At 43.6% G+C, this 72,089-nt stretch overlaps 1 protein-coding gene across 1 annotated transcript; it reads left to right on the forward strand.

Moving 5' to 3' along the window:
• The first annotated feature begins 26,644 nt into the window (after nucleotides 1–26,644).
• Nucleotides 26,645–27,801, forward strand: LOC133114139 (neurexophilin-1-like). Its single transcript, XM_061223329.1, has 2 exons — nucleotides 26,645–26,695; nucleotides 27,027–27,801. Exons 1-2 carry the CDS (start codon nucleotides 26,645–26,647, stop codon nucleotides 27,792–27,794), a joined length of 819 nt encoding a protein of 272 aa, XP_061079313.1. The 3' UTR covers nucleotides 27,795–27,801.
• The last annotated feature ends 44,288 nt before the right edge of the window (nucleotides 27,802–72,089 follow it).

Consider the following 72,089-nt stretch of genomic DNA (forward strand, 5'->3'; position numbering starts at 1 on the left):
GCTCTCATTACACAGACCAATGCTGCCCCCTCTTGTGGCTGCGTCACATTTCAGGAATATATGGCATGAAAAGCCTCTTCACACGCCGCAATACACTTCATACACTTAAAAACGTTTACCTTCACATGAAAAACCAATTACATGTAGATGACAAGTTCTACAGTCACTGTGAGGTTTGTCACTCACAGTTTCTTTATCTCCCTGTATTACGAAGGAATAGCATACTGGTCAAACATCATAACGATAACAATAATAATCATGATAAAAATACAATAAAATAATAAAATAAAATGATCATAATAAAATATTATTGTTATTAATATTGTTTGTATTATTGTTATTATTATTTAGAAAGCACTTGACAGTAAAAGGGTGAAACTCACTTTAGCTACCACTAATGGAGCCCACCTGGTTGATTTACAGCATCCATTTTGCGCCAGAGTGCTCATCATCACACACAACGTTCACCAAACACCACTAACTGTGGGATGATTCACTGTCAGCATGCCGCGGTACACTCTACGAAGCATATTTAATGTAGCCGGTGAGTCAGAACCTCATTCTTGGCCCTTATCGAAAACGCCACACCTCCTTACCAGAACCCGCTTCGCTTTGACCGTTGCCCAGGAGTAGGGGTCACAGTGGTTGGTTTGGCCATAGTCTCAGCCGCCTCTAACGGGCCGATGCAAACCTCTTTTGCCCTGTCAATAGACGTCTAAATCTGGCTCTAATGCCCTGTGTCGTTTGCATGATCTCCTAGGCTAATGTCTGATGCTCGTCTAAAAGCTTTTTTAATTATGGAGCCCATTAGTGCTGATGGTCTACGTCTGCTCCCTGAAGGGTCTCCTTGAATCAGCGCTGCCCTGAGACGTGTGCCGCAAAACCCAGACCACTCCACCACGCCCCAAAGTGGAGTTGAGCAATACATGGCTGCTGCAGCACTATATAAGGGGAATAGCAGCTTACACCAAGCATACTGTGAATGCATTCAGAGTTCTGAAGATCGCTCTTTTACTGGGGGGTTGCTAATTTCTTGTACATTCTAGGTGCTTTGGTTTTGGTTGAGGAGAGGCTATGGTGCACCTGCTACTCTCACCCTGGGCTTTGCTCCTGCACAATGAGCATCAGGATGTACAGTGTACATGTGTACATGTGTAGATGTGTGGACATGGGTGTGTGTGTTTTTGCATGCAGAGCCTCATTGCACCTGTATCCAAGTAACTTCTACACATCAAAACTGCGTTCTGCTTGACCCCGGAACAGAACAAATTGAGAGAAAATGTGTTGTTTTTAACAAGGGGGTGTGCACTGTTCCAATGAATCAAGGACAGCTGTTATGCAGTGGTACAGATAAACATTCAAGGTATTATCTTTGGAGTGGCGTGTATTCCTCAGTGTGGTGTACCTGCATCTGAATGCGTGGTACATGGTAAATGGTTGGCATTTATATAGCGCCTTTATCCAAAGCGCTGTACAATTGATGCTTCTCATTCACCCATTCATACACACACTCACACAACAACGGCAATTGGATGCCATGCAAGGCGCCGACCAGCTCGTCAGGAGCATTTGGGGGTCAGGTGTCTTGCTCAGGGACACTTCGACACAGCCCGGGCGGGGGATCGAACCGGCAACCCTCCGACTGCCAGACGACTGCTCTTACTGCCTGAGCCATGTCGCCCCATACATACTAGGCACATTACAGGTATATTTACTCCCATGTTTCAATGTTTTTTTATTATTCTATTAATTATTAAGAGTCGACGTGGATGTGTGTGTGTGTGTGTGTGTGTGTATACATGTATTGATCCCCTGGCTCAAGGGGTTAGATTGCTTCCAGTATCACCCAATCAGAGAGACTGCTCGAGGACGGGGTGCGCATAGCACCTCTCAAGTTGCAGGACAACCACACCCAGCAACTCCGGGGCCCCAGCAGGGGGTGAGGGTCACAGGGCCACAGAGCCACCAGCAGACTGACATCAGAGGACCCCCTTCCCCTCCCTCCACAAAAGCCTCTGATCCTAAAGCTCCTCTCAGTGGGAGCATGGAAACGGAGATATATCACATTACATTCATTTAACACACACTCTCGTCCAGAGCGACTTCCAACACAGGATCGCACAGCCTGAATGATACGAGCAACAGAGCCAGACCTGGCTAACGGCGCTCCCAGACCAGCGAAAAGTATCCGCAACATCTGATACGGGCATATGGTCGTGCCTCCGTCTCTCTGGCACGGCTCAGCCAATCGCGCGCCCAGTGACTTTGATCCGCCCACAGCCCCGAGATCACAGGGCCGCGGCGGACGGCGATCTGTGCGCTTTGGACGCCGCTCATCAGCGCCAACGCAGATTAGACGCGCCGCGAGCCAACAGCGCGCCAGGGAGACAGCTGCAAATAAAGACAGTCTAGTGGAAGAAGAAGAGATAAGTGTGTGAAATAATAACCAGACTTTGCTTAGGTCTGTATTGAATAATGAGCTGCCGTGTGGATGCGGATTTACTGGCAATGATACAGGATACATTTCCTAGTACGCCAATGTGAAGTGGTCCATCTTACTTGATTTTATGTATGACAACAGCAATTAATAAGAGTAGTAAATAGCCATTTAAAAAAAATGAAAATAGATAGGACTTCTGGGACAACAGAAATTATATTTCTCTGAGCTGCCCATCCTACTGGAATGTTTCCAGCTGTGGGCCCCTAGAATCACACCACTAGCACTGGCCCTGATTATACACAGTATATCTCTTATTTATTTAGTAAATTAGCTTAACATTTTCAAACCGAACTTGTATGCTGAAGCGGTACGCCAGATACCTAATGGAAGACAAACAACAACATAGAGCATAGAGGTTTGCTTACGTTGGCTAAAGTAGCATGGTACACCTGTTCCTCCCGCATGACTGATAGAAAGTGCCTCCCGTATAAGACTGCGGGATGCAAGTCTAATAGCTACATCTCGATTCATAGAGCAGTAAATCAAGATGCGTTTGCATTTTATTCAGTCAAGGCCGGTGACAGATGCTCAGTGATTTGTCATTCTTTTTCAGCTTCATCTGCCACAACACCAGATATAACTGACTGGTTGCCTGTAATAGGCACAGCCTCAGAGAGGACATATGTCCGGCCCAGCGTCATATTATGTCTGAGCTGTAAGGCCCGGGTGATGTAGTGCTATGCCGTTTTAGGGATTGTAGCATTTCTGCGGCCGGTGTGAATCTGTCCCGTTTTGACAGTAACCTCCTCTCAGAAAATGACAGTCAAATATATTACCCGTTTTCTTGGTTTCAAGGATTTCCCTTTGTGAAGTAGACACCTTCAGCTTGAAGGGGAAACATACAGTATTATTCACATAATGCGGTTTCTGTGTCTTATAATTGCATTGTTAATGTTGGTTTGCTTCAATAGGAATTTTAGTTCAGGTGCATTACGAACTACAGGAAGTTGCTGAATCGATGAAAAGCTTCGGGCTGAACGAGTAACCTTTGTCAAATCAGATTCTGACCGCGATATAAGGATTGTAATTCGCAGGAGCAGAGAAAAGCGAAAACTTCAAAACACACGGTACCCGTGCGCTGTAATCTCAGTTTCCTGAAAACATAGCTTTCAGCTAATCAACTTTTGACCCCTGCTCGTTTTCCCACCCCGGGGAAGCCATTTTAGGCTGCGTTCCAGTTCACTGAAATGCTGACTAAGAGGAACTCACACTTATAAGTGCTGATCCGATTCACAGGCACGACGGAATGCTGCCTGCTAAGGTGCTGTAATTTGGCCTAATTTCAAGGCAGCAGAAGTATGCTTTGCCAGATATCCAATAAATCTTTGCAATGACCTTAAAAATGTATTACTGCCGTGCTTTGGCATGTATACCGGGAAGCGGCTTACAAGCGTAGTGAATCAACCGTCTGATATAGTTACGGCTTGAAAATAAATCAATAAAATTTAATTGTAATACACATTTGAGTAATAGGTTGAATGCTTCATGACTCACAGAGCTTTTCATAGGCCGAGCAGTTCATCACTATAACATTACTTGCCAGAGCTTCTCGATCCTGGACCTTGCAGGGCCACAGGGTCTGCTGGCTGTTATGCTCAACACTTCATTCATCAATTACAATGTTTTAAATTGAAGCAATTTATTACATGGTTAACTTGACTCACTAGGTTCTTTGGGTCGAAAACAAAAGCCAGCAGACCTTGAGAATGAGGTTCCTCCAGGAGCAGGGTCAAGAACTTCCACAGAGCTAGCTATTCATCTCAGCCAGGGAGATGAGGCAAACACAAGAAACGCATACGTTGGGTTTGCTTACGTTGGTTAAAGTTGTGGGGCTACACTGAAAAGGTTAGAATTTCTTTTTGAATTAACAAGATAGCTAGCTATTTGTATACCGGTATGTATTTTTCTTCTATAGCTCTGAAACCATAAGCCCTTGGTGGTGTAAACACTGGCTCCTGTAATGGTGCCTGACGTGTGTCATGACATGGATGCTACCTTCACAGGCTGCTCCAGTTGTGAGAGATTACCGTCATGCTAACAAAGGCAGCTGCCTACCCGGGCAAAAAGGCAGTAGCCAAATGCCTCTGAAAAAGAATCGCAGCCATAGAGGATAATTTAGACACTGCGTGTGTACATGCTTTACAGATTTAGTCCACTTCAATCTGTGGGGTTTGAAATTGAAGATTTATTGATTAAAAAATCACGGATGTTTGAAGATGTCACAAAGGGCAGAAAAGAACCGTTATTCAAAGTTTAAAAATAAATAAATAAATAAATAAATAAATAAATAAACGTTACGACCAAACCGCTAAAAATGTAACTGCAGCTTATTGGCTCCATTTACCCCAGTATCTACCACTTTATAATTGTACAATGCTATAATACCACCCTGTTGTACCTCAATATCTCACTATTCAACAGCATTAAAATAGCGATAAAATGGTTTCAATTCAGTCCAAGTTCCCAGTACTGTTTGAGCTGTAAAGAGATCAAGATTAACGTTAACCATGAGCTGACCTCTCGCAGGGCTTTGAAATTACTGCTGATTGTTATTTATTTTAGTATTTGCGGAGACAAAACACAGCAGTGGGAGTGAAAGTGTGGTCGAAGGGGAGTGCGGCCTGTTCGGCCCTCACTAAAACAGTCATTAGCTCCCTAAAGCTTCTGAAGCCGAACACACCGGGGGGCTGTCCTCGGTGGAAACTAGAGACGGCACTAGGCAGCACACCGAGCTGTGGGGCAGAGCGCTGATGAGAAACACATGAGGGCCAAGTAATCAACTCAATGGTGCCCCCTAGGGTTCAGATTAAGGATAGAGCACCAGGAGTTCACCAGCTTCTTCCAGAAAGTTCCTTTAAAAAAAAAAGATGACTACGAAAAGCACCTTAACCAATGAGGGGACCGTCATCGGTCCCGGATAAACTGCCCGAGTTCCCGATCATGGATTTTAGTCGGTTCCGGATTCAACCCTAGCAGAATTTGGGCTGGGGGTTTGCTCTCCCTGTCAGGGGAGCAGACTCGCGTTTTAAAAACATTACGATTTGATAGACCGGGACGCTGCCTGCCTGCCTGCCTACCACCCCCGCCCCCCCCACCCCACGAGAAACGAGGGGGACGCAACCGAATTACACACCCCGGCTGGCAGCACAGAGCAAGGCTCTATCAATCTCTGCAAGCCATGCGCCAAAATCCACTTCCCTCCCTACTGCGACCGCGGAGAAACAATCGCCCATTACACCCACAATTAACTTTCTATTAGGACTGGCGGGGAGGGGGAGGGGGCGGGTACCGCCGACTAAACGGAGCGGGGAGAAACACGCAGCACAGATGACTAACGCACGGTATACGACGGCACGCTAGCCGCAGGCAGCAGCGCCGCGACATAAACACGGGTGGTTATCCGGTGTTAGAAAGCCAGACGGCGGGAGATTTATCCTCGTCTTTGGGAGGAGAGCAGTAAAGAAACATAAAGAGAGATGTATTAGTGATTAATGAGGTGCAGCCTGACCGTCTTGCGTGAGTCGCAAGATTTACATCTCTCCTCTGCTCCTCCGCCCCCCCCCCCCCCCCCGCACAACTCTGCTCGTGCTCCTCTCCACCCTGCTACCCCCCCCCCCCAGCACTCAGTCTAGCCCACAAACTGCATTAATCATCCCACAGCCGTAGAGTGACATTGTGCATTTGCTTAGTATACACCTTGTACTTCATAACGTATTCATCAATATAATGTATCCATTCAACGTATGCATTGGCGACATTGGCTCAGGCGGTAAGATTAGTCGTCTAGCAGTCGGAGGGCTGCTAGTTCGATCCCGCCCTGTCGAAGTGTCCCTGAGTAAGGCACCCAACCCCCAAATGGACCTGACGAGCTGGTCGGTGCCTTGCATGGCAGCCAGTCGCTGTTGGTGTGCAAGTGTCTGTATGAATGAGAAGCATCAATAGCACGGCGCTTTGGATAAAGGCGCTTTATAAATGCCAGCATTTATCAGTGCTCTGGGCAGGCCCATACCTTTAAACGCTACTCCTCAATGGTCCCCCCTGTTCCTCCCTATGCCCCACGGTGGCCCACTTCTCCTTAGGACTCCTCACTGCCACCCTGTTACTCTTGACTAATCCTCCCTCCTCCTCAGTAGTCGGTGAACACGCAGTGGAGGCTTAGAGACCACAGCCAGCTGCGTGAAGCAAACATCCTTTGGCAATTCCTTGCCAATACTAATTAACATCGACGTTTGAAAAAGCGCCGGCAGACACAGAGTTGTCTTACCCTTTCGGGAGCAGCGTACGTCAGCACAAAGGGGTCGATCTAAAGCAGGCCGTTTCTGACTGAATCGCCGTGCTCTCGCGTCTTATCAAACAAACCGTCCACTTTGATGCCGTAATGTATCCCGCCGTCCTGCTGCACGGGAGGCAGAGATCAGAGCCGACACGAGCCGAAAGACAAGGCATCGAGCTAATAGTATAACCAGACCGTTACTGGTTCAAATCCCAGGTGAGGGCATTCCCGTAACAGCCTCGTTCGGGGAATGTTAAACTCAGCTGGCCTATTAAATGGTAAATGGTTGGCATTTATATAGCGCCTTTATCCAAAGCGCGGTACAATTGATGCTTCTCATTCACCCATTCATACACACACTCACACACCAACGGCGATTGGCTGCCATGCAAGGAACTGACCAGCTCGTCAGGAGCATTTAGGGGTTAGGTGTCTTGCTCAGGGACACTTCGACACAGCCCGGGCGGGGGATCGAACCGGCAACCCTCCGACTGCCAGACGACAGCGCTTACTGCCTGAGCCATGTCGGCCCATATATATATATATTACCCAGAACAGAATTGCTGCAACTCATATCACCATATGAAACCTACTGCCCAGCAAAGAAGTCCAGTGTGCAAATCCACAACTAGGTATCAATGGCTTAATGAAAAGTCACTATAGCAGAGTATGACTCACTAAGAGACACAGCAATGGAATCTGATTGGATAGACTCAGCGAGAAAAATACAGTGCTGTCGGGAATAAAGATGACTATAGTATCCTAACTAGTGTTGCAATGGGCTTTTTAAGAAGTATGCCAAAGCACTTTTAAAGCCATCTGGAACGAACTGCTTCATCACACGTTTAAGGTCGCTGCGGGATTCTCCGTAGCTTATCTCGCAATTATCTTTTAAGATATTCATCTCATTGGACCTTGAAAGCGGTTTTGGTTTAAGGAAAGGCAACATGCGTTCAAAAAGGAACCCCGGAGAGCAAGTTTGGATTGAAATACAAAACATTGATATTCAGCCACACATCTTTCCCCCTGAATTACGTATTTTTATTTTAAATTAAGCAGGGTGGTCTTTAGAGCTGTGGGTCTGGAACAGCCACCAGCTCTGCTGGTTATTATTTTCACTTTAAAATCAGTGCCCAAATTCAGACCCAAGTGACCAGGTGAAGTGAGGTTACGGTCTAATCAACTGCTTTATTTCAATGAAGTTGAGAGCAACAATGAAAACCAGCAGACCATGTGAACAGACCCCCGTGTTAGAGACTATGCCATTGTGTCATCAGGCATTTCTTGCCTTCTGTAAAAGGGATAATGGAATAGCTGACATTGAAACAAAATGTGCGTAAAGTGTTTTAGGGGTAAGAAAATGTTTTTTCCATTTACCAACGTAGCATGAGTGTTCAATCACAAGGGGTTTTGAGCCAAATGTAAAAGTTTTTATAATAAATGTACACTTCACATAGCTAGATGAAAACACTCGTGTGTGTAAAAAGCCGAAACAACAAGCGATGGACAAACAAGGCTTTTTGCACACCGGCAATGAAATACAACACAAAGATACCGGGCTATAAGAAAGAAAGAAAAAATAAAGTGACCTTTTATTTTCCAATCCCTTCAAACCCAGCCACGTTTATATCCTGTTCTGGTAATGCCAGATCTTCCATCACATCTCTACCACGCAGCTCAAATCTGTGGCAAGCCTTCACAATAAATTAGATAAACAGACAGAACAAAATAAACAGCCCACTTAAAAGCCAGGAGGCTGTCTCGCAGATAGCTTGAGGTGGAAAAAGTCCAATATATGTGTCTATTAGATGAAACAATAACAAGCAAATATATGACTTATTCTCTAATTGCAGCTCTGTATGGCTATTTGATGATTACTTTGAATTATTTATTGGTTCAGTCTTGTCCAAGACAGCTTATATGACATACATTTTATGGGTGATACATTTACGTGGCTGAATATTGAATGGAGAAATTCAGGCTCATTCAAGAGTACCTTTCCAGGTCAAGGTTTGAACCCGCGAATTAGATATACATCATGCATATCCTGGGCCAATGCTGCAACCAATGCTAGTACCAGAACATCAATACAGGGTCACCTGATTTTAAATCTGCACCCATGTACTGATTATTTTTATTATTATTATTATTTAGCTGATGCTTTTAACCAATGTGACTTATACTAAACAGGAGACCATCCCCACTGGTGAAATGTGGGGTTAAAGGCCTTAGACAAGGGTCATACAGCTGTGAGAATCTTATCATGGCTACACCCAGGCTTGTCCCAGTCATGTGCCTTAGCCACTAGATGAATCTAGAAATTGTTACTTGGTAAAATAAGATAATTGTGAATGTTCAAAACCTTGGGGTCCCTAAATCTTGCCCTGGAGAGCCATAAGGTGGACTGATTCATGGGGTCACTCACCCCGTAACTAATCAATAAATGCAGCAACTGACAGGTGTCACCAATTGGATTTCCATTGTTAAGATTACACTTGGCTACAGCATGTTTGTCAATGACAGCTTCAGTGCAAGTAAATCATTTTCTTCTTTTAGAGAGTGACTCAGTCACTGATGTGAGTGTGGTGAAGTGGCAAATGCTAAAGCAAATGCCACAAATGCCACTGGTTACTGCTGGAAAACTGACTGAACGTTGCGACTAGCAGGTTTGTTTGATAAGCATTCAGTATGCTGATACAAAATTTATATTTTTACAAAACAATATATTTTTTTACTCAGTATTAGTCATGTATTGCTAATTTAGTAACATCACATTGGCATACTAACATTTTGGCCATTGCACAAATTCTTCTCCATGCCATCTCAGGTCGTTCACCACTAGAGGGTGTTCCACTCAAACTCATCCATACTATAACACGGGCAATAAGAAGTAAGTTCCATGGTGTTGGCTGATTCAATTGAATTAAGTGTGGAAATTAGATTACAACCTGGCAGCCTGGCGAGAAAGAAATCCAAACATAGAATACATGCTCACACGTACATGCAATATCTCTTATTCTCACACCCACAAACATGCAGGCACGCACACATGCACGCACGCACGCACACACACACACACACACACACGCTTCGTAGGGGAAAATGGTGCTGCAATTTTGCATTATTTACATGAGAAAATTGTGCACTCTGTTTCCTGAAATAAAATAATTGTGTCTGCCTCAGCGAAGTTGAGATTACTGCATGCGTGTGTGTGTGCGTGTGTGTGTGGTACAGTAACCCTCGACAGCCCATCATTTTTGGCAGGGAGAGGTCAAAGGAGGGCAGTCGCTGTGCTGGCTGCCCCTTGACCCCTGACCTGACAAGACTCTAGGAATTACACAACGGCAATCAACCTCTGAACTAATCCTGCGTTAACACCTGCCCTTTCGATCGGTTTTAAATTGGGGTTTTTAGCTGCAGAAAAAAATTATAAACCTGGCTCAAGTGCTGTACAGCCTATAACAGCTTCCAATTGGAGATAGACAGATTGATAGAGAAATATGTGTTGTGTGCATTGAGAGAAAGAAGCCCTACAGATGGAGGAGAATGAACATATTGACACTGACTGAATGGCACAGAGACTGCGAGAATAGATTAAAACAGCAAAACAGACATCCACAGTCTCCTCAACTCCTGAGAGAAAACCGTCTGAGCTTTAAAGTAAACAACTGTCTGAATTAGATATCCTCCAATCAACATGCTCATAGAAAACATGATTACTTTTCAAACAGCCTGACAACCCATCTGTGCTTCTGGACAAGAAGATGTCAACAATTTAAAAGTAAGTGAGTTGGTTATTCACCCAGAATGGCTGACACGGGAACGCAGTCATAGGTGTCATTTGCTGCTACCTGTGAATATTATTCTACCACACAAAGAGAACGGCCATAGTAATAACTATGGTGTTGTGCATAGCCGTATAAAAGGTTAATGTGTAGCTCGCCTTAGCCGTGGATAACAGAAAAGAGTAGCCAATTATTTAATTTAACTACGTCTTTTCAGAAATATTGATCGATCTCATTATTTAGAGCAGCATTACCGAGAAATGACGTTCAAAATAAATTACACATTTCTGAGATCCATAATGGAATCGAAACAAGGCCTTAATTTAGGTGATCGGAAACTGAAGCCTTCATACACCTTATCTCCTACAAACTGAGGACATGTAATAATAATTTTAAACTAAAAGTATAATTGTCTGTTGCACCGCACATTGACATAATCGCGGAACTAATTAAAATTAAAGTCAATGACCTACGACATATTGCAGAGACATTGTACACTGGACTTCACTGTTAAATGGGCCCGACATTTTCCGTGATGAAGCTAATTGAAGCTGAAACCTCACTATATCTCGTTTACTGTGGTAATATATGCTACGTCTAAGATAGATTATCCTGCTTCACGCGTAAAATATTGGATATGCGCGTATTATATGCCTGTTGGCAGAGATACTGTACAAGTTATTTTACGGCACAAGGTTAAAAACAGTCACAGCCTCACTAGCGAAATATGACCATTTTTTCTTAAACAACATTCTGTTTGATTAAAATCTGAGACATACGCAAATGAGTAATGCAGCTGAGTTTAAGTATCTTCATTAATTTTCTTAACGCGGGAAGTCTCGACAAGAAGGTACCTGATGCAGTAGTCACTGGCGTTGCAGAGGAGGGATACATGGAAGGAGAGAGAGAGGGGAAGAGAGGTAGAGAGAGTGTGTATGTGCGAGAGAGAGAGAGAGAGAGAGAGAGAGAGAGAGAGAGAGAGAGAGAGAGAGAGAGAGAGAGAGACGTTTTTAAACGGGTGTGAGTCCGTGCGTTCCTGTCAGTGTACAGGGCTGACACGCACAACAATTGGAAGCGTGCGCTTCAGCCAGTCTTGTGCAAAGTGGAACTACCTTAACACCGTTTGAAAAAGGATTTATTTTTATCATTATTGTTATTTTCAGGCATATTTGCTCTAAATCAGTCCATTGCCAACTGTAAGGATATTTTTCAGTGGCGGATGGTTTACATTATTTCTTTAAGGACCGGCCAATGGATCTCCAGTATTCATACGCTTTTATTAAAAGCTGGGAGTAAAACTAGCAGGTGATTTCCGTAGGTATTTTGACGCGCTGGACATGGGACCCCGTTGTGGGATTGAGGGATACTGTTCGGGAGGAACTGTGTCTCCCTGAAGGAAAGCTGGTTTTGTTGGTGACTGGAGCTGAGAAGATGCGCGCTGAGAAGATGTGTACCAAACACGGCTTCATCTTGCTTCTTCTCAATGGGACAGCATGTTTGGTAGGTGGGAATGGGGACACCGGTCCTCCCAATTTAAGTGATCGTATTTTACACACAATACAACGATATAAAGACCGAATACTTTCTCCGATTACTTTCATGGTTACATATACATCACCTCTTACGCACTGATCCGTTATGACTTGCGCCGAACGCACTTACGGCGCGCATCTGATATTAACACGCTACCGTACCGTATTTTGCTCAGATCTTATGATCGACCAGAAATATCTGATAACTGAATAATTTATTTTCTATTGAGACTTTGATTTCAAGTGTCTTGTGTCGAGCAACACTTCAAAAAATATATACTCTCCACTTTAAGGACGTTGCAGGTTCCTTAACAGGACTTTCACACCGTTTGGCATCTCGCGGAGAAAATAAGTAGCCACGTAAATTTAATATCTAATGTTCAGCACTTCTAAACAAGCGTGCGCCGTTTGCTTTACTCTTTCAATTGTGAAATCCACAATACTAGATATCCAAACGACATAAAGCATAGGCATAGGCCAATGTCGAAATGTAGGCTATACAGTTTAACTCGGAGTCTATGTTTTAAACTAGCCTACTCCATTTTGATGTTAATACTACCAAAAATATTAGGATCGTTCAATAATATTAATTTAGTCCTGGTGAGAGAAACCGAAAATATAGTTCAGCTCAATAATACCCTCCCCACCATATTGGGAAAATAACCTTTTAACGGCAATCTTCAGTAAACAGCTACTTAACTGTTACTAATTTAGCCGAATACTGCTTAAATGCTTCGTCGGTACTGTCCCCATACGCCGTCTTTCCGATTTAGACCGTGATTTAAGAAAAAAAAGGTGGGTCGTTACATTCAGACGTTTGTCCAAGTCACTTTAGAAAGCGATTGACTTCGTAAAATTGAGCTGATATCAAGGGGCTCAGTTATGTCCAGAGATACTGTATCCTAACGTACACTGTGTTGATACTAACGCAATCTTCCATTTAATTAGAGAGAACCTACTGAACGGCAATTAAAACGGAGTGCAGTTACAAAGAAAAAATAAACATAATTAGATTAATATGACGCTAAATATGCAAGTATGAATCAAGTGACTAAATATTTTTCGAATTCACTTTCAGCAAGCTATTCTATGCACTTGCCCGATATTATGTCGTTTGAAAAATTCATTGCACATTTACGCGTTTATTTTTAACAGGTCGACAGAAAAGGGCACGAAATGTAACCTTTGACCAAATTGACCACTGACAAATAGGCAGGTTTTTTGTTTGAAAGCTGCGTCGGACACAACTTTTATTGAAACTTTATATATGTATGTATTTACTATAGCCTACTTAGCCAATTATTCTTTACTCCGGACATAGCCTACAGTGACATACAGCACATACTGTGTTCAGCCTACATTTTGCAAGTACGACCAATGAGTAACTTATTTTAAGTGTTTGCTATGAAGCACGTCTTATTAGCACTCGCTTGGATGCCTTAGGCACAACAGTGAAGAAACGGGTCTAATGATGTAATTATTTTTCATGCAGCATGGTCATTAGTGTCTGTGTGTATTTGTGGTGCATCACAGGCGTCACGCTTCTCACCAGCCCAAAATGCAGCTGAATTAGAGAATCATTGATAATTCATTAGCCTAGTGACAGTGATAAATTCCACAGCAATTTATAAGTTATCCAACTTTTTATTCCCCGTTTAAAGCCGTGATTAACAACCTAGAAGAGAACCAGTTCTTAATTTTCAATTTGTTTTCGGCATTTAAAAAAGGTAAATTAAGTTTGCATGCCAATATGTAAAAGTAGACCGATGATTGGAGAGGTAATTTGGGTGAAATGGCTGACAGAATTATAGTGGAAAAACGTGTTGAGCTAATAACTTGAGTTAATAAAGAAACAATTTCATTCTGGCATGAGATTAATTAATGCGTTATAGTTGGTGTAATTCCTTTTTCATCATTTCCCGGGAGATAGTAAAACGTTAATCCATTATAAAATACATACTGTATCGCTTCAAATGGATCTTGAAAAAAAAATGGTGATGGCGAAATGCAGTATATGGCACGCGCTCGCTGTTTTTTCTTACACCTTGGGTGTTGTGGGGGACTGAAGTGTGCCAGGAATGCTGGCTGTCTAAATATTTCCCGAGTCAAGGGCACGCTGTTAATCATTAGCAGAGAAACACGAAAGCCCCTGAAAGCCTTAATACAGACGAATCCAAAACAGTCTCCAGCATTGTTCATCTCGGTATCAACCAGGGCCCTCAAGATCAGAGCGATATCCCTTTTGCCCTGCTAAGACTGTACTGAGCCCTCGAGAGGCGATGGAACTATGAAGAGGGAATACATTCCACAGAAAGTAGGACGATCTAGTGTTGTTTTCTACCAAATATCAGTACCTTGTTTCAGAGTGCAAAGACTGATTAATCGAGTTTGCTTTTAGGTCACAGGAATATGCATTTGTATTTGGCATGACCCCTGAATCCCTGAAAATTTCATTTTCACACTGGCTCGGTTTCCATGTTAGCATTACGTGTTAGCTTTGCCGAAAGACTTATAACTGGTAATGGTTAATGGAAAATGGTTGGAATTTATATAGCGCCTTTATCCAACGCAATGTAAAATTGATGCATCTCATTCACCCATTCACACAAACACACTCGCACACAAACGGTGATTGGCTGCTATGCAAGGCACCAACCACCCCGTCAGGAGCATTTTGGGGGTTAAGCGTCTTGCTCAGGGACACTTCGACACACCCAGGGAGGGATCGTACCAGCAAGCCTCTGACTGCCAGACGACTGCTCTTACCTCCTGAGCCAACATGAAATACACGTTCTGAAACTTTTTAAAAAATTAGAGACGTTAGACGGTTGGAACTATAACCGCGGAACACACATGTAGCCTTCCGCTGGTTGAGCGCAGTGCAGAAGGTTGTAGCTCTACCTTCAGAAGGCACGCAGATCATGTTCAGCTCCTTTAAGGCATGTTGAGCAGTTCTAGCAGCATAGTGAGAAAGTTAACCGACATGTAGATTATTTCTACCTAGGGATGCCACAAAAGATGTTGGAGCCCATGAAAAGAGCTCATATTGGGCCCCGTCACCCCAGAAAACCCTTTTCCTATTCTAATACCTCCCTCTCTCCCCTGGTTCAGCCAGCATGGAGAGGAAGTCAAACTCATCATTTCATGTCAGCTGACACACCTCTCTGTGTGTCTCTTTACTTCCAGACACACAGGCCCAGGCTTCATGAATCTGCCTGGGGAAGGTCTGTTGACGTGATGAGCAGCAATGCAACATCCAAATAAGCACATTCCCTTTGGGTTCCTTTTCGAATACTTATTGATTTCTTTTTTTATTTTATTTTTTTAGATTTCGCGAAACTAATTTCACGCTCCGATTAGACATGCAGATGAAATGCAGATGAAATGATAATTGTAAACCAGGCATCCAAATAATATCTGAGAGAGCAACTCCAGAGCCCCTTTGAGCCTGTCGATGGGACACATTAGGTGACCAAGCAGTTATCTTGCGTGGCTCACCAACCTGCCGATCCAGTGTAGTGTCCAACCACATTAGTCATGGACGGAGATCAACTCCAGCACCATTTCCCAGTACCAGACTAGTTTATTTAGCATCTAAGAGACACATGGGTCCATTAAAAAGCAGGGTGCTAATTTTAGATGTTTATCCCACCGTCAATGCTGACTCATCTCTCCCATTACCGCAACTTTGTGCAGCTAGATGTACTTACCTACTCACAGCTGCTAAAGCATAATACCCCCCCCCCTCCCCCAAAATTACACATGTACCTGTCATGTGGATATGAATCCACTTTGCATTAATGTGAAGTTGGTGAGGAAATGTAGCTAATGGAGAGGGTCCGCAGGAGGCTAGGAAATGTTGGCAGATATAGCTGGTGGCCAACTCTACGCTCGAGCCCTGCGTCCAACCCTGTGCGTGACTGACTGCAGTGGGACTACACAAGCACAGCGCAGCACCAAGAATGACATCAATGCCAACAACCGCCTAAGGCACTGGTAGGATCTGTCTGACATGCAAACAGCATGCAGGCTGCCTCAAAATACCGTGGGATAGTCACCTGATAAATTTGATAGTTTTAATGATTTCACGATCAGAGTGTGTGTGTTCCTGTTGCACTGCACACGCTCAGATTGACCAACGGTTACACGCCCCGCTCACTCAACGCTCTGTGTCAACAATGTTATTTTAGTTTGGAAAGGATATACATCAATTCTTTGTAATATCTTTCACACATTTTTTTTTTAAAGATATTTTTTAGGCCTTTTTCAGCTTTATTGGACAGTATATAGTATAGAGAGACAGGAAGAATGGAAGCGAGAGAGAGGGGAAGACATGCGACAAATGTCGGATGGTCGGATTCGAACCGCCGACGTCGCGGCTCGCAATGAGCATGCGGTCAGTGATCTACAGGCTGCGCCACCGAGACACCCCATATCTTTCACACATTTTACCGAGCCAATTCCAGCAGCTCTATCAAGGTTGAATCAGTAGAACATTGCGGATTCAAAACTATCGTCATTTAGGCCAGTTTCCTTAACCACTCCACCACACTGCTGTTTCTATGTTCAAAAGCCTGATCCATGACAATCATGGTGGTCTGGTCTGGACTAGCAGGCACTCCATTTGGAACCAGACAGACAGGAAAAGACATTGCACAGAAGAACAGGAGAGAAGGCTGAATGTGACCAATACCATCAGTCCTGCTTAGGAAACGGTACATACAAGCACTTTTCCGCAGGTTGCAAGAATCCCCCCAGTGTGCCTGTGCAATTCAATTCTGCCTGACAAATACAGCCTACAAATGTACAATTAAGAGCAGAATATAGTTACAAACTAAATCAAATCAATATTTGGTATGACTACCTTTCGCTTTTAAAACAGCATCATTTCTCAGAGGTACACTGTCCCGTAGTTTTATTTGTATAAAATAAAAAATACATTGTTGCAACACATTACATCTAGCTGAGCACTTGTGGTCAGGGGTGCAGTATTTAAGTTTGGAAATAATACCCAACATTAGGATTAGTGCAAATAACACAGTTGATTCTGCTCACGATACCTAAAATGCCTCAAAAACAATTGTTAATCTGAACTTCATTTTGCACTTTTAATTGTTGTTTTTTTCTTATGTTTTTGAGAGCTGATGGTCATAGAAAGCACTTTAGAATCCAAACCCCAGTGTCCTCAAAGGAACTACAGTGCAGCCTCTAAGTATTTGGACAGTGGTACAATTTATCTTCTTTTGGCTCTGTACTCCAGCACATTTGAAACGAAACTATGAATAGGGAGTTAAAGTGTAGATTGTGACCTATAATTTAAGGATATATACATCCATATCAGGTGATCTGTGTCAGCATTACATTCCTTTCATAGCCCCCCATTTTAGGGGACCAAAAGTAAATGGACAGTTGGCTTTTTCAGCTGTTTCTGACTAGTCAGATGTATTTAATTGCTTTCAATGTGCAGGTATAAGAAAGGATAATTTTCAGGATCTAGTGTTTATTCTAGGCTTTTCATTGCCTTTGGAGTCTGTTACTAGCTTTTGGCAACAGGACAACTAGAGTGGTGCCAAGGACTGTGAAGCCATTATGAGGCTGAGAAATGAGAAATAAACAGTTACACAGAGACATAGGCGAAACAATAGGTTTAGGCAAATAAATGTTTGGAACATCCTTAAGAAGAAAGAGAACACTGGTGAGCTCTGTAATTGCAAAGTGGCCGGTAGGCTAAGGAAGGCCGGATGGCCAATTTGCCAAGAAGTACCTAAAAGAGCCAGTAGAGTACTGGAAAAAGATCCTGTGGACAGATGAGACAAAGATTGACTTGCATCAGAGTGATGGCAAGAGTAAAGTGTGGAGGCTCCAAGGAACTGCCCAAGATTCATAGCACCCCCCCCCCCCAAGGCAATGACCTAATGACCTGTGCTCTCTTTCTTCTTATTGATGTCCCAAACTATTTGTTTTGATAAGCCTATTTTTGGCATATGTTTTTCAGCGTCATAATGGCTTCCTTGAGTTTCATTCAACTCTGATCCTCATATCGATAAACACCAATAACAGATTCCAAAGACAATCAAAAGCCCAGAATCCATTAAGGAAGCAATTGAATCCACCATTTTTTTGGTCCCCTAAAATGGGGGGCTACTATAAAAATGTATGCAATTCTTACAAGGATCATGCAATATGAATGTAAGTATGTGACAGTCAGCCCTTTAATCTCTTATTCATTGTTTAATTACACATCCACTGTGCTGGAGTACAGAGCTAAAAGACCAGAAATTGTACCACTGTCAAAATACTTACGGACTGCACTGTATATTTACCTTAGTGGAGGGTATGTACATATGGTTTTAGCTTGATTTTTAAAATACCATTTCATTTCCCATGCATTTTAGTTGTAGCCGTGGAATACAATATATGAATCACGCCTGTGCATTCAGGCTTCCATCGGGGGCCGAATACCACTCTGTGATGTTACACATTCTTGTATATACACGGCACCTTGTGGTTTAAGTCTCACATAAAGTATGGTTGTCAACCAATCAGAATTGAGTATTTATCAAAGCCATGGTATAATTGAGCAATAACTCACAGCAGGCAGTGGTATATTGTAATTTTATCACAGCTAAGGGGCGTTGTTTGGCCTGATGCGCAGCGTTTTATTATCAATATCAACAAGAATAATTTACAAGAAAATAGTTCCCTGCTGTTGGTAAGCAGTGCCAAGAGGTTGCTATGCAACTTTAGTAAATTAATGTTGTTCAGCCAAACTCACTAACTAGTTAGCAAGCTACCATGTGTAGGGCAGGACAAATCGTTCTGTTAATAGCAGCGATAAAATGATATCCCACTGCTATGACTTCTAATGTAGTTTCACCCTTCTTCCCTCCATTTGAATTACACGGTACTGCAAGTGGTGAAACTTGTGTAGGAATAGATCATAGGTTTAAGCAGGTGGTTTTAATGTTGTGGCTGATCGGTGTAGATGGTGAGCTCCATAATGTTTGGGAGAAACACACGTTTTCTTATTTGGCTCCACAGTTTTAGATTTTTGATAAAACAATTGACATGGGGTTAGTGCACATTCTCAGATTTCATATTTTCATTGTGTATTTTCATACACTTCGTTTAGAAATAGCCACTACCATTTCAGGTCAGCATAATGTTTGGGACATATTGATATTATGTACATGAAAGTAGTGTTTAGTACTCAGGTGATGCTCTGTCAGGCCTGTACTGCTGCCATCTCCAGCTCCTGCTTGTTTCTGGGGCGAGTTGACAAACATCAGAAAATTATGCCTCCGTAAAAAGGTGGCCGTTTTGAGCAATTCTTAATAAATTTCTCAATAACTATTAGGTATTTGGAGCTCTAGCTTCAGTTTTAGTCTTTGCAGATAGGAAGGGATTCTGTGGAACAGGCCCAACAACCTGGCACATTACTTGAATGACTCAACCTGGTAGAACATGGAAGATGACTGTTTGCTATTGTTGAACATCTGTGCATTGTCACATAATTCTTAACATACCACACAGTTGATCTTGACACCAAAAGTTTTGACTATGCCTACGATCAATTTAGTCTGGTTTTTACATCCCATGATGCCCTGTTTTACTAGCATTGATATTGATATCTTCATCCTTATGTTGAGAGACAACAGCAACAGACTCCAAATGCAAATTTGTGTGCAAGAACTAATGATGCAAAGATGGCCAAGAAACAGCAGAGCAGTCAATAATTGTCCAATTACTTTTGGTCCCTTAAAATAGAGTGACTATTTATAAAAAGGGGTGCAATTCTGACAAGGTTTCAAATGTGATGTGAATCAGATTTGAAAAAATGAAGCGGACCGTCTGCACTTCAACTTCATTAATGGTTTCATTTCAATGGTGCCAAACAAATATTGTGTCACTGTCCAAATACTTACTGGCTGCAGTATTATATGGAAATGTCTTTCTGTAGCTAGCTAATTTGAGGCTGATTGGTGAAGCCCCTATCATGTCTCAGTTCACACGCTCTGAGAATGGCCTTTGGGTATTTCTTATTTGCTAGAGAAACTTGAGAAATGAGAAATGGCAAAATGGTTGGCATTTACATAGCACCTTTATCCAAAGCGCTGTACAATTGATGCTTCTCATTTACGCATTCATACACACACTCACACACCGACGGTGATTGGCTGCCATGCAAGGCGCCAACCAGCTCGTCAGGAGCATTTGAGGGTTAGGTGTCTTGCTCAGGGACGCTTCGACACAGCCCGGGCGGGGGATCGAACCAGCAACCCTCCAACTGCCTGACGACTGTTCTTACTGCCTGAGCCATGTCGCCCCTGGCAATGATTGCAGTTTTTTCTAAAAATCTATTTTTTTCTATAAAATGTAGGTCTTGCCAAACAGGGTCTCATAATATGGTATTTTTTAAGCTACAATTACAGGAAATTTATGGAAAGCCATATTAGTAATTGATGTTGAAACCAGTTAATTATCAAATAATATTTTTGGCCTATGTTTTTGGATGATTTTTTCAGCATTTAAATTTCCCTATGTTAACGCAATCTTTTTTTTTTTGTGTGTGTGTGTGTGTGTGTGTGTGTGTGTGTGTGTGTGTGTGTGTGTGTGTGTGTGTGTGTGTGTAAATAGTCAATTATAGTAATGGTAATTAAGTAATGAATACACCATTTTCCCGGTTTTCAGTTTTATTGTACTTACAGGAATATATCAATTTTATGGCAATCTTCTGAAAACTGCTGCAATATATTTAGACGTTTAGTTATTCATGTATTTAGTGTACAGTTTTAACAAGGTCAGTTTCATGCTCCTCACAAACATTCACTGGCACAAATTCAAATATATTTCATAAAGTAATACTTTTTCCATTTGGATGTTTGACTGTTAGCTAATGACATGTCAAGAAAGTAGTGTGGCAGTTTCCCAGCTCTTATGGGGCATGTTGACTTCATGAGGATATATTCACACCTGCCAAGAGCACAACTCTGTCATAAGAGAGCAAAAAGAGAAGGGGAAGATTGATAGAGAGGGAGAGAGCCTTTTTTTTTTTACATTAACTTCCCTTTATTAATGAAAAGGAAAAAGATACCCACAAATTGCCAATGTTGACACCAAAACATAAAAATCCAAAGCACCCATAAAGCAAGTAGAACACACAACCAAAAGAGGTCAAATACATAATAAGTTAAAATAAAGAGTGATAATATGAAGAAAGAGTGAGCAAGGGGGGTGTGTGAGAGCAATCGGGGGGGGGGGGGGGGGGAGTGAGAAGGAGAGAAGGAGAGACAGGCTGTTAGAGGGAAAACTTCCAGAAAACAGCATTATCTGCACAGCCTTGGCCTGTAATACAGTAGTCACATCAGTCCACATCACACCTTCACACCACTACCTTCCCAGCCTGCTGCTGTCCTGTACCATTCATGTATCATTCAATAACACATAAAACACACCTTTATCCCGCTGCACTGCTGGGCCGGAGGGTTTATTTCACTTTAGTCCCCCCCCACCCCCCACCACCACCTCTGTAGGAGTCTGACTGCACACCCAACCCCCTCTTCACACTGCAGCCTATTGGCGTGCTGGGAAGGTGGTAATGTGCAGGTATGGGGTGGATGACATGTTCCGGAAAGGCATGTGCAAAGTAGTATATCACACTGCGCCCTTCATTTACATCCCAGCAAGGCTTTCAGCAGAAAATGGCCTCCGGGATCTACTGACGTAGCACTGACATTCCGTGCTGTTCCGGAAGACTCTTCACAGTGCATTGGGGGTAAGGCGGGGGTCGGAGGGAGATTTGGATGTGAAGAAGAGGTGGTTTAGTCACTTTTCCCCTGCTTTTTATCGGCACATTACGGAAGAACGGTCCCGTTTTTGTTCGGTTTTGAGCTTGCCCCGTAACGCAGAACCCCCGGCTTCCTCAAAGCCTTTTTCCTCCCCCACGTTCTCAACGCCCCTCCAGGAGCGCTCCATCTCGTTATCCGCAAACGCGGGCTCCTTGCTGATAAGACAGAAAACCCGACAGCCTTATTAGGGCGAGGCATCTGGTCAGGAAACCCAAAGCGAGGCGGAACGGGAAAGCGGGGTCTCGGGGCGCGCACCGGCCCAAAACGAGCGGAGAAAAGGCCCGCGCACATGGCGCCGAGCCCGCTCCAATCCGCCTCCTCAGGCCGCCGTAAATTATTCATTAAGAGTCAGAGCGCTTGTTTGGTGTGAAATTACCTTCCCCTCTGCCAGTTAGCCAGTGGAATGATCAGGTAAAGGGCAGTTTTAATCATGCAATAAAAGACAAAGTCAGCCACCGACAACACACCCGAGTCTAGTACTTGGGTGAAGAAGAAAAAAAAAAAAGAAAAGAAAAAAAGAAGTGAACACATTGCAAATTGTGAGAAGATTTTGGTCTCTTAATTAAAAATTGATGCTACATCAGGAATTAAAATTTCTATTTAAAGAGTACGAGAAACAGAGCGGTGATTCTACTTGTCAGCCCACGAAAGCAGCTCGTTTTGTATGAAATTCATGCACCGCCACGGCAATATAGAATGTTTTGTGTAGGATGCCAGATTGTAATTAAAGTGGATGTTTTCGACATGCGCGGGCAAGCCCTGGATTTATTGGTGGGAAATAACTGTACAGTTAAAACATGACTAATCGGCGTGACAAAAATCCTGTTTTCAATGTTACGCGAGCTAGTTAACGTCTGCGGCAATACACTGACACGCACGGGCGGTCAATATATGTACCTGTCACTTTATTTACAGTTCACTATTCGGTCGAACGCCAGGCAGGGGTCGCCCCCGTGTGCTCCCGCTGTGAAGGACCGCGGTCATGGTCATCGGGCAGAAAGGGATGAGTCTGCAGGATCTCCCAGACACACAGCTTAACTTCCTCCCCCCTGATGCAGCCACTTGACTCCAATACAGAATTCCCCTTCAGCCGTATCCTGCTACAGTGAACCTCATCCATCAGGCTCCCCAGCTCATGAGCCCCAGTCATGATGAGCCGGGACAGATTCACCACACTGTGGGCCTGAACTGATTGCTCATAACCTCATGACACAGTGAGCTTGACCAGGTTGCTCGTAGCCTTGTCGGTACTATGAGACTGACCAGGTTGATCATTATCTTTCAATAGTATGAATCTGATAAGATTGTAATAATAATACAAATAATAATAATAATTTGGTATTTATCTGACACGTTGATCCAAAGGGACTTACAGTTCATTAGACTGAGCTGGGGACAACAATATGGGGTTGAGAGCCTTGCTCAAGGGCCCAATAGCACTGCAGATCTTATCGTGGCTACACCAGGGCTTGAAGCACCAACCTTCCGGGTCCAGTCATGTACTTTAGCCACTACGCTACACTAGGTGCTGTGCTCATAAACTAGTGGCTAGTTATTTATCTTAAATCATAGTCTTGTATAGGAGGGGTCCCAACTGGAGATGGTGATCTTTAACACTGCCAAAATCTTGCCGGAACCAAGTCAGATAGCAGGGAAACCAATTCGCAAAGTAAACTCCCTTTTTTCACATGCTCATCAAATCTTTCCTAAAGCATAAATCCATGAGTGGGATTACTCTACATGTCAGTCACACAGTCCAATTTTCCCACTGGACGCTTTTCTCCAAAAGGGCAGTCCCGATTGGTGAAGAATCTCCCAGGGGTTTACCTCACTCTTCATTCAGCCCTGCCCTCTGCTCCGTTTCACCCAGTTACCTTTAAACACTGTCAGAATATCAGAGGATTTCCATGCTAATTAATCCAGTCCTTCTTCGGGCCTGCAAGGAATTTCTCTGAGGCGACGTCAATTTCTCGAAGATTAAATATAGAAGCTCTGAGCCGGACGAGCAGCACCAGTGACCCAAAATAGAATTAGAGAGAGAAAGTGCCTCAGATAGTTTAAACTGTGCTGAAGAGTTTTATCCTAATTAAAACCGTTTTGGGCATGAGAACTTTATTTCTGACCCTTGCGGAGCTTCCTGAACCTGGAGCTTCTACCTGTACTGTGACCAGGTCACATGCTTTTCGCTAGCGGTGTATTTTATCCCCCTACGTCAGTGGTTCTCAAGTTCGGTCCTGGGGACACCTGTGAATGCTGGTTTTCCAACTGCAGTTGCAATCCGAGAATTGTAACAAGCTGAGAATTATTCTTAATTAGACTCCTTGTGTCTTGGGGGATCATTTACTCTCGTGAGCCACATCAAAAATAGCTATGCATGCAATGAAGAATAAAAGTCTGATATTCACATTGCACTTATTGTGCTATACTGCAAACAATTACACAGAAAAAGTTTTTTTAACTGATAAAATTAAAGACTTGAAGTGAATCATTATGCTGCTAATTGGTGAAAGTGTGGACACATGGTGACTAAAACTACCAATTTGGTAGATAATTAAAAATTCAAAGACAAGAGCAAATGATAATGAAACAAACCAGCATTGTGTAAAGTTAACAAAATGCAGGTTTGGCTCATAATAATGAAGTATTCAAAGATGAAGGCGAGCAATAATAAAGAGAGTGAAAAATAAAAGAAAAACAAACAGCTTGTTAAAAATCTGGGATTGCAATTGTGCCGGGAACAGAAATCGCCCACCCCCAGGACATATAAAAACCACTACCATCAGCTTTTGCTCTGATGTCAATAACCTCAGAGGTGCATCCTGAGAAATGTTATTTTCTGTTCACATTACATTAGTTATTTAGCTGACACTCCTATCTAAAGTGACTTAGACTAGACTAACTAGGGTCCGATCCCTCCCAGGAGCATGTGGGGTTAAGGGCCCTAACCCAATGGTTGCACTGATCTTATCATGGCTACATGGGGGCTGAAACAGCCAACCTTCCAGGTCCCAGTCAAGCACCATAGCCACTAGGCTATCAGCTGCTCCAGGTGTCAATTCAGGTGTAGGCATTAGATATGCTGGTTCCCCAGTGGAGGTGACTGACACCTAGTCTATATTCCTCAAGTGCCATTTTTGGGGGTGGAAGTCAATACCGAAAAGAGTTCCTGAAACTGGTTTGAAAAAAAAATAAATAAATAAATAAATAAATAAATAAATAAATAAATGAAATAAAAACTAAAACTAGTGCACCTTAGTGCACTGCCAGAATGTTTGGTATGGCCAACCATTTGCATAGTACGGCCCTCTGGTTGTCCAGACCATTTGCATAGTAAAGATATCAACTTTCTTAAAGGTCAGTAAGGTTCCTTGGAATCCCTTCCAAATGTTAACTTTTAACATGGAAATTAAATGATTTATTTAAGTTGAGGGGCGATGAGACAGACTGGCCTTCATAATGTCAGGGCCGAGAGGGATATGGTGTCCAGGCTGAGGGCACCGTGTTTGGGGGCACGACTGGCAGAGGCCACTGTCTGGTGCACAAGGTACTGGGGCAGGCGGAAGGGCCCAATGCTGGGTCGTGTGGAGATGAAATGGGACAGCTTGCTTGTCAGAGTGGTTTTGATGCGGGGCACGGAATCTGTGAAATATGAATGCCTGAATAGATTAAAATCAATATGTCTGCAGCTTCTTATTTTTTATTCATTAAGAAAGAGAAAGGCTTCGCTGGGAAGATATTAAAATATCAAATTTTTCCATAAGGTTCCCTCACAGATGCCAACATGCAGCGCAGAAGAAGGAATTACCAACTAAATCTATTACAAGGAGCCTGGTGGAACATTATGAACGAACGCGATCGTTGTCAACCTGTGTGTCGTGCACAGGTTCAGCTGCAGGGATTTATCAGACCCTTGAACGGTCCCCTGGATCAATCCACATAATTAGTCAACTTTGACAGGGTCATTTACATGGCTCATGTTGTACATGTCATTTAAGCCATTTATTTTACAATAATATAAAAATGTAATTCAGACTGGAACCATTGATGTCAGAGACTTCAGTCAAGGGTGTGACACCAGTCCCTGGAGATTACGAAATGGAGGGTTTTTTGGTGCTACTCGAGTTCCCTCACTGCTTCACCACACAGACCGCACTTCTCTGACATTAAGAGACAGCTGTGGTGTCTACAAGACACACTCCGTTACATGGCAGCCACATACATGCTAAAGAGGGAGTAAGGCGACACCCCAAGAACAGTGATGTCAAGCGAAGGTTCAGGTTAAAGAACAATAGGTTTTCATACAAGTACCAATTTGCAGGGTTCTGGGGGCGAAGGCCAAAGCTCTCCCTAATCTCCCCCCTCACGGAGAGCCCATGCTCCTCATACGCATGCAGGCGGACCTCCTCTCTCCCACTCCACCATCCGAATGGCACCACTTCAGACTCGGAATGCCAAGAGCATCTACCTGCTAATAGACCATTACAATCCAGCGAGTCCCCATTACACCCTCTCCAGCACTTCACAGGGCCAGCGTGGAGCTGAGGACGGCCGTTTCATCTCCGTCCCGTGCTCTCCTCGAGATCTGATGGCTTTGTGCACAAGTTGATTAGTTGATTTTCTTTTTTTGGTTTTTTTAAATTAAAGCATCAAAAGGCTTATTTGCGCACAGCATTGCGCTGGCCTTCCCCCTTTTTCAGCAAGAGGTAATGGTTTTCCCGGCAGAAGTGCGGATGGTTGAGCTGAAGTCACTGCAGATGGTTTGGTTTCTCTGTGTCCCAAGTGGGGGGTGGCGGGAGGGGGGGTTCCACCAGGAGAGAAAAAAATTATGAAATGGCAAAAGCTGTCAAAAGGACACCGAGTCACAACGGTGCAACCTGAGGGAACATAATCGCAGGGAAGGAGCTTGACAGATATCCTTGTCGTTTTATTAGTCAGCCGTCCATGGGGAGTCCAAACGGAAGGCGAGGTCCATGAGCGTCATTATTCCACGCATTCAGCTAGAAATGCCCGTTTAGTCACGGTCGGCTGTTTATTTACAGTTCGTATGTTTATCTCCCTTTTCCCCCTCCCGCCTGTTCTTCCCCACAGCTGGCTTTGGGACAGGAAGACCATTCCTCCAGCCACAAAGGGGGCAGCGGCGAGCAGCCAAAGTCGGTGGGCGTCCTGGAGGGGCAGGGCCTCTCGCCTCTGGGCCGCTGGATGCTGCAGACCAGGAGCCGTGCGGCCAACGCCACGGGGCTGGAGCTGCCGTACCGGCCCCCCGCGCCCCCCCTGCCTCTCTCCAAGCAGGACTTCTGGGACACGCTGGGAGGAGACTCGCGGCCGGACGGCGGCGGAGGCACCTCGCGCTCCAAGCGCCACCCCATCGTCAAGACCGGGAAGTTCAAGAAGATGTTCGGCTGGGGCGACTTCTACTCCAACATCAAGACGGTGCGGCTCAACCTGCTGATCACCGGGAAGATCGTGGACCACGGCAACGGCACCTTCAGCGTCTACTTCCGCCACAACTCCACGGGCCAGGGGAACATCTCCGTCAGCCTGGTGCCGCCCGTCAAAGCGGTGGAGTTCGACCTGGAGCGGCAGAGCGTGGTCTACCCCAAGGACTCGAAGATTTTCAACTGCCGGGTGGACTACGAGAAGGTAGACCGCAACAAGAAGACCTCGCTGTGCAACTACGACCCGTCCAAGACCTGCTTCCAGGAGCAGACCCAAAGCCACGTCTCCTGGATCTGCTCCAAGCCCTTCAAGGTCATCTGCATCTACATCTCCTTCTACAGCACGGACTACCGCCTGGTCCAGAAGGTCTGCCCCGACTACAACTACCACAACGAGATGCCCTACCTGCCCTCGGGGTAGGCGCAGAGACCGGGTGTTGAGGGGATGGGGGCAGAGGGCACTGGAGGGGGTGGGGGTAATCACAGGCCTGGGAACTGTGCTCTAACACCAGCCTGTGACTGTTGTTCCCCACACAATCAAACAATTTACCCTTTCGGAAGTGGAATAAACTGCAATATATTAACAGATCTTACAGACATAAAATCTGAATAATATTGCAACAATATTATATTGCCTTCACAATATACAGCAAATATAAGTAAATGTAAAAGTATAGAAAATATAGCAACTATTGCCATATTCAGATGAAAATATTTTTTGAAAATATATTGCATAGATATTGAAATAATATATAATGCTGGTTTCCACACACACGCACAGTCATAGACACACACAAGCACACAGACACACACACTTAATTTCCTGCTCAGCCCAAACATCAACAGCCAGTTTCGAATAGCAAATTGCTTTAGAATTCTCTGCTCATAATTCCCTTGGGTTTATTGCCTTATGCTTACTGTTTATGAACTAGCATTGTGCAGGTTTAACATTCCGATTGGAATTTGAATACACTGAAAATACATCAAAATAAAATATGTCACGATATTGCAACACTTCTGAATATATGCATCAAATATATAAATATGAAAATTGCCACTTTCAGATATTGCAAGATCACTGCTGTGGAATAATGTCACCATTTCCCAAAAAAGTCCACACATTTATAATATATTACAGGATGTTCCATTTTTCTGAAGGAGTTTTGAATGTTTTGGCTGGATACAGGTGTGCTATAAACTACAGCCTAGCGCTACACAGGGACATTTCCATATCTGATATTCCAGACGCGTTCCTGTTTTTTTGTTTTATTTTTCCAACTAAATTGAAATCTCTCCTTTTCATCTCAGATATACAAAATGAAAAATGACTAAAATTAAGCTGTTCCACATCCATATTAGATATAGCAAAAAATACTGCAGTGTCCCATTCTTCGGGGCCTAAGCTCCGGTTCAACAAAGAATGACGGAACGCATCTTTGCTGAACAATGGGGTTATGATTCATTACGCTCTCCCCTTCCACACACCTGAAGAGGTTTTATGGTGATTTGAATTAAAATGGAGGAGGAGAAAGAGTATTCATTAGGTTGCATTCTGCGTCCATTGTTCTCTTTATTTTATGAGCTTCAGCAATTGCCAGCCTGGAGTCCATTAAAAATATATCAGATTTTGTTACCATCAGAACTCCTGATATGATAAGGTGATACATTTTCTTGTACGAACGGAAGGTTCTTTTTTCAACCAACAGCTGTATTACCAAATAAATACACATTTATCGTTTATATATACACACACATGTATAGGCCTAAATGCACGCACGCACACACAATACTTATGATATACAATGAAGTGAACAAGGTAACCTCTACTTTGAAAAGATAAAGCCTTTAGCAAAAATGTTCTGTATGTAGCTGAAATGCATTGTTGTTGCTTGATGACGACATGGCACTGTGGCCAATCAAAACACGTATCTTGGTTTACATTTCGCTCAAGAATATTGCCACGCGCCAGATAATTTCACATGTAAAATATGAGAAGCATAACAATTCATTTTGTACAGCTGACAAACAATCTAGGAATCTGGGTTCTTTTCTCTTATTTATTATCATCAATTTTTCACATCTAAATTGGGGTAATCGAGGGCTGTAACTTCAGCATTTCCCGAGACATCTCATTTAGCATATTTGCGATAGGGCGTTTTAATTAGATTTTAAAAAATGCAAAGTAACATAAAGTAAGAAACCTGACTGGTTTAACACAAATTGGATCCTTAATGTCGAGGTTTGGGAGCAGTTTGGGGTTTTATAAATGCCTCTGTTCAGCCCCGGCCTGCCGGCTCATAGTTCACTCGCAGTAAGGATGTCCCATAAATGTACTCCTGTGGGGTGGCATTAAGACTGATATAAAACTGTTGCTTTTATCATTTTCTTTTAGAGAGGGGAAAACAGCGAAAGAAATACAGTGTATGAAACCGTAGGAGACGAGAAAGTGCGCTAATTTATGGTTTTAGGAAAGATTGATTCCTTAAAGGGCTATTTTATGGGCTCATAACAGCACATCCCTGCATCTGTGAAAATAGCACAGCTCCCGTCATTCCACCGGGACAGTCATGGAATTTCATTACAGTCCTTATAAAAAAACCAAACATCTTCTGAAGTTAAGCCGCTTATTGACGCACATAAACTCACTCTCTATTTCGTACTTTTAATGGGGTCATTTCCACTTATTTATGCGTACATCTGATCTGGACATTCTGTTTGCAAATGATAAAGGTGAAGGCTAAATTAATTCCTCTTGTCGGCTGCGGATGGTCGCAGTCTGCATTTGCAGTTGTAACCCACAGCCACCGGAGATCATATTATGCTGTGATGACCAGATTCCGCAGTAACACACGCAGGCCTGCCTTTAAACTATTAATGTCCACTGTGCTCGGCTCGCGGCATTGACACAAATATTGATACCAACTCACTTTGCTATCGCAGCACTGAGAGGCAACGATTACACCTGTCGCGAAGAAGGAACAGCTACATATACTGTAGTATACTGTAATATTTGCGGCTTGGGATGGGTGCCGGCGTTTTGTTCAGTTATATCGCGGTCGTAAAAATAATGATAATGATAAAAACCTCATGTTCTCTCGATGCACATTGGAACGTGCGTTTCTCATTCAAATTACAGAGCGAGCAAGACTTATAAATCACAGCCAGTAAGAGGCATGCAGCAGCAATAATGGCCTTCATCTGTTTCATCACTTCTTCATGGGTGGATTACAGCGCTAATGATGATGTCTGATTGCACGGGTGTTCCAGTGCCCATGCACATCATTGTAACATCAGGAAAATGTATACAGCAGGGCTCTCCAAGCTCCAGTCCTGGAGGCCCGCAGTCTCTGCTGGGTTTTGTGGTTTCCTTTCAATCAGAAGCTAATTTAGGTTTGTAGAGTCTTTGGCCAATCAATGATTTAAATTAGGCACTTTAAGTGCAGGAACACATAAAAACCGGCAGACACAACAGCCCCCTGGCCGGGGTTTGAGTTTGAGATCCCTACTCCTAGGGGGCAGTGCTGAAGGTCAGTCAGCTACACAGCCGCACACGAGACACACGGTTTAAGTAAGGTTTAAAGACTTCTTTGTGCTGTTTAAATTGCGCGTCTGCGCTTTCTGTGGCTGGATTTGAGACGTAATGAATGTTCCCAAACCCTCGGTGTGCCCCCACTCCTCGAGCCCCCAGGCATTGCCCCAGTACTGACATCAGCAGAACCCACCTCTCTGGGGGCACCCAAGCTGGGTATCTCCACCCCATCCCACCAGCCAATCACAGACAGGACTGCTCTGTAAGATACTCATTCTCCTACCAGCGACTCCCTCTGACCCTGTTGCATCCCAGCGGAGGGGCCGTCTCCATGCGTACGGCGCACGTGCAGAACCTGAGCCCTACTGCGACACAGGCAGAACCCAGGACACACCGCCTGTTCTGGAGCCACCCCCAAAAACCCAACAGCAAAGCACCCCTGTACTCCCTTTTTGGGAGTGCCTGACTGGACAATGAATTTAAGGTGGTGCATCCCACCCCCGTCCGCCCCACCCCCATTCAATCAGACTTTACCCTGGCCTTGTGGGAGGGGTGTATCCATGGCAGAACGGTTCACAGACACTTAGCCTTCCTGAGGACTGGAGCATAGCTGGTCAACGCAGTGCAATACGACAACTTCAGAATAACATCCAAATAATGTCAAAATAACGTCAGAATAACATCCCCATCAGCCCCTGCCCTTGGTTCTAAATAAAGTTGTATTTAAATGTTGACCACACTGTTGAGTATTCTTTCATGAATTGTTACGAACCATTTCTGGGATGTAGGCGCTAATGTGTAGACTCGACACCATTCTGGCTCCACTATAATCTGGCTGTTTGAAATCGGCTCACAAACAGCTGTTTGCAAGGTAATGCCTTTCATTCCTATTGCATTTCTTCGCTCTCATTTCATTCATATAATACAACAAGAAGAGAATTTGAAAATGCTGTTGAAGTCTTTATTTTTCCATATTTGCATACCGATATCCTAACGCTCGGGGCGAGAGAGATGTGACAGGAGCAGAGCCGACTACCCTTTGAGACGAATAGACGCGCGTGCCGAGGAGCCACGCTTACAGTCCCGAGGTCTTTAATTAGGTGCATATATATTTTATTTCTGACTGTTCTCTCTGGCTTTTTAAGATGTAATTGACATTAATTCCACTCGGCTCCTTAATTAAATCCCAGACAACTGTTAACGAGGAGACGAGTTCAAACACTCAGCTCGCCGCATCCCTTTAAACAAGATCCATTACGGCGCGGCTGCCGGCTCTCTCTCCGCCCCTGTGTTCCCATTAAAGCGTTCCCCCCACCTCGGGAAATCCTCGCGCAAACTGATGAAAGTGGAGAAAGAGGGAAAACAGGCAGAAGAACTGAAGCGCACTTTAAAAGCACGGTTCTTCCAAAACCACAGTAACATGAAACGTTTCAGTAATGCTGGGGGAAACCATCTAATTCATTGCCACAAATCGGGGAAGAGACTGTATTTTTCAGCTGTCATGATAACCTTTAGCGCATGGGGTCAGAATGAGATATGCAATGCGAGAAGACCCAGAGTAAATATTAGCGCGCGCGCGCACACACACACACACACACACACACAGGAGGCCTGAATGTTATAGACAGGAGCCTAGCATACCACACTTTGTTCATCCAACAGGTAGACACTGTTCTTAAGTACCGAATCCGATCCAGTTGTTATATGATGGTTTGGGTAAGTACAAGCTTTCAGTATTAGCTTTTTTTGTCACTTTCAGCAGGTCAGAAACTACCTATCCACATTACATTGCATTACAGTTTATTTAGCAGACGCTTTTATCCAAAGCGACATAGAAAATATAAAAAAATAAAATAAAATACCCAGACAACTCCACAGGGAGACAACTCAACTCTTCAACAATGGCATCTGCAACATTGATATTTATACAGATACATCTGAAGTAAATGGGCATTTAAGAATAAAGGCTATAAAGAGAGCTGTGCGTGCCAAATTTCCACTCACGGTAATGCTCTATTGAGATGACAACAAAGGCGAATTTCAGTCCAGATGGTTTGGAATTTCAATGCAGAGCTTTCCAGGGTATACTCTTCCTTCATTTAAATAAAACGTGTCAGTGCGTTTGAGAGAATTATCAACAACTCAACAAGTTTCAAGTCATGCTCCCACCTCCTGGTAATCCGTGTCTTCAAACCTCATCAACATCACATTAATTATTGCACACCAGTTGTTCTAAATTCATTTTCGGTGCACTTTCTACATCTGGCATGGTGGAGTGTTAACCTTCCAAGAGGAAATATTTAAATAATTAAAAAAGAATAATGCTCCAGTGAAAAAGCAATTAGGCAACGGTTACCTGGAAACCACACGGTCCGGAGACAGACGTTAATATATCCATGCAAATTGAATCCCGACATGTTTCAATTTTTATATTTATTTTTTTAAATGCACGCTTAAAGAAGCCCGCACAGTGTGTCCAGATGCTAAGAGCACGTTCGTGTTTGAGCATTTTAATGATCTCTCTCCCGTCTGGAGGTGGATTGGCTGGCCAAACATGATCAAGGAACACAATGAGACCCAGGCTAAGGGCCATCACCTCATTACGCAAACCGGCACCATTAGCGGAAAACCAACAAAGTGCCAATATAAACGTCTCCTGCATACTTCCTCAGTTTGATCCACTCTATATTCTTTAACCTGTCATTACTGAGAATGGAAACAAACTCACATTCACTTTGGACTTCAGTGTATGGTGTGTGTGAGAGTACTGTATGCATGCATGTATGCATGTATGCACACTTCAATGTCAATGGTAAATTTATACTTTATCCAAAGCGCTCTACAATTGATGCTTCTCATTCACCCATTCATACACACGCACGGCAGCCAACGGCGATTACACGCACAATTGGTTGCCATGCGAGGCACCAAGCTCGTCAGGAGCATTCGCGGTTAGATGTCTTGCTCAAGGACACTTCGACGCACCCAGGGCGGAATCTGGCCGGGAACCTTCCAACTGCCAGACCACTGCTCTAACCACCTGAGCCAATGTCGCCATTAAATGTCAGGTCAATGTCATTAAAGTCACTAAAGCAACACATAACCTAGTTATACACTCAGCATGCATGGAACACCTAGCGGTAGATTATTGCGGTTCAGCCATTTTAGGACAAGCTTCTGGACTGCTGAAAAAAGATGACGTGTGTGTGAGGTCTCAGCTTTTGTGTGCACGCGTGTGACTGCGTGTTGTGTGAGTGCATTGCGTGACTCTGTGTGTTGTGCGAGTGTGTGTTAGTGCATTGCGTGACTCTGCATGACTCTGCGTGTTGTGTGAGTGCATTGCGTGACTGCGTGTTGTGCGAGTGTGTGTGAGTGTGTGTGAGTGCATTGCGTGACTCTGCGTGTTGTGTGAGTGTGTGTGAGTGTGTGTGAATGCATTGCGTGACTGTGCGTGACTCTGCGTGTTGTGAGTGTGTGTGAGTGCATTGCGTGACTCTGCGTGACTCTGCGTGTTGTGCGAGTGTGAGTACATGGTGGGATGTCAAGTAGGCCCTTTTCAAAAGAAAAGCTTCCCCTTGAAGCAGAAAAAGTGTACAATTCTCAAACAAGTAATTTAAGCACAGATCCGCAACACCGTCAAGTGGGTGTGACCGCACTGCTAGTCAGTTCGCATCAGCATGTCAGCAAATGCCAGCAAAAGTGTGATCCCACAACACAGGGGATGTTCATGTTGATTGACAGATGTGCCAGGTGGCAAAACACTTTTTTCAGTGTTTACTGCATGTAATTCTGGTGTAAATATCTATTAATTCCTGGTAAAGGTATGAAGTACTGTTCGCGCCATTTGCTCATTCAGATTTGCGAATCTTTCCTACCTGTCATAATCTGATATTTCCATTTTAACCAATATCCACCAACTTAAAAGCAAATGTGAGATGGGACAGAAATGCCAAAAATGGCTAAAAGAAATGGGAAAGATTTAACCGCCAGCTTTTTAGAGATTCAAACATCAAAAGGGTTTGCACTGTCGTTTTATCTTCAGAAAGGCGTTCTGAAACATTCAGTCTGGTGAAGCCAAGGAGGAGGAAACGAGCAGTAAAGGTTGGGAAATGGAAGCCTCACTATTCTAATGCTTACCAGGAAAACTCAGAAGTTACCCAGAGGTAACGCATCAGACAGCTCAGGTGGACCGTTGTCAATGCTCATAAAAGGAGGGGTGAAGTCTAGAATCTTCCAGGCTTCCGCTTCCGCCCCCACCCTCTCCACTTCACTCATTTCCTCAGACAGCTGCCTTCCGCGGCACAGGCGGGGGGGATGGGGGGTTGGGGGGTGTTCCCGCCCCCACGCGTGTTTGTGGGGTTCATTATCAGTGTCTCTGAATGGATTTCATCAGCGGCAGGCCGATGTGCTGAGTCAGCAGCTCTGGCTCTGCGCCCGACGTGCACCTCAATCAATCTTCATTTTCCACACTCCTTTCTTTTTTGACTCTCTTCCCCCCCCCCCCCCCCCCCACCCCTTTCCTCTTTTGTTTTGGAATTAGTTTCCTCCATCAGAGCTTGCTCGAGCTTAACTTTCTCCTCAGTGGGCAGTTTTTAAGAGTTATCGCATTATTTTCTGCGATTAACAGATGCCAGGACATTCTTCCAATATTGATTTAATAGGCACAACAGACAGGCACCCAGACAGGAGACATGTGTTCAAATAGTTTGAAACCCTCAGTGTAGAATGAAAGATGTGCAAGTGTGAGATTAAAGCTGAAAGGAAATGAACGTGATGTTGACCGTGACTGCGATTATAGCGATGACTGCAAAACGCACTCAAAATGTTTGCCAGATCTCATCTTGGGAAATAATGTTTTTGATTAAGACCATACATTTATGAATAAATCATGTGGCAAACATTGGACTCGTCTCCGTTGACTCTGTTACTCAGTCGATCTGTTTAAGTATGAGTAATGGGCATAGCTCACATGCATGCATATTATACACTTACAGTGAAGCCCGCATTTGGACAGTGGTCCAATTTCTGTTCTTCTGGCTCTGTAGTCCAGCAGATTGGATTTTTTACATTACATTACATTACATGGCATTTAGCAGACGCTCTTATCCAGAGCGACGTACAACAAAGTGCAAATCAAACACAAGAACAAGTGCAAAGAGGACCTGAGAGGACAGTACAGTTCCGAGTCCTAGTGTAAACATACAGAAAATCAGAACCCTTGACGAGTACAATCAACTTTCAAACTAGCATACCACAGTTGGCAGCTAGAATGCAACAATACAACGTGCAGGTGTGGTGAGGGGGAGGCGCCAGACGGCACGAAGTGGCAGAACGGAGGGGTCTTGTTGGTGTATAGGTCTTGATAAGGGATTGAATATATACAGGGGCTGATCCTTTGGTGCTCGCATACCAGGCAGTTAAAGTTTTAAATTTGATGCGCGCCATAACAGGCAGCCAGTGGAGGTTGCTGAGCAGTGAATGTCTGGGAACATTGAATACCAGACGGGCTGCAGCATTCTGGATTTGAAATTAAACAATGAATGTGAGGTTAAAGTGCAGACTGTCCCCTTTAATTTAAGAGTATTTACATCCATATCATGTGATGTATGTCGAAATTACATCCATTTTTTGTCGGTATTACTCTTTCTTCAGTCCGTCTGTCTGGCAACATCACTCTGCATGTTAGCAATGTGTCTCCATTGCAAGCAGCCATACCACCCTGCTCCCGCTAAATGGCTAAAGTGAAGCAGATGTGGGCTTAGTCAGTAATTGGATGGGAGACATCCCGGGAAAACAAATTTGCTGCTGCCATGCCACTGGGGGGCAGCGGTCTTCCCTCTGGTCAAACATACCCCAATTGCAGTGACGGGGACACTGCTGTAGGAGATGCTGTTTTTGGATGAGATGTTCAGGCAAGGTCCTGACTGTCCTGCCGTAAGGCCTAACCTGGCATTCTCAATCTGCCATCTAATTGTCCCCCAGTTTAATTGGCTTAAATTATTCTCTCCATGTCCACAACAGCTGACGTGCAATGAAAGTTATGGCACAAAATGGCCACCATACATCACTTAAGTGGGTGCTATACATTGGTGGTGGTTGAGGCAAATATCCCCCTCATTGCTGTAAAGAACTTTGAGGGTGGGCATATACATGTGTGTATATAAATCCAAGCCATCATTATCATTAATTATTATTATTATTAATCCACCAATCAGCATTCATCTCGGCCTTTGCCCCTGCCGCTCTCATTGGCTCCTGCCTCTCGGCATTGTGCACAGGGTCTTCGGGCTCCCGCCTCTGCAGAGGACTTCATTTTTATTACTAGGCTGATTTGTGTTGAATGAGCCATGTGATTCACAGCATCGGCTGCATGGCAACAGAATCATTGTGATTAATGGCAGAATTAACATATGGGAGCACACGGTTAGGTTGTGTGGAAGAGGGAGCATCACTGAATACATCCGCTTTAAAGGAGAATTTCTCCAGAGATGGTTCGTAGATTGAGAGCTTTGTTTGGAGTAAAAAAAGAAAAAAAGAATTAAAAAATTGAGGGGCGCAATTAAAGAGATGTGCATTTCGTCGGCAATTAAAAGCTGCTCTACTTTCTTAACAAAAAGGGAAAAAAAGCCCTGCAGGCTAGACTTAAACCTCAAATCTTTGCCCTTCCAGCAGTTTCAGCACTGCAGGACTCTACTTTCGTTTGAGTAATCTAATCTCACACATACTGAGGGGCAAACTTTGCATCCCAGTGTCACCCTAACATTCAAATTAAGTTTTGGGATCAGCAACAGGAACTAAACTCAGACATCATTTCAGAGCTGGTGAGGATAATGGCCTTGATGAGTCAGCCACATGAATCCCATAGGTTTGGTGTATTATTTGTGTGAATAGTGTAGGTTTGGTGTATTATCTGTGTGAATAGTGTAGGTTTGGTGTATTATTTGTGTGAATAGTGTAGGTTTGGTGTATTATTTGTGTGAATAGTGTAGGTTTGGTGTATTATCTGTGTGAATAGTGTAGGCTTGGTGCATTATCTGTGTGAATAGGGTAGGCTTGGGGCATTATCTGCGTGAATAGTATAGGCTTGGTGCATTATCTGTGTGAATAGTGTAGGCTTGGTGCATTATGTGTGTGAATAGTGTAGGGTTGGTGCATTATGTGTGTGAATAGGGTAGGCTTGGTGCATTATCTGTGTGAATAGTGTAGGTTTGGTGTACGGAGCGACAGATGGTGGCTATTACTGTAGCCAATCCTGCAGCTCTATTACCGCGATACCGCCTCTCATTACTCATCCATCACCATCAGCCTGTGCCCCGCTCTGTCCGCGACTCGACTGGAGAGCAGGCATGCAGGGGGCACATTTTCAGGGATTTTATCCTGTCTTATCTGCATCATAAATTGATCAGGAAGGAGAAGAGAGAGTTTGCCTATTCAGGTATGTACCATAGACAGGGTGAAACCTCTATAAAAGACCTGAGCCTGTGGGAGTTCTATACAAGGAAAGGTTGCAAATATACAAAACTTCAAGGAGGGTTTCCCAAAACACCACAAAGAAAATCACTGGTGGCAAATGTCAAGTGCATCATTAAGGGTATACTGTATGCTGAAAAAGACAGCTAACCAATCTGCAATATATAAAATCGGTACCAACAATTATTGCCGCATATAACAATATTTAAATGTAGTTTTCGCCCCCAGGGTCATGGCGTTCACCACCTTGTCAAATCATTGGGAAACTTATTTCAATAATTATCATGAATTAAAATGGATATTATGCAATAACAAAACATGAATACTCGCACTGCAGCCAATAAATATTGCTTGGTATTAATATTCGATTAATTAAAAGATGAAAATTAAAATGGTGTTGGAGATGGAAAATTGCCTCCAGGAGTTGTTTAATAATGTGCAACTAGAAATAATTTTATACTTGCTTCAAATGTCATACGGTTTGCTCTATCCTGTATATTTGTGTCTTTTTTTTTTTTTTAAGTTCACTAAATAAGTTGGCCATTTCTGTTAATTACATACATCATCTATATTCACTTATGGGTGGCACTTCCAATATTTCAGATACTAATTACGGATACTGAATTATTGCTTGAGTGGACAAGCATGGATGTTTAATGATAATGATTGTGCTTTTTGTAGTATTATGCATGGATTACAACTGGGGAGAACTGGAAGTGTAGTTCTTTGCCTTAATCATGCCCTCCCTGAGACTCGTGATTACCGAGACAGATCATGCACTCACAATGACTTCGTAACCTCCTTTTACGAGTTCCGAGGGTTCTGGGAAACATCTGGAATATTAACCCTCTAAGTGTGTGTAACTAAACATTCTAATGCTGATGCAACAATCACTACTGGGAATTGGAAGGGTAATTACACTATAGGTCAATTTTTTTTGCTGTAAGCATGTTTGTATGCCTACTTTTGAGGGAAACATTTTAATCAAAGCCATTATTGTTGAAATATTGAGCTTCAAAGATTCCAAAGTGAACGGGCTCCAAGCAGATACGACTTTTAAATTTAGCATCTTTTTAGCTTTGAAACCGCATTTTTGTATGCAAATCAACATATTTATGACATTTTAAAAAATGTCAGTTACAACCTTTAAATCTCAGCGCACAATTTATGAAATTATATAATTTTGTCAGTTCACAAAATCCACAGTTCCACAACACTGAATTAGCATCTTGGGAGAGGGAGAAGAAAAAAAAAAAGAAAAAAAACTCTCAAAGGGTTAATGATGCACTTCATGAGGGTTCTAACAATGATCTTGGCACCGAGGGGGCTTCACGATTCAGGGCCCTGGTCTAGAGCGGTTGTCTCCCGCCTTACTGACATAATCCCATTCTACTTCCCATAATTACAGTCTGCTCCTCCAGCTTACGGGCTAAGCATTGGGTTACAACACGGCTTGAATGGAGACAATTAATCACTGCTGTGAGCAGGCAGTCTCTGGTCCCTCCAGTACCTGTTAAAAAATATATCCCCACAGTTCACACTGTCACTGTACTTATGAATATTCAGCAGCAGGCAGGCAGGAACATATTTTGACACTGAATGATTAACAGATGCGCCGATTCTACATACATTGATAGTGATAAAAATCAAAAACAGACAACAGTCTCATGTCTAATGAATATTCATGACCTCTTTAAGCACCAGCAATGCAGAACAGCGTCTTCGGAGCAAAGAGCGAGATACCTAATGATAATGCATCGGGCTGAAAACGGGGACGCAGACGTTTATCCGAGACACGTCGGCTTCTGGAGACGCTGCAGAGCACAACAGAGGGGATTTCTATCCCCCCGTCTGTTTTCTTTCACTCTCACTCCCAGACACTATCATAGTGGGTGTTAACCTCTTTTTAATCATAAATGTGCAATAAAGGCTCTATGAATCTGGGAGATCCACAAGGGCAGTGGAATTATTCTGATGGGAGTGAAGCTCTGCTTCCATTAATCTAAATTTTCTGGGGTAGACACTACCCCCCCTTCCTCCCCTCATCCTAGCATCACAGTCCCCCCTCTCTCTACCACCAGAAAGCCAGAGGATCTTTGTCTCTCTTAGCTGTGAATACACTCATAGTACAGCTATACATTTTTGTGCATTTGTAGTTAAACAATACACTTTGGCCCGTATCATTTATAGCAGACATGACCATGAGATGCAGAAGACCATTGTAAAACAGTACTTCTCTGGCATTTAAGGATTTCTTGCTTGAGGTATGCTTGGCTAATGGCTGAAAGACCAAATGTCTTGCTACTTGCTACAGTTCATGATTCCATCGACTTTAACAAGAGCTCTAGGACCAGTAGATGCAAAACAACTCTATAACATTTCAAGTCCACTGTAATGTCTCACAGTAGGAAGGGAATTATTTTCAACAGAAGTATCCATCTGCTGCCAAACCCGCTGCTGGTGTGAAGTGGCCAGAAAGTTACACTTTGATCTCCTCTGACCACAACACCTGGTTGCAACAGAAGTTGGCAAAGACGTAGCTCTAGTGATGTAAAATCCTTTTCTGCAGCATCTCCTTCTCAGCTAATGCATTAAAATGAACAGAATATGAATAAATGTCAGCGAGTCTTCCTTTGTGGGCACATTTTAAAGCAAAGCATGATCGTGATATCTTGCTATACAAGTCATCTAGATTGGAACATTTTTATTCAGTTGAAATTGGTTATGGGTTTTCCAGATATACCTGTTGGAAAACCTAATGACTAATTTAATGCACCAAAAGATTTAATAACTAATTTAATGCACTCTCATGGATGAAATCCAATCACAATAACTAGGAATTTATTATTGCACATAGTGCACAAGTTTCCACATAGCTTTATCAAGCCTCATCTAATGACCTGAAAACTTGGTTTCCGCCTCAGTCCATAGCAAACTAAATTATGATTGACAGCTGTCAGGTTGGATCTTGCGGTTTGAGAAGTGGGTGATACAGCTCTCCACCTCAAGTGAACAGTTTATCTGGGGGAATTACATTACATTAATGGCGTTTGGCAGATGCTCTTATCCAGAGCGACGTACAGTTGATTAGACTAAGCAGGAGACAATCCGCCCCTGGAGCAATGCAAGGTTAAGGGCCTTGCACAAGGGCCCAATGGCTGTGTGGATCTTATAGTGGCTACACCAGGGATCGAACCACCGACCTTGTGGGTTCCAGTGATGTACCTTAACCACTACGCTACAGGGCGCCCTGTAGGAATGAATTAGGAAAAGACTGGAAAGTGCAATAACATGATTATCAAGGTCTTTTTGTGACTAACAGAGAAAGCTTTCATCTTTTGTAGATGGTTTGATCAAGATGGATTCACAGTCGAGACTTAAAGGTAGGTTGATAAGGTTTGTTAAAAGAAAAGAAAAAAAAAAAAACCAAGTGAATCATTCTGCCTTTGAGGTGAACATGCTGTTTTGGAATGATGTTGCACATTTTTTCCCCACCCCAGATAGCTAGCGACTATGTACCACATCTACACCAATTCTGACCACGGAGTGCTGATTTCAGGCCAGAATCGGTGCAGATCCAGCCTGGAGTTGCTGCCTGTCTGGGACTTGCTTTATCTTGATTGGCTATCTGACCGGGAATGACGAGAGTGCCCCTCCCATCTCCTGCCAAAAAAAGTGAACAAAGCATCAAAAAGTGTGGATTACACCATACATTAGTGTTACCACTTTCAATGCAGAAAAAAAAGGAATATGACTGTCCCCTTCAACCCCTCCATCAGAAAATGTGGACACACGTTTGAAATGTTACTGTATATAGATGGAAGACAACATTCAACAACATCAGCACATCTAACTCTCACTGATGCTGAACACACACACGTACACACAAAATGGAGAAGTGCTTGCAGCATTGCCTCCATATTATAAGCGATAAATGTCAACCCTACCAGACATATTCAAGCTAGATCCTGAGGTTTAAGGCACAGCAGAGAAACAGGAGCCTCAACTTCACAGACAAACAAGTCCTAGTTACCCACTGTAAAATGTTGACTTGATTACAACCTCTGTATTTTTTACCTCGATAACATGGTTAAGAAGCCAGCTTCTAGTCCAAACCAATGTGTTGATCTGTGGCAATAGGAACAAATTCCTACTGGGAAAGGGGTTTGCGGCAGAAAACACCTGGAAGAGCTCATAATGCTATGCAGGGTGGTTACATCCTGTCACAGTCAATACCCAAAATGCCATGAGATGTTACCGGAGCACCAGGTGTAGCAGCCCCAGGTCCCAGTGCTCCTGTCAGTGCGAGACACCTGCAGTGACTAACAGAGTTTCTGTCAAAGTCACTGTACCACATGCATTCTAAGGCTGACAAGGTGCACTCCATGTTCCCCAAAGTTGACAAGATGTACTCTATGGTCCCTAAGGCTGACAGGATATACCCCATGCTCCCTAAGGCTGACAGGATATACCCCATGCTCCCTAAGGCTGACAAGGTGCACTCCATGTATGCAAAAGTTGACAAGATGTACCCCATGCTCCCTAAGGCTGACAGGATATACCCCATGCTCCCTAAGGCTGACAAGGTGCACTCCATGTATGCAAAAGTTGACAAGATGTACCCCATACTCCCTAAGGCTGACAGAATATACGCAATTCTCCCTAAGGCTGACAGAATATACCCAATTCTCCCTAAGGCTGACAGAATATACCCCATTCTCCCTAAGGCTGACAGAATATACCCAATTCTCCCTAAGGCTGACAGAATATACCCCATTCTCCCTAAGGCTGACAGAATATACCCCATTCTCCCTAAGGCTGACAGAATATACCCCATTCTCCCTAAGGCTGACAGAATATACCCCATTCTCCCTAAGGCTGACAGAATATACCCAATTCTCCCTAAGGCTGACAGAATATACCCCATTCTCCCTAAGGCTGACAGAATATACCCCATTCTCCCTAAGGCTGACAGAATATACCCCATTCTCCCTAAGGCTGACTGCATGCACTCCATGTATCCCAAGGGGGCTCGTTCCTCGTTACCTCCTGCTTTCCTTGTATCCTTTCCTAGCTCCATATCTCCACCCAATGGGGGAGAAAGGAAGCGAGGACAAAGGAAATGTGAAAATCGAATGTTCTTGTTCTTTCAAGTGTCTTTTGAAGCCAATTACAGATGTGGCAGGTGAGGAGAAGAGGCCCCACAGGTTGATCATTTATGTCACATGTTCTGAGAAAAATACTGCCACAAAGGATGGACTCGTGCTTCCTAGCTCCTCGCTCAAAGTTCCTTCAAGGAGCATTTAACGGGATTGAATGTTATTAAAGATGGTGGACCTCAAATGATTTCCAGGTCAGGCAAAGGTTGAGGAGACGAAGATAAAATAAGCAATTGGAATGAGCCCAGGGTGTACCACATATTCCCTATGGCTGACGAGATGAAATCCATGTTCCCTATGGCTGACAGGTCTCTGGTCTGGTTTCATGTTCTGTCTGTAATGAGCTGGACCATCGTGCAAAAACACATCGCACACACATACACTTGACCACACACAGTGGAAAATCGCTGCCAATCAAAGCAGCCCAGCACAAATCAAACAAGACAGTCTCAGCCATGCTTTGAAGATGAACATTAGGAGTTAAACATACTGAACAACAAGCTGAGTAACAGCTAAGCTGTAAGAGGGCGCTGATGATCCAGCCTGCTTCGCCTCCTGCTCCCAAACCAGGTCTCTCCCTGGACCTCTCACCCAACCCGCAATTAATCATTTAATGGTGTACCTACTCAAGCGATGCCTGGCTCCTTGGATCCTAATTAAACAGGAGCGATATTGAGAATGGAGGTTGGGTGGGTGGGCGGAAGGGGGAGGAAGCACAGAGTTGCCTCTAACTTGTTGGGAAAGGTGGAATATCACACGGTGGTACAGGCCCCACCGGAGAGGGTCACATCCAGGACGTTGGGGTACTTTCAGGTGCTATCAGAAGTCCTGGGGACCACAGTGAGGACTGTAGCACAACAGCCTGTACAGAGAGAGAGTCCTCGCAATTCTCACAATCGGCCCCGGTTTCCCCATACAGAGCGATTAGCGGGATGAATGATTCGGTGGTCACGGGTAAGACGGCACCCACTTGTTAATGAGCTACCCCTCGGGCTGCTGCTCAGTTCCAGAAAGGAGGGGGTTGCCACGGCAGACTGGTCCCGGGGCCCCTATGTGCATGCTCATTTTGGGCCCGTGTAGGTGGTGTAATAAGCCGCTCTAACTTCATTCACACACTGTGGGCCTTATTATGAATTTTCCAGTGTCCACACATGGCACTGGATCCAGCAAAGTAACAAATTATGGACGCCGGGTCAGATCAGCAGGTTACCTTCTGGTGCTTTAATCTGGATACACATAGCCTAATGAGGTCTTGTCCCCCATTTGCTATATGATGCATCAGTCCCAGCTAACAAAATGTTGTCTTTGTAACTGGAAGGTTTTGTCAACGGCACTGCATGGCAGCAACATTATGAAAATATTTTCTGTTAGCTGGGGAGGACTCGTAGTGAGCCTATTATCCAACCTATTGACCTACATTTGGAGCAGGTTAGCTGCTCTAGGAACTGGGACAGCAGGAGGAGTGTGGTTGAAAAGACTCAGATTCTTATAGAAAATATCCAGATGAATCAACAGCAAAATGATTTGAAAAGCATAGGAAAGACAGGGGAGGGGTATTGAGAGGGGGTGAGGATGTTGGAGCGGGGGTGGGAATATTGACGGGGCGGGGGGGGGGTTGGGGGTGAGGATATTGGGGGGGGGGGGGGGGGGGGGGGGTGAAGCATACGGACCAGGGTTGTGGCAGCGTTATAGCAGGGGGCTGCCAGCAGGGGGGGGCTGCCAGCAGGGGGGGGGCTTGCTTCATCATTGCACAGCTCCCCGCCCCTCCCCTCCCCCTCCAGACTGCTGAATAATTAGCTTCCTCTGTACAGAGAGTGGCAATCACAGCTCAAATAGGCCGGCGCGGCTCGTGGCTATAAAACACGGACCTTTTTCCCTTTTATGGGTGGGAAGTAATCTATAAATTTATTTACGAGGAGGGAGGATGACAGATTTAATATTTTAATTCAGTTTTATGGCTCCAACAGGGAGCGGCGCGCTTTATTGCCGTGTCCTGCCGATGGAGGGTTTGATCAGGCAGGAGGGATCCGGTTACACCCATCCCTCACGTCACTTTGGCAAAATATCCTGCTCCTCACAGCCCTGCACCCCCCCCCCCCGGCCCCCACCCTATACCTCATTCCCATTTGCCAAGCCCATCAATTCCTCTGAAGGAACAGAACAGGTGACACGCACACTGGAGAGATTCACGGAGCAAGTGAGAGAAGCGTTTTTTAAATCCCCAGCTGTCGAGCCCACACAGACGTCTCCGCGGTCCTTGGATAAATCGGTATTAATCCAGGGATGCGGTGCCATTCAGTCTTTCCCCACACCTCTCTGAACTACCGGTTCAAGTCAATATTTGCATACTTAAGATCGCTTTTTGCCACAGTCCTTTCAGTTGTTAATTGAAAGCAGCTTGTTAGACCGAGAACGCATCAGCTGCAGACAAATGAATAATGGATACGATTTTTTTTCCAATTGTGTGAACACAAGGGTACTTTTAATAAGAAAGGAGTTCCCTCACAAAAGCCAATCATTATTTGATTAGCATCTTTTTATTTTTTTAAGTTGGCCGTTCCATTTGTATTTCAGTTTGAGGCAAATTTCATGTTTCAAAAGCATCCATTATCTCTGTTAACGGGGAAGGTAGCTCCAAGAGAATTTCAGGGAAGTAACAGTATTATACACTCAGGGAGCACTTTATTAGGAAAACCTGTACAGCTACTTATTCATACAATTATCTAATCAGCCAATTGTGTGACAGCAGTGCAATGCTTACAGTCATGCAGATACGGGTTAGGAGCATCAGTTAATGTTCACATCAACCATCTGAATGGGGGAAAAAATGTGTTCTAAGTGACTTTGATCGTGGAATGATTGTTGGTGGCAGACAGGGTGGTTTGAATGTCTCAGAAACTGCTGATCTCCTGGAATTTTCACACACACTAGTCTCTAGAGTTTGCAGAGAATGGTGCAAAAAATAAAAAGCAGCAGTTCTGCAGACAGAAACGTTTTGTTAATGAGAGCGGTCCGAGGAGAATAGCCAGACTGGTCAAAGCTGACAGCAAGGTGAGAGTCATGCACATAACCACACATAACAACCAGGGTATGCAGAAGAGCATCTCTGAACACACAACACATCAAACCTTTAAGTAGACAAGTTTGGCCAGCACAAGTTCAGCCCCTCGTCCAGCGCAGTCCAAGTGTCCGGACCAGTACCGATGGAAACGACAAAGTCATACTTTTTACAGCTTGTCCTAAATCACAAATTCCTGTACGCCTGGGAGCACAGCACATTTATTGATCAACCCGAGCGAGTCGCTTGTTCAATCAATGGAGCTGGAGTCCCTGGAGGGCTGCTCGCGGTTCAAGTATTTGTGGCAAATGATTTTTGTATGACACAAATCACCCCCGTAATTGAGCAGACCGATATTGACTGGAATCGCTGTCTGAGGAGTTGATGATTTAACAGTTGCCTATTTGTCTGCATTAGTGCCACTGTCCTGCAGGGCCGGATCCCGCAGCGTATCCTTGGATAGAAGGGAAAGGGGCGAGGGGGTGGGAGAGAGACACCGCTACACACCGGCCGCGGGTAAGAAAGGAGGTACGTCCGAAGTGATGACGCTGCAGAACGGAAGCTTCTAAGACGGAGACCGAGAGAAAGGGAGGCCGACTCTTCCTTGGAAAGAGGCAGGTTAACAACCCAGCTCTGGCCCATCTCGCCCCAGGGGAATGAATAATTGATGAGCCGGTAATTAAAACTGTAAATGGCGGAGAAATCTCGATCTGGCTAACGGAGGGTCAAGGGTCCAAGGCAAGACAAGAAAGCCAAAAGGTCAGAGGAACAGAAAGGAATATCGCGCCACAACTGCACGCTCGTTTACCTCGACCTTTTAATCACGCCGGTCGCAGACTTCGAGAAAAGGACCGGCTCGCCTCCAATGCGGCGGAAATGACTCTTCATCGGCACGTTAATCCGCGCGACGCACAAAACCGCCACATCAGCCATGACCGCACGATGCCTCAGAGGCACGTGAAACGGTGAGCCCCTACTGGGCCCCAGACAACGGTTAGGAGAATGCAGGACCATTGAGAGGGACATGCCTGTCAGAGGTCTGTTGGAAGATGGAGAGGCTTGTGGGACAGCAGGCAACAGTGGGTGACTGGGTGCAATCAGAGGTCATGATCTTTTTTGGTAATTTTGTTTCTAATTTTTCCCCATTTTCTCCCAATTTGGTAGCCAATTGTACTCTATCTATCCCAATTATCACTGTTAGGCGAGGATACACCGTCAATAACACCATCCCTCAGGGTCCTGGATGGATCAAGCGATACCGAGCCTTCTTCAAGCCGCATCATCTCGCCCGCGACGCTATAGTGCACAGCGATCTTACTAAGCCCTGCTGAGCCCCTCCTTCATTAGCCAATCATGCTGCTCCACAAGAGCCTGCCAAACTCGGCTTTGGCAGAACCAGGAATCAAATGCCAGTCCTCGGTGTGTAAATGCAACAAACGGATGCCTGATCAGATTCAAAATCATTGGCAGTTTTGTACTTAGAGTACAGTTCCAAAACAGGTCTACCCAGTCTGGTTTACCCAAAACCTGCCCTTGACACAACCATCCTTCATGTTCTTTATAGAGCGAAGAACAAAAATTAAAGGGCTAGCTGTCCAAATATTCACCATTAAATCAGGATCACTCTTTTCAAACCTTAATACGCATGTGCGGTATGTCAGTAAATATGCACAAGAATCTGTGCGGACTGCATAAGAGTTGCTAAAGTTAATTCTGTACATGCTCTTCTAAAGATATTCAATATTTACAGTGCCTCCAGTAAGTAAAAACCCCCCTTGAACCTTTACATTTTGTCCCCTTACCTTGAAATATTTTCCCCCTCGCCAAGACATTAAGTTCAACACATTTGATGCAAAAAACTTTTTATTCAACTTTTTTTTCCAGACCATATTTTATAAAAAGGTAGACCCTGTTAACAAGGCAGACCTTGTTAAAATATCTTGTGTGATCTCTTGGAAATGGAATGCAGCTTAGCCCATGTTAATGGAAAAAGGAATGACAACTTATCAATGTAATCATTTTCAGGTTTTTATTTTCAATATAGTTCTGAAGACATCCAAATAATTTCTTTAATTTTGACATTTGAGTAAAGAAAGTATAATGGAGAAGAAAAAGGCCATTCTAATTACATTTAATTTGACTTTTGCAACACAGAAAAACAAGAAATGCTGCAACCAATGGAGGGTGAAAGCTACCCAAAAGTACTGCAGGCCAGTGGGATTCAGCACACACACTTAAATACATTTTAAAATTAGGCATGAATAACATTGTTTCCCTTAATACTGCATCTGCCTTAACCTCAATATTTTTCTCATTCTGTTGATTGTGCACAACCTCATTATGTCTTATAATGAACAAATAAGATGGAATTCCCTTTGTAATTTGTGTGGATTGGATTTACCGTTGACAAATACACAATGTTGTTAGAAATAAACGGGCAATGGTCAGTTTCTAAACTCTTAATGAAAGTCACAGAGCACTCATAGATACAGAAGCCCACTCGTTGCCATTGAAAAACAGGTGAGAATGGCTGTAGAGTCACTGATTTCTCACAAGCTCCATGGACACACAGACAAACTTGTTTTTTGAACAAAAGTCAGATTTCTTTCTGAGATGCTCCGGAGACAAAGTGATCACATTTCACAGATGGTCGCTTGCGTGTCACATTTCCCAGGAAAGGAACCTCTGAACTGCAAGAACTGCAAACCCATCACAGCCAAGCATTTATTTCTGACCACTGGGACCTGTATCACGAAGCAGGATTACCGAGTTAGCTGGATAACTGCGCTGTGTATAACTCAGAACACTCCCAAATCTTGAACACAGAAGGAAGTAAAAAGACCTGTTCTGGGTTTTACTCACACAAAAAACAAGAGCAAAACACACAAGAGAAAAAAACCTAACACACCCACAAGGCAACAAAATAACCAATACACAAACAAAAAGAGCAGGACCATAAAACATCTATACCTTATTTACAATGTCCCAAAGTGAACACGTATGGCGAGGTCCAAAAACATTGTGAGCTAGAACATCCCTCACAAATGCAAACATACAAAGAATGCTTAATACCCTTTATTGTCACTAGAAATGCAATTTCCTTTCCTTCAGATCAGAATACCAAAATAACTAGACAAGTGAGATGTGTGTGAAGAACGTGTGTTTGCCTAGTGTCCTACAATTAGTATTCCAACACACAGGCGAATACGCGCACACATACATGCGCAAGAAAGCCACATTTCACATTCCTTTAGATGTGAATAAATGCAGGCTTTCTTTTTTTTTTTTTTTTTACACAGAGAAATTTGAAGTTGATTTGGTAAAATCCATCTTTTTCCACCAGATACCTGTGGTTTTGAAAATTCCTATAGGCTAAATGAAGCCAAAAGAGGCATCACATAAATTAGTAATAGTAAATACCTGTGTTACAATATATGCTACAGGCATTTCATTAATTCATGTTTTAACAAACGCTGGAAAAACACTTAAGTGCTGAAAAAATCCCATTGATTTTTGAGCTTAGAAAGCATCAGGCCAATAACTAGCCATGGAGCAAAGAAGGCTACTGCAAAGCTGTCTATGTGCTGGCTTCAAAAACAAGTGCATTTGCTCAGGCAGAATGTTTTCCAACACTCTAGCATTTTCCCAACATTTCTTTCAATTGATCACCTTTTTGCTAACGCTTGGATTTATAGCACATCCTTAAACATCTTTGATTCATTAATTCATGCTAGACATGATGTGATTAGCTGTTCCACAGATTTTGTGTATGCCAAAACTCAGATGCCAGGAACCCACAAACAGCGTAGTTCCAACTCAATTTAAAGTTTTTATGGCACAACACATCATAATAATATCCTCAAGATTAATATCTACCAGTGGTCTCTTGTGTAATTTTCCATAACCAATAAAGAGCTTCCTTGATGAACACATTGATAGTGCGAATTGAAAAGCTACACAGCAAAATGGAACAGAACTGGGTTATGCCAAATGCATGTCTTAAGCATTAATTCTGCACAGGATCAGTGAGCATGGGTATTCGTGTACAATGAAAAGAATACACAGATCATATTCAACATTCATGGCATAAAATGGTAATTTAAAAATGTTTCCTCATCGTGTCCCTGGTCATGTCTTCTGCAGCAGTTACTTCAACATAACATTCGATATCCGTAATTAACTATATAGTTTGTTATAAGGAGAAACGAGAAAATACAACATCAACATCTGTTATGCAAAAGCTTGTCCAACCAAATTCAACTCTTGGAACAAGAAAACTCCTCAATAAGAAAATCAAACCATGAGAAAAGGGCTGGTAGGATTTGTAGTATTCATGTTTTGCAGACTGATGTATTTCGATAAGTTTTGTTAGAAGACGTGTTTTGCCATTTATGGATTTGATGCTTTTAACCAGTGGAAGAACCTATGCACTGCCAAATGACAAAAATGAAAATGTAAAAATGTAAGACTGAATGCACAAACAACATGCATCACATCAGAACATCCTAGATCAAAAGTACACAAAATTACATTCCAACATGTGCCTTAAAAAAAGATGCACATAACTCGACAGGAAAATAATAAAGCTTAACGATTAAGAGTGCCTACAGCTAAAGTGAAATGAAGAAATAATAGCATCTGATAAGCCTTTTATTAAAAAAAGGAGTATCACACTTGAAAGAAATAAAAAACCAGCGGCAGGGATAAACCACTGATGATTTTAGAAGAATGGATCTCATCTGTGGAAATTATTTGAAGCTTATGGAGGCCATTCCTCTCGTGAATTAATCTTACATGCTCGACACAGATGGCAGTTACTTCACGTGCATGGTGGGAAAGCCCTGGTGTCTTTCCCCTGACATTTTCTCAGTAGCTCATCAGACGAAAAAAATGCAAAGGCAACAATGTGACACTTCAGGAGAAAAACACGTCTCTTTCAGTCTCATCAGAGAAGATCTGTCAGAGTATGTGGTTACTGGTACAGTATGTATTTGAAGGGCCTGCACTAATGTTAGTATTTTAGGGCTTAATATTCACTCCTCCCTCTTACTCCTGTAATGGAAGCAGTATGCCATTCCATCCCCCTCACCTTTCCAAAAATGAAAGACCATTGCTCATATTAGCACATCGCAGTAATGGCAGAATAATGTGAAAGCCCAATTTAATGTCACTCAGTGTGGTTTAAAATTAATTGAAATTCGCGGTTAACTGATCTGCAGTTGCACATCGGTTTCCCCTTTCCCGGAGTATGCGTTTCCAACCGCATTTGACCTTTTCTGATGCTGTTGAAACATTTGGAATAATACACTACACCAGCAGAACAGAGGACATCTGGGTGAATTTCCACTTATTCAAGTGTGGAGAAACAAAATATGACATCCTAAAACAGTCATATAAAGAAAACAAAAAAACAAACAAACCAAAAAAAAACAGCAGAAAACTAGATGAGAGAAAAGAAAAGGAAGGACTTACCTTGTTCATGTCCTCAGAGCTATCCAGTAGAACTTAAGGTCAGCACAGGGTTCCTAAAGCAGTCCAACAGGTAAGCTGGAGGTTGAGGAAATATAAATCACTCCCGCTGCTTATTTCTTTAAGTCACTCCTAACCACATCAAACACAGTCAGCCATCTTGAAAGTCCCTCAGGAGGTGTTCCACCTTGTCTACAGTTGCAGAAGTGAGGGCCAAATGACATTCACCTTGGCTCCTAAATGGTGAGTGTAAACACCTAGCTGCTAAAATGAACCATTTGGTAGATAATGAAGAATTGAAAGACATAGCAATTGATAAAAAGCCAAACCTGCACTGTGCTAATAAGTTTAAGGTAAAATAAATATGAAAGAACGTGTTCAATGACCTTCTAAGGTACTGGCTGGAGTATAATCGAACATAGAGGTGTGATTCCCAAACCCTGTTTCTGGAGATCTATTATCCTATTGACTTTCACTCCAACTCAGCAAAGCACACCTCATTCAACAGCTAGAGATCTCATTGAATTCCTAGTTAGAAGAATCAGGTGCGCCAGTAGAAATGAAATCCTGCATGACTGTATATCGTATATCTCCACGAACAGGGTTGGGACCCATTGATTAGGTCAGGGATGCGAGGCTGTTTGTTTCTAGATTTCAGACCAATTTCTGCTCTTAATTATTTAATTAGCCCAATAATTTACGTGACTTGTCATTCATAGCCACATTCTGTCATATAAACAGCAGCTGATAAATTATCTTGTCTTGAAGTATTTTATTGTGGTCCAATTTATGAGTGAATCGGTCATGGTGCATATGGCTAATTAGCTCATTGGGCCAGGGTAACTTGTGGCAGCAAAATCCTGCATACATACCGGCCCACCAGGACTGGAGTTGCCCATCCCTGATTTAGGTAAACAAGGGATATGAAGTATATTGAAAACAGACTCTTGTACACAGGTGTAGTCCATCCATCCATCCATCCATTATCTGAACCCGCTTATCCTGAACAGGGTCGCAGGGGGCTGGAGTCTATCCCAGCATACATTGGGCGAAAGGCAGGAATACACCCTGGAGAGGTCACCAGTCCATCGCAGGGCACACACACCATTCACTCACACACCATTCACTCACACACTCATACCTACGGGCAATTTAGACTCTCCAATCAGCCTAACATGCATGTCTTTGGACTGTGGGAGGAAACCCACGCAGACACAGGGAGAACATGCAAACTCCGCACAGAGAGGCCCCGGCCGACGGGGATTCGAACCCAGGACCTCCTTACTGTGAGGCGGCAGTGCTACCCACTGCACCATCCATGCCGCCCCACGGGTGTAGTTCCTGAGTTAATTAAGCACTTAATATCCCAGCATGCTCACTGTTGTGTATAAAAATGCAGGGCAGAGCTGTGACAGTGTTTAAGGCAGGGGGTCCTGGGCATCTGCAGGCCCAGGCAGCATGCTGGGTTTTTGTATTGACCATAATTGCACTCTGTGAATAGTAATGAGCTGTTAATTGTTCTTGCAACTCAATGTCTGCTGAAGGATGATTTTCCTTCTTAGTTATATCATGTCAGGAATGTCTACATAAACCATAATAAATATTCTGCATTCACATCCCAGGGCTTTTAATCAATCAGATCAACTAACGCTTTGATTTTCTGTAATGTACTGTGTGATGCATTAAATCAGGGGTGTCAAATCTTATCCGAAAAAGGCCTGTGTGGCTGTAAGTTTTTATTTTAGCTCATAACTATGACAACTGGTTAACTAATCGCCGTCTTCAATCGAGAACTTGATGAGTAGAATCAGGTGTCAGTGCTGGGCTAAAACAAAAACCTGCACACACACCGGCCCTTTTCAAATAAGATTGGACCCCCCTGCATTAAATGATTCCGTGCAGGAACACATGGAAAACCATCAGCCGTCCAAGTGTGCTTCCCATTTGTGGAAAGTGAGATCCGTTTAGGCCCTTAACCCTGTATTGCTCCAGGGGAGGATTGTCTCCTGCATAGTCTAATCAACTGTAAGTTGCTTTGGATAAAAGTGTCAGCCAAATTAAATGGAATGTAATGTAAAAAAGTGCATACTTTGTGGACTCCCTCCCTCCACTGTCCCATTTTCGAAGTAGACAAACAAAACAGGTTCCGCTCCGCCCTCCTCCACTCCCTCGTCCTAGGCTGCATCTCAGTCTCTTTCACTCCACTGGAGCAGGGGGGAGTGAAGAAAATTGGGACAAGCTTTTCTGCTTTGTCGTCATCAAACTCAACGTCCTCCGTTGAAGAAATAGCCCTATCATAAGTGTTATTTTTTGCGAGTGCACACATATTCCCATAGACAATTAGAGGTCATGCACATGGTCAGCCTATTTAAAGCTACAAAATGTTGACATGTTGACATGTTCGAGACACATTATTAATACGTATAGAAAATAACATTCACTGAAACAATGTGAATTTGCAATGTTTTATATTATCTAGGCTAAATTATTATAATTACATTTGAAATAGCATCAAATGATGATTGCATACAAGCCAGCCAAATTATCTTCTGTTGAATCATTTGTACAGTGGATTTCCTTTCAGTATTGCTTTTGATTTTCAACCCATTCATACAAAGACAGCATTAAGCTCCCAGAGACCATGACCAGTAATATATGTTTGATAAACTCATTAATTCTGAAAGGAGATTATTGTTATTTAAGATGTATTTTTCAATTACAAATACTTTCAGCAATTTGAGTGATTTAATTAATCACTGGGTTAGTCTTACTCAAAACAAGGAAATTAAAGAGCTTAGAATAGCAGAGAATTGTCATTAATTAATAAGAAAAAAAATAAAAACTATGATCGTTCCTTTTGGTCATTCTCTTCCTTGATGTCTTCTATATCATCAGATCCTTATTGCTATGAATTTCAGGTAATACTATGAGAAAAAAAGGCACTCAAGCGGACTCTCTGAAAGTTCCCATGAGAGTCTGCACGAACCCCCGTGTGGAATTGATGAATTGTAGAATCGGGCAGCCCCAAGTCACTCCGGACCCATGACGGGCGGAGAAGACCGGACATTTGGATGCAGCCAGAGTTTCATGCGCGAAGACTCTCTAGCCCCATTCTAAACATCTTGTCTCATACTTCATAATCTTTATCGGAAATGTGATGCGTCAAAAAGGACTATGGTTGTCTGGGTCGGTCTCAGATATCAGTCTGTAACCAATGCACACTACTACTGAGTCTTTCAGTCAATCGAAATAAAAGCAAACGTTTGAACAAATCTTGCCTGCCCTGACTGGTTCAGGTGTTGCTGGGGAGGTCAAAATCGGGAGTCCAAAGCCTTTGAGGATAATTAGCGCTGACCGTCAGCCCAACTGGCTCCAGTCGAATATAATTGGCCTTAAAATCAGGGGAATTATTGCCATGTGAGAACCAAGATTTAGACCACGATTACATTTTTAAACTGATTCGATGACAGACTGATAGATGAAATCACTGGGCTCCTAATTGCTGAATTATGGTCATTGAAACGAAATTATTTGACAAAACTAAAGAGCTCATTCACAGAGCAAATGGCAATGAGCCAAACCTGCAGGATGCTGGAATATGTAGAAATTCCAGTAGAAAATTACATTTCCATAAGTGTTTGGACAGTGGCACAATTTCAGTTTTTTTGCCTCTGTACTCCAGGATATTGGATTTGGAATGAAATAATTAATATGAGGTTAAATTGCAGACTGTTGTCTTTAATTTGAGGGTATTTGCAGTACATTCACATTGGTTTCAGAAAATCACAGTCCCCCCTATTTTAGAGGAACAAAAGTAATTGGACAGTTGGCTTCTTGTTGGCTTTTTTTTTCTTATTTATCAGCCTCATCATGGCTTCCTTGACTGTCATTGGCACAACTTCAGTCCTTATATTGACAAACTGACTCCAAAGGCAAAAAGGCTAGAATGAAGCCTTGATACTGAAAGCTCTCTCATACCTGCACTAATGAAGCAATTGAATACACTTGTCTAATCAGAAACAAAACTGGGGACTATGTCTAAAAAGGGATGTGATTTATAGATGGATCACCCAATATGAATGTACATACCATCAACTTAAAGGTGACAGTTTTGACCTCATATTCGTTGTTTCATTTCAAATCCAATGTTGGGGGTACAAAGCCAAAAGAACATGAATTATACCACTGTCCAAACACTTATGGACCTCACTGTATTTTAGTACTGAAGCACATATTTTTACACACTTTAATTTTTACACACAGCCAGTATAGTGTTGTCAGAATAGTTCTGAGGAGGGTTCTGAGGAGATGTTGTGGTCAGAAGAATCATGACTGGTCTAGTTGGTCTTTCATAGTGCTTTCATAATTTTTCATAACCTTATTAACATAATGTAGTTTAAGCTCATTATTATTTGCTTTGGCATTGAATTCTTCATTATCTACTAAAGGATTAGTTTTAGTGGTGAGACGTCCGCACCATCACGAATTAGGTGCCTATAGATTCACTGCAGGTTTTTAATTTGACCAGTTAAATTACCTCTTTATATGTAATCATTTGCAATTTAACACAAGAAGCAAATTGGGACTTTCAGTCTGGCATGCATTGCCAATTCTGATATACTGTAACGTGGTTTAAGAGGGTAAAAAAAAAAAATCCCTCAAAGCATGAAAAGCATACAATTATCATACAAAGATAAATTAAAAGCTTGTTAAAATTATTGGATTGCAACTGTGGTTGCAATGAAAACAAGCAACCACAGGGGCCCCCAAGATCCACTGCTCTAGTCCATAGTGTCTGTGCGTTACTTTGAGGTGCAAGGCTCAACAGGCAAGCAACGCTAAATCATTTCACTGCAGATTTCAATCTTGGGCTTGAGCAGGCAATTTGATCAAGAACAGTCAGTTGGGAGCTCTACAGAACACAATGCCATAGGTGGTTTGCAGTGCATTGATTACATCTGCAAAGGGCGCAGGCAACGGACCGCTGCAGTGACACTCAAGGCCGGGAGCCCTTCATTCTTCCCCTCTAATCAGGACCGTCTTAAACCTGGGACACCAGGTACGTTCAATCGCTGGCCAATCAGTGGCGTGAATCAATCAATTCACTTTCAGTGGGAAGAGAGAGGCAGTGGTACTCCTGGCCTCGAGGGCCAGATTTGAGTATCCCAGAACTACTGAGCAGTGGAGGAGCCCTTCACCGTGTTCTCGACAAACTGATGAGTGCATGCGTGGAGCACACACAGAGAATGTTACCGGCTGGGTGCTTGAATCCACCAGTGAATGGGTCCAGAGGTCCATAATGACTTGGGGCACATTTTCCAGGTATATTTTTTTCTTCTTTTTTTTTTTTTTGGAGCAGCAGTTCTGCAGGCAAAAGCGCCTTGTTAATGAGAGAGGTCAGAGGAGAATGGCCAAGCCGGGCAAAGCTGACAGGAAGGTGACAGTGATGCAAATAAGCAGGCATTACAGTGGTATGCAGAAGAGCATCTGTGAACACACAATGCATCATAATTCTAAGTGGATAGGCTCCAGCAGCAGAAGACTTAATAAGTCAAATAGATAAGTCTAATAAACACCAAATAAAGTGCTCAGTGAATGTATGTGGTAAGGCTGCAAGGCCTATCCTTCAGAGCCGAATGCTCTACTAGACAGCCTAGATGCCATTGCTCATGAAACATCAGCAAGTTTAGCTGAGTTAGTCACTGAAGCTCACACCAAACAGACCAAACAGAGGAATTTTTCCTTTGTATTGCCACACTGTTTTTGTTCGAAAACAGCAGAATCATACAACAGCACTGTACTATTCTTCTGTAGTGGAGCTCCACTGTTTTACAAATAAGTATTTTATATCTCTGCCACCTTCTTTCTGTATTCCCTTCTATTTGCAGCTCCCCCTGGTGGTCGCCCCCACCCACACCACAGCGCATTCATGATTTGTCTGCCCACATCAGGGATCATCAGCTCAGGGTCCTCAAGGGCTGGGAACTGCTGGTTTTTCACCCTCTCTTTACCTGGGAGTTAGATGTGAAGTCTGACCAGTCAGTAGCCTGTATTGTTCTGTTAATTACCGGGGGAAAAGGAAAACCAGGGCTGGATTCGGATTTGGAGGGTCAGATTTGATGATCCCTGGTCTACATGTTGCAAAATTGAGACTGAAAATTGAGACAGTTATGTCATTTTCCTGGCAGAAAGATCATAAACCTGGAATTAATTTCCCCAGCTATTGCATCAATGCATTAATCACTCACCTTGCCTTATAGTCTTCATTATTTCAACTTCTTATTCTCAGCTCCTGTCTGGAGTGTATCGTTTGTTACAGGCTTCTTAAAGCCCAGTGATTCAATTAAAATATGACCTCGTCCTACTCCTGTCTCCTTTTCGCTCTGTAAATGAGCTATTCTACGCCCAAGACAGAGGGCAGGAAAACAAAAATAACCAAATGCAAGTTCATCACACACTTCTTTCATCACACAAGGACACACTTCTAATTGATTAAATGGCATGTCAAAAACAAGCTAGATCTTTTTTTTAGCTTGATCTTTGAGTTCCAATCTAACTTTGGTAATTATTATTCTCAAATTGGAGCGCATATTTGAGAGGTCCGGTCCAGAAAACCAGATCTGCCATCATGGTGAATATCACAATTCTGAAACTTATTTTGAACATGGCATTGAACCAACTGCCATTCAATCCAACTGCACAGATGATAAAATTACAGGTTTTCAACCGGACTTCTTTCATGGATACTTACACTGTGTACTGCTTCTATTTCATAATCTTAACATTTGCCTGTATCTTTTAAATTGAGTTTTTGATAGTATTTCAGTTTTATTATATGTTTCTGATTGGCCCAGACAGGTTTGTGTGTGATGAAGGATATTTTAGATACTTACAGACATTTCTGACAACCACGCGGCGGGTGGGTATCAGGGCATTCGGGATTCTGTGGTATGAGGCGAGAAAATCACTTTAAGTGACTTCAAAGCAGCTCGTACAGCCGTGCTAGACCTCCAGAGTCTGTACGTGTGTACATTACCCAATTATTCTTCAGAAAATTATTTCCTGTGACCATGCAACCTGCACTCAAGGAAGTGGCAGGGCTTCCTATATCAACATTACGACAGGGGTCCTCGGGAGCGTAGAGCTTGAGCTGCTTGAGAAATGAGAAGGAAAGGAGTACCGGCACAATATAAAAACTGATATTTATGTTCAGAATTGTGGGTAAGCAGTATAAAATGAAACTGCACGTCTGGAAACATAATGCCCCATCGAAGCCGCTTACCAAGAGTTACTTGAATTGGAGTTTCTTGCTTTAAAACACATTCCTGAATGCCCTTTAAGTTTGTGAAATATCTTTCAACACGCACAGTAAATGTGCACAAATATTGTAAATAAAAAAAAAACACTTCAGAAAATGAACAATCCATTTAAGATGGTAAAAGCTAAAATATGTTTCTAAAGTCCAAAATGAAAAAAGGTTAGTTGCAACCTTAGTTACCGGGGAGGTTTGTGTGGTATTGGCATTTTGTGCAGGGCTGGCAGGTCAGGCAACTAGTCTAGGCTCTGTGCATGAGCAACATTTTCTCGTGCCTAACATCCTTCTTTGTTTCTTCATTCTGACCACTCCCAACAGGACCCCCATCCTGAGGTCGTAGAGCTCCTCTCCGTGTTCCTGGTTCTTGCCCACTCTTTGACACATCCTGGAGCGACAGATTCATGAACTGCATACTCTACATCCATCCTGTCAACTTTCTAGATTAGCTGCTAGTTCAAGACCTGAACTGTTACCATCTTAACCTATAGGTCGGCGAAGGATGGGCATCCCCCTATATCCAGGTTCCCCTCAAGGTTTCTTCCCATTGGGGAGTTCTCGCCACTGGGTTTTTCTCCTACGAGGGAGTTGTTTACCTCATCTGATATTTGGGGGCTTAGGACTGATATTTCCCATTTGTCTTCCCTTCTGTTTACTATGTAAAGCGTCTTTGTGACAGTCGACTGTAAAAAGCGCTAGATAAATATATGGTGCTGAGGTCACTCATAGATGGGACGGCATTGGTCAGTCAGGATGACCACATCTTCATCTTCTTTTGCACAGTCATGACCATCGCTGGGATCATTTGGGATACTGAGCACGAAAGCATCCTCCTCTGACACACGTCTTTGCAAGCCAAAGTTGTAAACTGCAGTTTGATAAGAAGTGGTTGCTGACATCACATCCTTCAGAGGAGAGCACATGCTTTTCTGGGCCCTCCTGATTCGATTGGCCGTTCCAAAATGGAGGATAACAGCTAAAAATAATAAACTCATAACAGGTTGTATTTGACCTGGGAGGCTAAGAACTCTCAGAGGAGTTGGTAATGCAAGCGGGGGGGTAGTGGGTCAGGGTCAGGGGTTAGAGGAACAGTGTGTTTATCGGGCTCAGCTATTCTGCACTACCTACCCATGTTCCCAGCAATCTGACCAATGAGGCAAGGTCATAATGCAATGTCCTTTCATTTCATTGGTCAAAAAAGGGGGCATTCAATCTCCTCACAACAGTACATCTGCAAACTGCAAACTCAAGAAAGGGTTTGATTTCAACCGGTAAAATTAAAGCAATGTACGGAGTGCAAATAAAACCAGAAAAGGTCTGAGTGTGGGCTTTATACTGTATACTCCACAAGCTCAAAGCTGAATGGGAAAGTGATTAGAGAGAATATTCCCCCACGACTGTGGCTCCTGCAGAAAATTTCATAATTCATGGCAATAGGGCTCAGGTCATGTTTATGTCACTGCATAACCTATATAGCAGCAGGCTTTTGAAAGGCATTCACTAGGGAGAAAGCAGACTCTATATTAACTGGCGTTCAGGGGTGTTCGAGTTTATTGCTGTGAAATATATTCACTGCCGAATCAATAAGAAAGGCGGCAAGCTGTGAATCAAGCCTTTGCCCGAGTTCTTGGGGCTAGAGGAGGGCTGCCAAGGTGCTCGTTCACGCACGCTTGTGTCTTAGGTGGACGTACCCTCACTTCAGGACTGTCACTGCTAGTTGTTCACACAAATTACCATCCAGGAAATCTTTAAAAATAATTAAGTGGTAAAGACAAGTGCAGCACACAAGATGCCAAGTGCAATGTAACTATGGTTACTCTGGGACCAGGAAGTGTTGCGCATGTTGTGTGTGGGTTTGGTAGCACAATCGGTTAGCTAGCGGCCAAGGGTGCATGCTAAAAACAGTCCCAAACCCAACCTGGCAAAACCGATTATTGTATACTGTATTGATGCTTGTCTGTGACTCATTCGCATATGGTCCGTGCTCTACGTTCTTGGCCACATTGAGACTAAGTGATTCAAGCATTCCGGCATTTCGCCCTCGTCAGTGAAATACTGATGGCAACATTCCCTGGTGTAAAATCCAGCTACAACCATCTTGAAATGACCAGCTACCAGCTGTTTGAAAACATAGCTTGAGCTGTTGTTGTAACCAATGGTGTAAATGCTAGTTAGAGAAAATGACCAATCAGAACCTTTATTTTAAGGTAGGCTGCGATTGAGTAATTAAATCATGGCATCAAATAAATTAAGATCATGAATATTGAGCAGCCAGCTAAATGAAATTAGGACTGACATCTGTCAGCCAGTTTAATCGTGACAAAATGTTTTTTATAATCATGAGAACAATAGCTGCGGTTGTAGATGCTGCTTTGTTGTAGTTGCTCATTTTTCATTCTTTGACCTAATTTGTAACGTGAACTTACAAGTTTCAGGCCTATCTTATGCCTGGAGGTGAACATGCACAGCCAGTCAGCCATCACCTCCCGCTACCTGTGCATGTAGACGGCGCAGCTATAGAAGGAGCCATGGTCCCCCAGGCCTCAGGAGTGTATTAACGGGGCGGTTTGTGCACATTCTTGCACACTGAACAAGGCAGCTGCTGAAACATTTGTGCTTTTTGTGCTTCGTACATTGACAGTATGTAATAAATTCATATTTTGGTTTTCTCGACTGACATATTTTTGGGTGATTCAGCTCCCAATCATCAGCAAATTGGTTGAGGTGAGCATGTTTCTTTCTCCAGTATTAACTAGGTGCCATGTTCCAGAGACCCTGTTTTGAGTGGGGCCCTAAACTCCAGCGCTCAACTCACAGGAGGGGGAAACAGGAAGCCACGGGGCCGCCCGACTGGGGCCCCGCTCCACCGCATAACCCGGGAGACCGGCGTCCCGTGGCGGCACGCCGTCCTGCCCCCTCCATCTAAAAAAACAACGCCTGCCGAGCCCTCCTCTCCGAAATCCGCCCACGCTCCCCTGCCCGTACCACGCTCCTGGGCGGGGGAGAGAAAAAGTAATAAAAACCTCGGATTTAATCAAAACACAGAGCTGCTGGCTGGCGGTAAATTAAAATCCCACTGCCCTCTGACACACGGGGGGGCGCATACAAAACACACCTCTAAGTCTTTGACTGACATGCGAGTCACAGGGTTCGTGTTCATATCTGGCCTGGGGGCTCTGCGTGCTGCAGTTTAACCCCTCTCCCCCGCTACCCGTCTAATTGGTTCTGAAGCCGATTTACCATCCTCGCAGAGAGCTGTCTCCCATGGATGGAGGGGGTCCTAAATATCCCCCGGCCCTTACCGGGGCGCGGCCTGTCAGGTCACCCCGGGAGCCCTGATCTGTGTGCTGCCACTGTGATGGGCGGCTCGCACTCGTGAGGCATACTGATCTGAGATCAGCTCTCCCCTCACCATATCCTAACCTCATCCATTACGGGCTAGAAGCCAAAACTGATCCGTGTTCATTAAGTGTCTCGGAATTGGTTCATCTGGGATCAATTTCCCTCTGTCTATATCCTAACTTTATCCAATACAGGCTTAACCCTTTTATAGTTGCCTTTTTGTACTTTGTTCTTTCGACGTTCTCAGTCAGTGTTTGAGAACGCCATTGTTTTGAATCACCAGTAGTAATTGTTACATCGGCATTAGAATCTTCAGTTCCAATCACATATTTGTGATCTTACAATCAAGGGTTAAAGGCAAAACTAGACCAGGACCTGTATTAGTGATCTGGGATTAGTTTTCCCCTGTTCATAGCCTCGCCTTATCCAGCATGAGCTTTAAGGGTGAGACTGAATCAAGATCAGCCCTCGTACACTTTATGAATACTGGCCCTTGCCTGAACCACAGCGCAGTACTGTAGATGCCCCTATAACAATGTTAAAAGATTCCAATACAGTGCATGTGAGAGTGGGGTTTAATGTGAGCTGGAGAGCTGTTGTCCACCACATGGGCAATTAACTCCCATTTAAACCGTATTTACAATATCAGCAACAATTATCGCAGCCATATTTTATGCAAAATTACTGTGATGCTAAAAATGATTACGATCACATTAGAAAGCAATAAAGTTATATGAACAGGGCTATTGCGTTAGCCACTGTGACCTTCATCAAGGTAATCATTAAGAGAACCGCTCCCCCTCTGTTCTGTGGCAGAATATCAAATATGGCATTAATGTAAAATCCGTTCACTGCGAAAAAACGCTTTTCACATTGAACTAATTTAGCCAAAATGTGTCCTTTCACTCTGGGTGCCCTCATCCAATTCTGGGGGTGGGGGAGGCGGTTCAGAATATGAAATCGACTGGATGGATCATATTTCTCTCTTTTATCATCAAACCACTCAATTTTGGTGCAGGCTATGCAGGCGAGAACTAGGTTTTGAGAGTATGTGTGTGTGTTGGGGAGGATTTCAGATAATATTTGACATTTTGGAGAAGATATTGCCTAATTTTGGCACTGTTGCATCAAATAAGTCAACTTGATATGCATTCCCTTTCGCTGACCCACCCTCGTGCTGCACCTGCAGGACTGTAACCTGCCCGGAGACTGCAGCCGAACATGAACTTTGGCTGACCCCGGTTCAGTACGTCAACTGTCAACGTTTACATTAAACGCCGCACGTTGCGGCTGGCGACAGAACAAAAACAGAGACGGGTTCAGTAAACACAAAACGCCCGTGTCGCAAGGGCAGCCTCTCCCACGCCATGAGAAGCGCGGAAAGGCACACTGGACAGGTGGAAGCCACGGGGTCACACGGAGAGGAGGGAAGAGACCGTGGGGTTACAGCTCTCGTTTCCCGTCTCCTCTCACTTCAGCTAACCTCTCCCCCAGATGGCCCTCCGGGGAGAGCTAAAAGCTCAGCGGGGAGAAATGGCGGTGTAAATCTGTGTCTCCCACCAGCCTGAAAAGAGACACAGATGAGAAACTGTTGAGAAATAACTGCCCAGACTGGCGGGGCGCAGGACCGCCTTAGGCAGAGGACTGATGTCCGCACAGCTGGCTGTGTGTAAGAGAGAGAGAGAGAGAGAGAGAGAGAGACAGAGAGTGTATGAGGGAATTATGTGAGTCTGCTTGTTCCTTTGTGTCTGTGGGAGAAGGAGTGTGCGTGTGTGTGTTTTAAAGAAAGACAGTGCATATGACACCGAGTGTTTCTTTGAGACGGTGTATATGTGCATGCACGTGTTTGTGTGCGTATGCATGTGTTTTTGCACGTGTACATATGGTGTGCGTGTGTGACAGTGTAGTGCATGTGTGTTTGTATGAGTTTCCATGCATGTCTGTATGCGTGTGTGCCTGCGCATGCACATGTATGTATGTTTGTGCGGTAGGATGGTGTGAGGTGGTTGAACAGAAGGTCAAATGAGCAGCATTGTTTCCTCATTTGAAAAGCACAGGAGCCCAGGTCTGTGAGACGGCAGGTTCTCTCAAGCATGAACATCAGGTTCAGGTTCCTCTGCTCCGCTTGTATTACAGGACAATAAAGAGAAGCTTCATCAAACACCAGTCAGAGCTGCAGCAATCCACAGTTACAAAAATCAGGAGCCCCAGAGAGCTTCCTCTCGAAGGTAGAAATGGAGATACAGTACAGCCAAATTTCTCAGCAGGTGAAGTGTCGTCCGTGAACAATGATAATCCATTTGTTTACCTATGTTTGCTACACTGTGAACACCCACAAATACCGGCTTGATTTTGATGTCTGCCTTGTCTTTTCAGACATCGTTTGATTTTTGTAAAGGTGTTTGATGTCTACAGTTTGTATTCATTTCCTTAAAGCTCACTGTCACACGCCGTGTGACTCCCCTGGGAGGGAGACGCAGCACTTCCGGAGTTTTCGCTATTGTTTGTCGAGAGAGAGAGAGAGAGAGAGAGAGAGAGAGGGGGGGGGGAGAGAGAGAGAGAGAGAGAGAGAGGGGGGGGGAGAGAGAGAGAGAGAGAGAGAGAGAGAGAGAGAGAGGGAGCCCACACCCAGCACAATATAAATAATATTCCTTCCCCCTCATGGGTTCTGAGCAAAAATAACAAACTAACACAATAAAAAAAAATTAAAGCTAAACTGAGCGACGTCTTTTTTAATGCTGCTCAGAGCTGGTCAGCTGGTCAGCTTTTCAACTGGTGGGTGCTTCTTTATTAACTCAAGCTATTAGCTCAACACGTTTTTTCCCGCAATAACTCTGTCAACCATTTCACCCAAATTACCTCTCCAATCGTTGGACAGGAGTGCCACCAGGACGTTTGTGCCCCATGAAAAGATCTCCCATGAGGCCCCACCAGCTGTGAATATTCTTTGTTCTCATTTATTTTATCAGGGTCCCTTGGAGTGCCTTGAGAGGGGCTGGACTGTGGTATAGGTGAGTCACCCGCTCCCCGTCAAATTTAGGCGAGGCTCAGCCCACCACCATTTTCCCTTCACAAGCCGAGAGAAGATTTATCTCCTTGCTCCCGCCATTCCTCTACTGGTGTCAGAAAGAGCTCTCTCTAACGCAGCGAGCACATTTGTTGTTGGCTTCACTTTTTCTTCCACACTCTCCCCATGAATGACTTGCTCGAGCCTTTTTCGGGAGACGCGTCTGGACACCTGCGGCGTGTTCACAGGCCACCTCCTGCTCCGCAGTTCCGCCTCTGTGCCACCTGCGCCCGCCTGTGCGCTCCTCCGTACATTTGTTCCGGAAAGGCCCGCCACTTGACTGCACATTCGCCGGCTGCCCTCTTCCCTCTGTGCTCACCGCAGCAGGGATTCGAGTTGTGTTTTTGTCGTTAGTTTCGTTTTCTTTCTTTTTTTTTAACACTGCCTTCAGACAGCAACAGAAACTCTGGTGGGTTTTTTTTTGTTGTTGGTGTTTGTATCGCGGCGGTGCAGTGGGAGTGATCAACCGTGACCCGAGCTACAAAGGAATGAACCTCGTCAGAATTTCAGCCGGAGCCCCTTCGGTTTACGGGCCCGCGGGTCCCTGCAGTGAATCACAGCGGCTTGCCGCGCCGCCGCTACACTGAGGGGCAGACTCATCAAGGCCGCGCGCCGCCGCAGGGCTCCCACCGCCCGCGGAACTGCAACATTCGCAATTTGTCGTAATGCATATGTAATTCCAGCTCAAAATGCAGGGCTGCAAAACTGTGGGTGGAGGGAATGTAAAATATGTCTATATGAGCCATTAGGTGTGATTTATCAAGGCCCGGCAGTGACTACGGCTTAACTACGTCCATTATTTAACGCCTGGAGAACGCAGGTGCTGACTTCATTCAAGCACACGGGCACAGCGGCTGTTATCGAGGCGAGGAGGAGAAATCTTTGACTTCGTCGGGTACGGCTCAGAGGCGACAACGTTCTTAAGACACGGAATAGTAGTTGAGGCGCCTGAGGAAAAGATAGGAACATGCGTCGTTATCTCTCTAATCTGTTGGCTCCGGAATGGCCCGGAACCTGTCGTGGAATGGAGCCAGGCCATCCATGCAGCCACCGAACTAATACTGCACAGTGCTGCATGCAGCTGGTGTCTTGCAGGGCTCCAGCCTTGACCCCCGGAGCAGTAATGTATTCCCCAATACAACAACCGGAGCTGAATTTTTCAGAACTTGACCTGTCCAGTTTTTTTTTTTTTTTCTTAGAACAGGCACAAAACTGTACTGTTGGAATTTGGCTAAATTACCATTGGTCAACAAAGACCTCCAGCTCATATTCGTAATACTTCATAAATAATACATTATTTCTTCTTATGCTCCAGGTTACATTTTAGCTTCCTCACACACTCAAAATAACCCTTACATTTTATGACGCAATTCAAATGACCATGTTGCAATTGTGTTCATCTGCGTTGTTTTTCTCAAATACCCTGCTAAATGGAAAACACTAATTAGCGCCGTCCTCAGCAAGTCTGCCTCAGAATCTGTAAAAGAACACTCACAATGCTCCCTTCCTTTTAAGAAGTAATTGGATATTTTTATATTTATTCAGGTTGTCCTGAAGCCTTCAGTGCACATTGCTGCCATTATAGCTGGCAGGAGAATAGCGGTAATGAGATGAAGGTGGAAAATGTTCACTGAAGGCCACAATAACTGCACTGCTGCCACCCCCTCCCATAAAATGCTCCCCCCCCCCCCACACACACACTCCTAAATTTAACAGATATCTGCTCACATAAAATCCACACCACACACCAGACTAAATGGCACAATCCCCTCCCATAAATCCACACCAAATTTAACACGGTTGTCTACTCCCATAAAATCCACACCAAATGTAACATTGATACTGGTTCCCATAAAATACACACCAAATTGAATACCTTCCCCACAAAACCAACCACAGCAAATGTAATGGCACGATCCCCTCCTATAAAAACACAACAAATTTAACACTGACATCTGAAACACACAGCAAATCTAATACTGCTATACCCTCCCATCAAATTTAACACTATCTGCTCCCATAAAATGAATTTAATACCTCCCCACGAAACCACACTGAATGTAGTTCCACCATCCCCCTCCCAAACAGCACTCCCAAAATTGAACACCGACATCCGCCCTTAAAAAAAAACTAAAAAACACACCGAATGTAACACCACTCCCTTGCAGAAAGCTATGCCAACTCGCACTTCCCTTCAATAAAATCACACCAAATTTAACACTGCTGCCTCCGCAGAACCCCGCCATGAGCCCTATCCACGCTGGAAAAACAGCATTGCAGCGGGGAGGGAGACCCACGCTTGGCCTCTGTGAGGGGCTTCATCAAATCACAGCCTTTATTAGATGGTCGCTGGCATTGCTGTCTGTCTGATGTGGCAGCTCATCCTTCACCCAGCTGGGCTCCCCTCCAACATTAATAATACACAGAATTATAATAGCAGATATTACCAATGGCAAGAACAAGGAAATGAAAGACAACCTGCCCGGGATGTGAATTACATTTCTTCAGCCAGACAAAGAAATCTGTAAAATGATTCCCTGACTCATTTTTTAGTATATAAGTCAGTCTAAATCTAACAGTAAAAGGAGGAGAAGTTGTGTGAAAAAAGTGCATCACTGTTCATGCAGTATGAGTAAGTGTGTGTGCTCTCGGGGATCTGTGTATAGAGACAGTAGGAGAGTATGAGTATGTAGGGACAGTGTAACAGTATCTACTGTGAGCTCTGAAAGTATTTGGACAGTCACACAAATTTAAAGGGCTATAATTCCTAATATGGATGTAAATACCCTCAACTTAAAGTGCAGACTGTCAGCATGTGCATCCTTGAGTGCACTGTGTAGGAATTGCAGCCCTTTAAAATTGGTTCACTGTCCAAATACTTACGGACCGCACTCTATGTGGATAGGGACAGTATTAGTGAGTGTCAGTGCATGTTGGGATAATGTGAGAGTATCAGTGCATGTAGAGACAATAATAGCATCAGTGTGTATTTGGACAATATGAGTCCAAATATGAATCAATTTGTGTATAGACAGCATGAGAGTATCAGTGTGTGTAAAATGCGTGTATCAGTGTGTATAAGGACAGTGTGGGTGTATCAGTGTGTGTACAGACATTGTGAGAGTATCGGTGTGTGTACAGACAGTGTGAGAGTGTCAGTGTGTGTACAGACAGTGTGAGAGTGTCAGTGTGTGTACAGACAGTGTGAGAGTATCAGTGTGTGTACAGACAGAGTGAGAGTATCAGTGTGTGTACAGACAGAGTGAGAGTGTCAGTGTGTGTACAGACATTGTGAGAGTGTCAGTGTGTGTACAGACAGTGTGAGTGTCAGTGTGTGTGCAGACATTGTGAGAGTATCAGTGTGTGTACAGACAGTGTGAGAGTGTCAGTGTGTGTACAAACATTGTGAGAGTATCAGTGTGTGTACAGACATTCTGAGAGTATCAGTGTGTGTACAGACAGCGTGAGAGTGTCATTGTGTGTACAGACAGTGTGAGAGTATCACTGTGTGTATAGACAGTGTGAGTGTCAGTGTGTGTACAAACATTGTGAGAGTATCAGTGTGTGTACAGACATTGTGAGAGTATCAGTGTGTGTACAGACAGTGTGAGAGTGTCAGTGTGTGTACAGACATTGTGAGAGTATCAGTGTGTGTACAGACAGTGTGAGAGTGTCAGTGTGTGTACAGACATTGTGAGAGTATCAGTGTGTGTACAGACAGTGTGAGAGTGTCAGTGTGTGTACAGACATTGTGAGAGTATCAGCGTGTGTGCAGACATTGTGAGAGTATCAGTGTGTGTACAGATATTGTGAGAGTATCAGTGTGTGTACAGACATTGTGAGAGTATCAGTGTGTGTGCAGACATTCTGGGAGTATCAGTGTGTATAGGGACACTATGAGTATCAGTGTGTGTGAGAGTGTCAGTGTGTGTGCAGACAGTGTTGGTGTATCAGTGTGTGTACAGACAGCGTGTGTGAGCATCGATACTCGTACAGACAGCAGGAGAGTATCAGTGTGTATGAGAGTGTCAGCAGGAAAGGATAGGGTAGAATTTCCTCCTGTCATTGTGTGGTCTGTGGTATACCCACCGTGGAGCGTGCAGTTCATTATGCATGAAGCACAGACAGCGCCCGCCGCCCCAGCACAGCCATCATCATCTCCCTCTTCATAAAGATGAACACATATCAGATGAAAGAGAGATCATCATTCACATTAGAGCCTCATTTAGTCCTCACATTAGAACCCTTCAGCCGTCCTCCATTTTGAGTAATGGTGCTTAATGGAATATTCACACATGTAAGCAGTGCAATCAGACCGGGCTGAATACATTCTGCATATTGCATACCTGATATGCACGCACGTGGTCACCGCAACTGAAATGACTCCGGCCAGCCCGTGTGTACGTACGTTAGGCACCGTGTTCATTTTAGATGTGCGAAGCACAGCTATACTGCGGTCGTGTTTTAATGGATGAAGGTATGATTATTCTGCTTATAGATGCAACAGAATGTGTTTGAAATAACACTGTCGTTTTCTTTGCTGTAATTGCTATTATGATGTCTCCTGAGAGACTGAAGTTAAGGTGTTTAATATTTAATAAATGGGGTTGGAGAGGATGTCTGCAGGGAGTAGGGAAAAAAACAATGTTTTATGTTCTTCAGACCGATGATAAATAAAATAAAATGCAGACTGTTTTCAGTGAATTTCCTCCACTGATAGAGCAATTTGTTTGAGCATTTTAAATAGCGACATGGTATTAAGTACACAACAGTCACTCTCTACACTGTAAATTACATTATAGATAAGGTTTCTGTACCCTCATAGTGTTTTCACAGACACACACGCACACGTACACACACACCATTCTGGCAAAGTGACTGTGACTCATAACTGCTGCTGCGAGGTAGCTTGTAACCCAAATAAAGACTGTTATCTATCTGACCACATATTCATCCTGACATTCCATTCTGAAATTGGGTGGGAGGTGTACACCCCCCCCCCCCCTCCCAAACGCTCTCTCCAATCCCTCCACTCATCCAAACCAAACTAGATACTGATTCTGTTTAACTAGACACACATTTAAACATTTAACAGGATAGAGTGTTTGACTGCTTAATAAAAACACAGTGTGTTTGAATGTTAAAATGGTGAACACAAAGTGTTTAGTGCTGTTTAACAGGACACAGGGATAACTGGACTGTTTAACAGGACACAAAGCATTAGACGGTTCAATAGATGACAGTGTTTGCTGGTTTAACAAGAAGCAGACTTTTTGGCAAGTTTAATGGGACATATAGTGTTTGACAGTTTAGAGGGACTGTTAGACAGGACATGGAGTGCTAGACTGTTTAGTGGTACACAGTGGTTGACTGCCCTGCTGAAAATATCAGCTTAAACCAGCTTAGCCTGCCATTCACCAGTTAGTCTGCCAGTTTAACCAGCTTTGACTAGCACGGACCATCTATTTTCAGCAAGGGTGTTAGAGACAACACAAAGTGGTTGACTGTCTGACAGGACACTGTTTAATGGGACACAGATGGTTTGACTGTTTAATGAGAAATAATGTTTTACTGATTAATATGACAATGTAAGTGTTTGGCTGTTTAGTGATACACAGTGTTTAACTGTTAGACAGCCATCATCAAATCTGGACCTCAAATACAAATCTGGCCCTGGATTTATTTTCTCCCAGGTAATCTGAACATTTAGTATGGTGCTCAAGGTCTACCCTCTCTTTACCTGGGAGTCAGGTGTGAATGTGACTTGATGATCCCTGAATTACATGAGTGTTGTGTGGGTCACATAATGTTTCACTGTTTAATGACACAGTGTTTTGATTCAGGTAGCTGCTGAATAACAGGCTTCAGAGAACGGAAAGATAATGACATCGAGGCAGCTCACCTCAGGACAAAGGAACAGATCCAAATTCCCCTTGGAGTACAACATACAGGACTGCACCTGTCCCTGCAGCCTTATACCTGTAGAATAGCAGACACATGAGTAAGAGCAGGTTTCCTGTCATTCTTCACGTTAACTTAACATTTCAGAAATACAAATATAATTGAAGACTACTACTCGTTTATTTCAGTTAGTTAAAGCACATTAGATGATACGTAAGACTATCAGATGACTGTTGTAATGTGCATTGGCTAGTTTTAATTGTATGTTATTTCATTTATTTTTACATGTCATCCATTGATACACTGCATTTATGCTAACTAGGGCAATTCAGGTTAAGCGCCCTGCTCGACGGTACAGCATCCTGGCTTCAATTCCCCAGCCGCGACACCACATTTCTGTGCTTTGAAA

This window comes from Conger conger, chromosome 16 (assembly GCF_963514075.1).
Source record: "Conger conger chromosome 16, fConCon1.1, whole genome shotgun sequence".
NCBI classification, from domain to species: Eukaryota; Metazoa; Chordata; class Actinopteri; order Anguilliformes; family Congridae; genus Conger; species Conger conger.

Excerpts from the sequence above, each read along its gene's own strand:
- LOC133114139 (XM_061223329.1), top strand. The coding sequence starts at position 26,645 with ATGGTTTTCCCGGCAGAAGTGCGGATGGTTGAGCTGAAGTCACTGCAG. Across the intron at positions 26,696-27,026 it reads AGCTGAAGTCACTGCAGATG|CTGGCTTTGGGACAGGAAGA; the intron begins GTTTGGTTTCTC and ends TCTTCCCCACAG.